General features: G+C 44.4%; 2 protein-coding genes across 3 annotated transcripts in view; both read right to left on the minus strand.

Annotated features, from left to right (window-relative positions):
• Positions 1–11,420: 11,420 nt before the first annotated feature.
• Positions 11,421–46,037, minus strand: LOC143805605 (granzyme A-like). 2 transcript variants are annotated; one of them, XM_077285129.1, is made up of 5 exons: positions 29,787–29,874; positions 28,837–28,984; positions 25,305–25,455; positions 17,836–18,093; positions 11,421–12,241 (listed from the first exon to the last, which is right to left on the minus strand). In XM_077285129.1, exons 2-5 carry the CDS (start codon positions 28,932–28,934, stop codon positions 12,083–12,085), a joined length of 666 nt encoding a protein of 221 aa, XP_077141244.1. In that variant the 5' UTR covers positions 28,935–28,984; positions 29,787–29,874; the 3' UTR covers positions 11,421–12,082. The 2 variants fall into 2 exon arrangements, with proteins under 2 accessions (XP_077141244.1, XP_077141235.1); XM_077285120.1 differs by lacking the exon at positions 29,787–29,874 and adding an exon at positions 45,928–46,037 and having other exon boundaries at positions 11,422–12,241.
• Positions 46,038–65,902: 19,865 nt separating this feature from the next.
• The window catches only part of LOC143805616 (granzyme A-like), a 21,514-nt gene continuing 15,327 nt past the window's right edge, over positions 65,903–72,089 (minus strand). The window contains exons 3-5 of the mRNA XM_077285141.1: positions 71,521–71,665; positions 68,962–69,222; positions 65,903–66,168 (exon numbers count right to left, since the gene is read on the minus strand). Of these exons, the coding sequence (XP_077141256.1) occupies positions 66,004–66,168; positions 68,962–69,222; positions 71,521–71,665 (571 nt within the window). The 3' untranslated portion in view covers positions 65,903–66,003. The remainder of the gene's footprint in view (positions 66,169–68,961; positions 69,223–71,520; positions 71,666–72,089) is intronic.

Genomic DNA, 72,089 nt, shown 5'->3' on the forward strand with positions numbered 1-72,089 from the left:
AGACCTGGATAACGTAGACAGTGACCTAATTATTTAATCAGGAAGAGGAGTGGCAAATTCCTGCGAGATCCAGGCCTTGTTCATTTTCAGGAAAGTAAGCCGGTCAACGTTATCGGAGGATAGTCGCATGCAACGGTCAGTTAGTACACCACCTGCAGCACTAAAGACACGTTCCGATAATACACTAGCCGTAGGGCAAGCCAGCACCTCCAATGCATACTGGCTTAGCTCTGGCCATGTATCCAGCTTTGAGACCCAAAACTTGAAAGGTGAAGAGCCGTCTGGGAGTACAGCAAGAGGGCAAGACATGTAGTCTGTCACCATCTGACGGAACCGTTGCCTCCTGCTGACTGGAGCCGTCTGTGATGGTGTAGACTTTTGTGGCGGGCACAGAAAACTGTGCCACAGTTGGGCCATACTGGTCTTGCCTTGGGCAGAGGCACTGCTTCTGCTCCCTCTTTGTGCAGAGCCTCCACCACTACCTGGACGCACTGAGCTGCTTTGTAATGCACTAGCAGCACTTCTCTCAGTTGGAATGGAGAAGATGATGGAATTCACCAGTGTGTCTTGGTACTCCCGCATTTTTCGCTCCCGGTTCAACGGTGTGATGAGGCTTTCTACGTTGTCCCGGTAGCGAGGATCGAGGAGGGTGAACACCCAATAATCAGACATGTTGAGAATGTGGGCGATGCGGCGGTCGTTTCTTAGACACTGCAGCATGTAATCCACCATGTGCTGCAGACTGCCAACTGCCCAAGAAACGCTGTCCCCTGCTGGAGGCGTGATCTCTGCCCGCTCGTCATCACCCCACCCTCACTGTACACACTGAGTACTGGACAATTGTGTAACTCCCTCTTCTGGACGGATGTCTTCCTCCTCCATTGACTCCTCCTCATCCTCCTCACAAACTGTCCCCTGCCTATGCGTTTGTGAGGAACGTGGCGCTGACTGTCCAGAAGATGATGGAAATGGTGAATCCTCATCCTCCACCTCTTCCACAACATCATCCCTTAGCGCTTGCAGTGATTTTTCAAGCAGGCAGATAAGGGGGACAGTCATGCTGACTAGTGCATCATCTGCACTCGCCATCCGCGTGGAATAATCGAAGGGACGCAAAACCTGGCAGACGTCCTTCATAGTGGCCCACTCTGTGGTTGTGAAGTCTGAACGGCGCGGAGTGCGACTTCTTTGCGCCTGATGCAGCTGGTACTCCATTACAGCTTGCTGCTGCTCACACAACCGCTCCAACATATGTAACGTGGAATTCCACCTGGTAGGTAGGTCACATATGATGCGATGTTCCGGCAGGTGGTGTCGGCGCTGCAGAGCCGCAATGCGCGCTTTTGCCGTGCTGGAACGCCGCAAGTGAGCACACTCTAGGCGGACCTTGTGCAGCAGTGCATCAAGATCCGGATAGTCCCTCAAAAAACTCTGCACGACCAAATTGAGCTCATGTGCCAGACATGGGATGTGAGTGAGGTTGCCGAGGCCCAGAGCTGCCACCAGATTTCGGCCATTATCACACACTACCATGCCTGGCTGGAGATTCGCTGGCACAAACCACACATCGCTCTCCTGCTTGATGGCATTCCAGAGCTCCTGCGCTGTGTGGCTTCGATTCCCCAAAGAAATTAATTTCAAGACGGCCTGTTGACGTTTGGCCACGGCTGTGCTCATGTCGGTCGTAACAGGTAAACGTTCATCATGGGTCCATGTGGAGGTGGACTGTGACGGCTCCTGCAGCGATGATTCTGAGGAACTGGTGTAAGAGGAGGAGTCAATGCGTACAGAATGGATTCCTGCAATCCTTGGAGTGGGCAGGACACGTCCTGCGCCACTCGCACGGTCTGTACCCGGCTCAACGACATTAACCCAATGGGCAGTGAGGGAAAGGTATCGCCCCTGTCCATGTTGACTGGTCCACGCATCGGTGGTGAGGTGGACCTTGCTACTGACGGCATTCAGTAGCGCGTGTTTTATGTGTCCCTCCACATGCTTGTGCAGGGCAGGGACGGCTTGCCTGCTGAAGTAAAAGCGGCTGGGCACATTGTACTGTGGGACTGCCAATGACATCAAGTCACGGAAGCTGTCACTCTCCACCAGCCTGAATGACAGCATTTCCAGTGACAGAAGTTTGGCAACGCCTGCAGTCAGAGCCTGTGCTCGTGGGTGGTTTGACGAGAAAGGCCGCCTTTTCTCCCATGCCTGTACTACCGATGGCTGTAGACTGGGCTGGGAGTGTGTGGATGACTGGGAAAGTGGTGCTGCGGGTGGAATTACAGTGGGTCTCTGGACAACAAGGCCAGAGGTTCTTCCACGGCGATCCTGGGAGGAAGCCGAACCAGCTGCGTGTGAGCTGGAGGAAGAGGCAACACGAGCTGAAGTGGTGGTAGCTGCCGCTGTTGGTTGGCCTAGCTCTTCAGTGTGTTTTTCTAACTCCGCCGCGTGCCTGGTCCGCACATGTTTCCACATGTTGGAGGTATTGAGGTTGCTGACATGTCGACCTCTTTTGACTTTGTGATGACACACCTTGCATTTGACATAGCAAATGTCATCTGCAACTGTGTCAAAAAAGGACCAGGCACTGCAAGTCTTGGGAGCGCCCTTTTTGGCTTTTGGAAGAGACATGCTCCTAACGGGTGCCAAAGCGGAGGCTGCAGGATCCGCAGTCTTCCCCCTCCCTCTCCCTCTTTGGGCCGTACGGGGAATCTCTTCCTCAGAGCTGCTCCCACCACCTTCCTGTCCCTCACGCCAAGATGGGTCAAGGACCTCATCATCTACACTACCCTCTGCCCCCAACTGCTCCTCCTGGGTAGTCTCAGCAGCAGAGCACGCACCAGTAAGTGGCACCTGAGTGTCATCATCAGCTGATGCGGCCTGCGATGTGGTGAACGGAGCCACTGGCCCACCCGCCTCTTCAGAGGAAGAGAGAAAAAGCTGTTGGGCATCACTGCACCCTGCCTCTTCTTCCATTTCTCCAATGCTGCTTGGCTGGCCCCCTGTTTCCAAGCCAAGAGATTCAGAGAACAGAAGTAGAGACGGCTCCTGTCCTGGGCTCTCTGTCTGCCTGGGCAATTTGGCAGGTGGTGAAGAGACAGATGGCTGCTCTCCAGTGCTCTGTGTCTGAGAGGATGTGGCACTAATTAAAGTTGATGCATTAGCTGCCATCCATCCAACAACGGCTTCAATTTGGTCTTCACGCAGCAGCGGTGTACGGCGCTCTGCGACAAAGCTGCGCATGAAGGACTGTTCCCTGGTGAAAGTGGGTGCTGATGAGTCACCGGTGCCCGCAGCAGGCACAGAATCCACAAGGCCTCTCCCTGCTCCGCGCCCACGCCCACGTGCCTTACTCACTGCCTTCTTCATCTTGGTTGACTGATAAAGATAAGCAGAAAAGTACTAACGGATTTGTGTGCTTATTCCTGAACAACTCCTAACAGGTATAAGAAACACTAATTTTCTAAAGTGTGGACTAGACTTTAATATGAGCTAATGTGGCCTACACAAATGTAAAGTGGTGTCACTGGTGTGTTTGGTGAACTTTATTATTTATTTATTTTTTGGGGGCTGAACTGACAACAGAGAGAGCTGCAGTCACACGGAGACCGTGCAGACAGCCGTAAACGGCGTTGCAAGGCCCAAAAACCCTCCTCTACGTTATCCTATGTAGTGTTTTTCCACAAGTTAGCTGGAGACGGGTGGAAAGACACTAATAGGAATTTTTTGAAAAAATGTGCAGCAGCCTGCACTACTTAAAAGAAAAGAAAAATTGATTTTACGGTATGACGCAGTGAAGAACCCTGAGCTGGAGACAACCAGGCTATGGCTGCTCACAGACTACAGGGCGAGCTGCAGTCACACGGAGACCGTGCAGACAGCCGTAAACGGCGCTGCAAGGCCCAAAAACCCTCCTCTACGTTATACTATGTAGTGTTTTTCCACAAGTTATCTGGAGACGGGTGGAAAGACACTAATAGGATTTTTTGGAAAAAATTAGCAGCAGACTACACTACTTGGAAAAAAAAAAAAAAAGAACAGTATGAGGCAATGAACCACCCTCCCTGAACTGAATACAACCAGCTATGGATGGCCTATGGCTGCACTCAGACTAGAGAGTGGGCTGCACTCACACACACACAGACCTTGCAGATCGCTGTGAAAACAGCGCTACAAGGCAAAAGCAAGGTGATTAGTAGGTGAACACAGCGGTTGCTAAATTAGCCTTTGAAAAGCACAAAGAAGCAAATCGCTATCTCTAAACTGGCCCTCAGTCAGCAAACAGCGTCCTGTCACTAACTGAATTCACAGCAGAGTGATCGCAAAATGGCGCCAGCGACTTTTAAACTGCATCATGACATCATTTCAGCAGCCAATCACAGCCTTGCCAGTAGTTTCAGGCCCTCCTGTTGTGATTCGGTTATTTGGCTCCCCCAGTGGTCGCTTGTGGTACTGGTGTCTTTGAGCTTTTCACCTGTTTCTATCAGGATGTGGGAGTTTCCTATTTAGCCTTGTTCCTCAGTCATTCCAATGCCGGCCATCAATGTAACCAGAGTCTTTCTGTTGCATGTACCTGCTCCCAGTCTGCTGACCAGCTAAGTTGGACATTTCTGTCCTTTGTCTATTTTTGTATCTTTTGTCCAGTTTGCACTTATGTGATTCTCTGCAGCTGGAAGCTCTTGTGGGCTGAAATTGCCACTCCGGTGCCATGAGTTGGCACATGAGTTTAAGGTAATTTCAGGATGGTATTTGATAGGGTTTTGTAGCTGACTGCGAAGTCCACTATTGTATCCTTCTGCTATCTAGTTAGTGGGCCTCGCTGTGCTAAATCTGCTTTCATACTACGTTTGTCTTTTCATCTTAACTCACCGTTATTATATGTGGGGGGCTACTATCTCCTGTGGGGGATTTTCCTCTGGAGGCAAGCCAGGACTGTGTTTCATCTACTAGGGGTAGTTAGCTCTCCGGCTGGTGCGAGACGTCTAGCGAAAACGTAGGTACGTTCCCTGGCTACTATTAGTTGTGTGTATAGGTTTAGCATCGCGGTCAGCTCTAGTTTCCATCACCCGAGAGCTTGTCCGTTTTTTCTATGCTTCTGATGTTCCCCTGCCATTGGGAACCATAACAGTATGGCCGGCCAACATGTTTAATCTATGGGCTGAAGCAGGAGAGAAAAAGGAACTGTGTGGAATTTTTTTTTTTTTTTTTTTCTCTGAAGTTGCACTCCAGCTCTAATTGCAGTCTCCTGCTTTCCTCTCCTCTTAACCCCTGAATGGCTCAGATTTTATCTGTTGAAATATGGATCTCCAGAGTCTGGCTACAAATTTGAATAATCTTGCTGCTAAAGTTCAGAATATACAAGATTTTGTTATACATGCTCCTCGGTCTGAACCTAAAATTCCTTTACCAGAGTTTTTCTCCGGAGATCGATCTTGTTTTCTGAATTTTAAATACAATTGTAAATTGTTTCTTTCTCTGAGATCTCACTCTGCTGGAGATCCTGCACAGCAGGTTAAAATAGTGATTTCATATTGCGGGGTGACCCTCAAAATTGGGCATTTTCATTGGCGCCAGGGGATCCTGCGTTGCTCAATGTGGATGCGTTTTTTCTGGCCTTAGGGTTGCTTTATGAGGAACCTAATTTAGAGATACAGGCTAAAAAGGCCTTGATAGCCCTCTCTCAGGGGCAAGATGAAGCCGAAATATATTGCCAAAAATTTCGAAAATGGTCTGTGCTTACTCAGTGGAATGAGTGCGCTCTGGCGGCAAATTTCAGAGAAGGTCTCTCTGATGCCGTAAAAGACGTCATGGTGGGGTTTCCTACGCCTACGGGTCTGAATGAGTCCATGACAATGGCTATTCAGATTGATCGGCGTTTACGGGAACGCAAACCTGTGCACCATTTGGCGGTGTCTTCTGAGAGGGTACCAGAGAGTATGCAATGTGATAGTTTTCTGTCCAGAAGCGAACGACAGAATTATAGGCGCAAAAATAAGTTGTGCTTCTATTGTGGGAATTCAACTCATGTTATATCAGCATGCTCAAAACGAACAAACAAAGTTGCTAAATCCTCTGCTATTGGCACTTTGCAGTCCAAGTTTATTTTGTCTGTGACTTTAATTTGTTCGTTATCTTCTATTGTCGCGGATGCTTATGTGGATTCTGGTGCCGCTTTGAGTCTTATGGATTGGTCCTTTGCCAGGCGCTGTGGGTTTGATCTAGAGCCTCTGGAAGTCCCTATACCTTTAAAGGGTATTGATTCTACACCATTGGCTAGTAATAAACCACAATACTGGACACAAGTGACTATGCGTATGACTCCAGACCATCAGGAGGTGATTCGCTTCCTTGTGTTGTTTAATCTACATGATGTATTAGTGCTGGGATTGCCATGGTTGCAAACCCATAACCCAGTCCTTGACTGGAAAACAATGTCTGTACTAAGCTGGGGATGTCAGGGAAATCATGGGGGCGCACCTTTGGTTTCCATTGCTTCATCTATTCCCTCTGAGATCCCGGCTTTTTTGTCTGATTATTGTGATGTTTTTGAGGAGTCTACTCTTAATTCTCTTCCCCCTCACAGAGATTGTGATTGCGCCATAGATTTGATTCCTGGCGGTAAATTTCCTAAGGGTCGTTTATTCAATCTGTCTGTACCTGAACATGCTGCTATGCGAGAGTATATTAGGGAGTCCTTGGAAAAAGGACATATTCGTCCTTCTTCGTCTTCTTTAGGAGCAGGGTTCTTTTTTGTAGCCAAAAGAGATGGTTCTTTGAGACCTTGTATTGATTATAGACTCTTAAATAAGATCACAGTCAAATATCAGTATCCTTTGCCATTGCTGACAGATTTATTTGCTCGCATTAAGGGAGCTAAGTGGTTCTCTAAGATTGATCTTCGCGGTGCGTATAATTTGGTGCGAATTAAGCAGGGGGATGAGTGGAAAACCGCATTTAATACGCCCGAGGGCCATTTTGAGTATTTGGTAATGCCTTTTGGTTTGTCAAATGCCCCTTCGGTCTTTCAGTCTTTTATGCACAATATTTTCCGTGAATATCTGGATAAATTCATGGTTGTGTATCTGGATGATGTTTTGATTTTTTCGGATGACTGGGAGTCTCATGTTCAACAGGTTAGGAAGGTTTTTCAGGTTTTGCGGACCAATTCTCTGTTTGTAAAGGGTGCAAAGTGTGTTTTTGGGGTTCAGAAGATTTCTTTTCTGGGGTACATTTTTTCCCCTTCTTCTATTGAGATGGATCCTGTTAAGGTTCGGGCAATTTGTGACTGGACGCAGCCGACTTCTCTTAAGAGCCTTCAGAAATTTTTGGGCTTTGCTAATTTTTATCGTCGATTCATAACTGGTTTTTCTAGCGTGGTCAAGCCTTTGACTGATTTGACTAAAAAAGGTGCTGATGTTGCCGATTGGTCTCCTGCTGCTCTGGAGGCCTTTCGAGAGCTTAAGCACCGCTTTTCTTCTGCCCCTGTGTTGCGCCAGCCTGATGTTTCACTTCCTTTTCAGGTGGAAGTTGATGCTTCCGAGATTGGAGCGGGGGCGGTTTTGTCACAGAAAAGTTCAGATGGTTCAGTGATGAGACCTTGTGCGTTCTTTTCTCGAAAATTTTCGCCCGCCGAGCGAAACTATGATGTTGGTAATCGGGAGCTTTTGGCGATGAAATGGGCATTCGAGGAGTGGCGTCATTGGCTTGAGGGTGCTAGACATCAGGTGGTGGTCTTGACTGATCACAAGAATTTGATTTATCTTGAGTCGGCCAGACGTCTGAATCCTAGACAGGCGCGCTGGTCGTTGTTTTTTTTCTCGGTTTAATTTTGTGGTCTCGTATCTGCCAGGTTCTAAAAATGTGAAGGCTGATGCCCTTTCTAGGAGTTTTGAACCTGATTTCCCTGGTGATTCCAAACCTACAGGTATCCTTAAGGATGGGGTGATATTGTCTGCTGTCTCCCCTGACCTGCGACGTGCTTTACAAGAGTTTCAGGCGGATCGGCCTGATCGTTGTCCGCCTGGTAGATTGTTTGTGCCGGATGAGTGGACCAGTAGAGTCATCTCGGAGGTTCATTCTTCTGCGTTGGCAGGTCATCCGGGAATTTTTGGTACCAGGGATTTGGTGGCTAGGTCCTTCTGGTGGCCTTCCCTGTCTCGGGACGTGCGTACTTTTGTGCAGTCTTGTGATGTTTGTGCTCGGGCCAAGCCTTGTTGTTCTCGGGCTAGTGGATTGTTGTTGTCCTTGCCTATTCCTAAGAGGCCTTGGACACACATCTCTATGGATTTTATTTCTGATCTCCCTGTTTCTCAGAAAATGTCTGTCATCTGGGTGGTGTGTGACCGTTTTTCTAAGATGGTTCATTTGGTACCTTTGCCCAAGTTGCCTTCCTCATCTGAGTTGGTGCCTCTGTTTTTTCAGAATGTGGTTCGGTTGCATGGTATCCCGGAGAATATAGTTTCTGACAGGGGATCTCAGTTTGTGTCCAGATTTTGGCGGGCGTTTTGTGCCAGGATGGGCATTGATTTGTCTTTTTCGTCTGCATTTCATCCTCAGACGAATGGCCAGACGGAGCGTACTAATCAGACCTTGGAGACTTATTTGAGGTGTTTTGTGTCTGCTGATCAGGATGACTGGGTCACCTTTTTGCCGTTGGCAGAGTTTGCCCTTAATAATCGGGCCAGTTCTGCCACTTTGGTTTCCCCTTTCTTTTGCAATTCGGGGTTCCATCCTCGTTTTTCATCTGGTCAGGTGGAATCTTCGGATTGTCCTGGAGTGGATACTATGGTGGACAGGTTGCATCGTATTTGGGGTCAGGTGGTGGACAATTTAAAGTTGTCCCAGGAGAGGACTCAGCATTTTGCTAATCGCCATCGTCGTGTTGGTCCTCGTCTTCGTGTTGGGGACTTGGTGTGGTTGTCTTCCCGTTTTGTCCCTATGAGGGTCTCTTCTCCTAAGTTTAAGCCTCGGTTCATCGGTCCTTATAGGATTTTGGAAATTCTTAACCCTGTGTCTTTTCGTTTGGACCTCCCAGCATCCTTTGCTATCCATAATGTTTTCCATCGGTCGTTATTGCGGAGGTATGAGGTGCCAGTTGTGCCTTCTGTTGAGCCTCCTGCTCCTGTGCTGGTTGAGGGTGAATTGGAGTACGTGGTGGAGAAAATCTTGGACTCCCGTGTTTCCAGACGGAGACTTCAATATCTGGTTAAGTGGAAGGGCTACGGTCAGGAGGATAACTCTTGGGTTTCAGCTTCAGATGTTCATGCCTCTGATTTGGTCCGTGCCTTTCATAGGGCTCATCCAGATCGCCCTGGTGGTTCTTGTGAGGGTTCGGTGCCCCCTCCTTAAGGGGGGGGGGTACTGTTGTGATTCGGTTATTTGGCTCCCCCAGTGGTCGCTTGTGGTACTGGTGTCTTGTGAGCTTTTCACCTGTTTCTATCAGGATGTGGGAGTTTCCTATTTAGCCTTGTTCCTCAGTCATTCCAATGCTGGCCATCAATGTAACCAGAGTCTTTCTGTTGCATGTACCTGCTCCCAGTCTGCTGACCAGCTACGTTGGACATTTCTGTCCTTAGTCTATTTTTGTATGTTTTGTCCAGTTTGCAGTTATGTGATTCTCTGCAGCTGGAAGCTCTTGTGGGCTGAAATTGCCACTCCGGTGCCATGAGTTGACACATGAGTTTAAGGTAATTTCAGGATGGTTTTTGATAGGGTTTTGTAGCTGACTGCGAAGTCCACTATTGTATCCTTCTGCTATCTAGTTAGTGGGCCTCGCTGTGCTAAATCTGTTTTCATACTACGTTTGTCTTTTCACCTTAACTCACCGTTATTATATGTGGAGGGCTACTATCTCCTGTGGGGAATTTTCCTCTGGAGGCAAGCCAGGACTGTGTTTCATCTATTAGGGGTAGTTAGTCCTCCGGCTGGTGCGAGACGTCTAGCGAAAACGTAGGTACGTTCCCTGGCTACTATTAGTTGTGTGTATAGGTTTAGCATCGCGGTCAGCTCTAGTTTCCATCACCCGAGAGCTTGTCCGTTTTTTCTATGCTTCTGATGTTCCCCTGCCATTGGGAACCATAACAGTCTCCATGCTGAACAGGATGTGCCCACACTTGGAATCAATCTCATTGGCTGATTTCGTACAAATTTGTGCAGTTTGAATCCTGGGAACTTCCGATTCCGGTATCCGATACGCGGCAAGTATCGGATCTCGGTATCGGAATTCCGATACCGCTAAGTATCGGCCGATACCCGATACTTGCGGTATCGGAATGCTCAACACTAGTGATCACCTATCATGTGGAGCCCATGGATCGTGATAACTTGTTTTAACCAAAGAACCTTTCATTTAAACTATTGTAATTGTACATCCCAGTTATGGTGATCGCACAGTAGATGTGCAGGAGCCGCCTGTGTTTTACAGTTTATGCCTATAATGGGGATAACGACTTACAGATATTTGCATATAGCTGTAGGGTGGGCCTGTAGAATCCATTCCCCCTGTGAGCCCCAGACACCCCAGTCTGACCCTTGTTCTGCACCAAGCTCCTTGATTCACGGGCCCCATAGCAGTTGCGTCCTCAGCCGCTATGGACGATATGCCCCTGTATGGATGAATTCTTCTACCCCTTAGACAGCTAACATTACTTTTACCTTTGGATTTGCCAATTGCATGTTGACATATGTGACCATGGCAGCCTATGACTGACTGCCTAGGTGAGGATTTTTTATTTTATCTTGCCCAATTTGAACAGTTCTGGCAGAATCTGTATGCATGTATATGAAATCTGCGTATTTAAGGGGGAATATTTCTTCTTGTGTGGCGTGGAAATCCAGAATATGGAGACTTTTAAGCCTCTTTCTAGAGAAAAAAGACTGAATCTCTATTATCACCTATTGAATGTAGTAATTATAAAAATCGATAATAAGCCAATCCAGGCACTCCGTATGCAGACACGTGTTTCACCTGTTTGTCCCTCATCAGTGCAAAGTAGGTGGCACTAGAGTTCCTGTCCTCTTCCTCTCTGAAGAGACTAGTTGCATATTTAAGTTTCCAGTATAGCAGTGCATGGCCTATAAGTCTCCTTACATCAGCTTGGCACTCTCCACAAGTGGAAATTTTACTCCTGCCAGAGACCTCTCATCCAGGCAAATCAGATCTCCTTATTTGCACTAGTGAGGGGCAAGCATGTCTGTAAATACAGTGTCTGGTTTGGCTTTTTATGTTAAGTCATGCGGCAAGGCACATTAAAGGGCTGATAATTGACTTTTAAGATTTCTATATCTTATAGATGGCACTAGGGTTCATGTCCTTTGTCACTTCTCTCTGTATAAGCTATTTGTACATGAAATCTGAGGCGTTCAGAAGTATTGTAAGGTCCCATGCAGTTTCTGAATATTATATCTACAGTATATTACGACCGTGTGCGTGATTACATTACAGGTAAATATAGTAAAAATTGTATTGTGTAGGAAATTAGGCGTAGGTTCATATGTGGCATTTTCAATGTAATCAACCACACGTGATTACATGCTAAAGGGTTGAAAAAATTTCTAAAGAGGACCTGTCACCACAAAAGTGCCAGCTGCTCTACATAAATACCCTATGAGCAGTGTGCCCTTGATAGACACCATAAAAATTAGCACTAAATAAGAAGACTCAAACTTCTGAACCCGTATGGTGGATATAAAAAAAACCCCAAAACAACAACAACCAAAAATGGAATATGCAGAAGGACAGCAACAGAAATAAAATAAGAGCTGAAACTGGGCACTTTTGACCTAGTGACAGGTTTACTGTACACTGAGGCTACTCAGTGATATGTGTCCCTTTACACTGAAATCGCAGACTTGTGGGCAATTTATCTGTGATTTGACATTTTTGTTATAGCAAAATCATAGCTTTAAAATAGTTGCGCGAAAGCAACTCACAGACAAGTTGCACTGATGTTTTTGGTCGAACGACACGTCATCATGTAGCCCCAACCATTTGGTCTTTGTTAAATGAGACTTATTAAATCCCAGAATGTTTGATTTTAGGATTATGATCAAATAAAATGGCCACAAATAACAGGATGGTGGTGAATTAGTGCTGACGCTCTATTTTATTCTTGATCCAGTTTATATATTCCTCAGTTAGTCGAGTATACACGGCTGCTCCGTTTCGCATTCCACAAGGATGTGTCCCAGAAGAAAGGATTCCTCTGAAGATGCCATTACATATCAAGGGACCGCCTGAATCACCCTGTGAAAGAAACATTTGCACAATTTTAATAGTGATTTTTGTCTCTATGGCGTGTCATATGTTATAGGTCAAGTTTTCATTTTAGTACTCAGCTAATTTCACAATTCCACAGTCTTCAGGGCTGACATTTCTTTACATTCTTTTCTGCCAGGAAAGTGGTGAAGAGGTTGTGGTTCCAGTTCCGATAAGACCCTCTGCCGCATTGTACAAATGTGGCATGAATATGTTAGCAATCCCCATTTTGGACAGTCCTGACTCCTGAGAACTAGGGAGCAAATAGTATGTGACTCTGTAAAACCACACCCTAAACTAGGTGTTTGATTTGTGTTCCTAGGCTGTCCGATGCAGCAGTGGGTGTGTGTCACGCACAGTGTAGGACAGACTAAGTGCAACACAAAAGGAGAAGGGGAAGGGGGGTCCAACACTAGGGAAGCGGGGAGTGGAGACCCCTAGACAGATCTAACATCACCCTGTCTGCCCTAAGAGACCCTAAATAGGTTCCTCACCTATCGCTGAGCAGGATACCTAATTCTTGCCAGACCCTAGCGGGCTTAGGGAAGCTAGGGGTGAACACTTCTCGAACCCCACTAACAATAAAGAAAACTAGGATAAAGGAAACAAGGGCGACCCTTAACTTGAGTAGACTCAGATAGAAACACAGACACCCTCCAAACTCCAAAGAGGACTCTAGCAGACTGCTACAGCTCCATGCCTCAACAGGGAAGTGCAAATAGAAAATATACAGCAAGTTGGGAGTTATAAACACCTAGATCCAGGCATCACCATTAGAGCCGGGGGAGGTGGCCACTGGGTCCTAGCCTCAGAAGGACCAGGCAGAAGTCTGCAAAGCAAACTGCTGAGACATTCTGAAGACAGATGCAGTGCAACGGTCTGCAGCCTCTGACACAGCCGTGACAGTGTGGGGCTGAATTCTGAATTTTGCAATGTAGTTGTTGATAAGTATTCATGAGAACAGGCGGGATCTGTTTTGCATTTGGATTCCAATTTTTGCACCGAGCTTCCACTCATGATTTGCATTGAGGGAATTGTCACATTGACACCCTGCACTGTACAATTATCTATATAACTAATACAAATAAGGTGTCATTGCATTATTATATGAACCTTTATCTGTCACCAGGTAGGGGCAGAGACTCCGATTCCAGTGATCTGTCACTTACTGAGCTGAGTTCTCTTATTGTTCAGCTGTGCATAACGCCGCCCACACCACTGATTGGCAACTTTCTGTGAACACTCTGCATAGCCAGAAAGCTGCCAATCAGTGGTGGGGCATGGATAAATAGAACTCATGAATATGAAGGACTATCTAGCAGCAAATTTACTAGTTCTCTAGTGTTAATTTCCTGCTGATAAAACTACAGCAAGCAGCCCAATGAGTGGTTGCTGGAATCAACGTCTCTGCCCCTACATTATGCTGCTCATAGGTTAGATGACTAGATGGGAAAAACCTGGTGACAGATTCCTTTTAATAGTGTGTTTGTCGACAATTGTGAATGCAGCCCTAGAACACATTTCAGTACAAGTAATGAAATGTAAAACAAATTGCATCATATTAATGCAGATTTTCATGCTGAATTTGAAGGTTTTATTAAATCGTAATTTAGTTTGCAGAATTTTGGGGCAGAATTCCGCTGTGTTTGTGACTATGGAGATGAATATGTGGTGTGACCCTGACTACTTATTTGGTGTCTGTCTGGCATTGATTTCTATTACACAATTATTTTTTTTATGTATTTTCTTCCATTCCTTTATCTGACTGGGAATACTTGGATTTTGTGGCCAGTTTTCTACTCCTGCCTTACTTTGGATTGCAGATGTACAGGTGTATGTTCCACATGTGGCTCCCCTTTTTGAATGGCATACCTGGACTAGACCTACCTACCCCCTCGCCCTACCTAATCAAATGGAATGTATATATATATACTAGCTGTTTCCAGCCAGCTAACGCTCGGCACGCGCATTGCCATCTAATTAATGCTGCGTGATGGGGGGGGAATTATCTGTGGTAATGTGGTGGGGGGGCAGGATTATGTGTGATAATGTGGTGGGAGGCGGGATTATCTGTGGTAATGTGGTGGGGGGCAGGATTATGTGTGGTAATGTGTTGGGGGATTATCTGTGGTAATGTGGTGGGGGCGGGATTATGTGTGGTAATGTGGTGGGGGGCAGGATTATGTGTGGTGATGTGGTGGGGGGTGGGATTATGTGTGGTGATGTAGTGGGGGGCGGGATTATGTGTGGTGATGTGGTGGGAGGCGGGATTATGTGTGGTGATGTGGTGGAGGGTGGGATTATCTGTGGTAATGTGGTGGGGGCGGGATTATGTGTGGTAATGTGGTGGGGGTGGGATTATCTGTAGTAATATGGTGGGGCGGGATTATGTGTGGTGATGTGGTGGGGGGATTATGTGTGGTAATGTGGTGGGGGGTGGGATTATGTGTGGTAATGTGGTGGGGGGGCGGGATTATCTGTGGTAATGTGGTGGGGGAGGGATTATGTGTGGTAATGTGTTGGGGGGCGGGATTATGTGTGGTGATGTGGTGGGGGCGGGATTGTGTGTGGTAATGTGGTGGGGGGTGGGATTATGTGTGGTGATGTGGTGGGGGGAGGGATTATGTGTGGTGATGTGGTGGGGGGGCGGGATTATGTGTGGTAATGTGTTGGGGCGGGATTATGTGTGGTGATGTGTTGGGGGCGGGATTATGTGTGGTGATGTGGTGGGGGGGCGGGATTATGTGTGGTGATGTGGTGGGGGGGCGGGTTTATGTGTGGTGATGTGGTGGGGGGTGGGATTATGTGTGGTGATGTGGTGGGGGGGCGGGATTATCTGTGGTAATGAGGTGGGGGGGCGGGATTATCTGTGGTAATGTGGTGGGGGTGGGATTATGTGTGGTAATGTGGTGGGGGGCGGGATTATCTGTGGTAATGTGGTGGGGGCGGGATTATGTGTGGTAATGTGGGGGCGGAATTATGTGTGGTGATGTGGTGGGGGCAGAATTATCTGTGGTAATGTGGTGGGGGGGCGGGATTATGTGTGGTGATGTGTTGGGGGCGCGATTATGTGTGGTGATGTGTTGGGGGCGGGATTATGTGTGGTGATGTGGTGGGGGCGGGATTACGTGTGGTGATGTGGTGGGGGGCAGGATTGTGTGTGGTAATGTGGTGGGGGCGGGATTGTGTGTGGTGGGGGGCGGGATTGTGTGTGGTAATGTTGTGGGGGAGGGATTGTACATGGTAATGTGGTGGGGGCGGGATTTTGTGTGATAATTGGGAGTGGGATTATGTGTGGTGATGTGGGGGCGGAGCTACTGTGCAGGGGGCGGGATTAGCGAGTAATCACGATGCCTCTTATATATATAGATGTATGGTTTCCAGATCCTGCAGTGTTTGTTGGTCGCATGTGGCGCTCAGGACAGAGTGTATGTTACTAACATATGGCGCTCAGGTCTTGCAGTGTACGTTGGGGCGGGATTATGTGTGGTGATGTGGTGGGGGCGGGATTATCTGTGGTAATGTGGTGGGGGCGGGATTATGTGTGGTAATGTGTTGGGGCGGGATTATGTGTGGTGATGTGGTGGGGGCGGGATTGTGTGTGGTAATGTGGTGGGGGGTGGGATTATGTGTGGTGATGTGGTGGGGGGTGGGATTATGTGTGGTGATGTGGTGGGGGGAGGGATTATGTGTGGTGATGTGGTGGGGGGGCGGGATTATGTGTGGTAATGTGTTGGGGCGGGATTATGTGTGGTGATGTGTTGGGGGCGGGATTATGTGTGGTGATGTGGTGGGGGCGGGATTACGTGTGGTGATGTGGTGGGGGGCAGGATTGTGTGTGGTAATGTGGTGGGGGCGGGATTGTGTGTGGTGGGGGGCGGGATTGTGTGTGGTAATGTGGTGGGGGAGGGATTGTACATGGTAATGTGGTGGGGGCGGGATTTTGTGTGATAATTGGGAGCGGGATTATGTGTGGTGATGTGGGGGGCGGAGCTACTGTGCAGGGGGCGGAATTAGCGAGTAATCACGATGCCTCTTATATATATAGATGTATGGTTTCCAGATCCTGCAGTGTTTGTTGGTCGCATGTGGCGCTCAGGACAGAGTGTATGTTACTAACATATGGCGCTCAGGTCTTGCAGTGTATGTTGGGGCGGGATTATGTGTGGTGATGTGGTGGGGGCGGGATTATCTGTGGTAATGTGGTGGGGGCGGGATTATGTGTGGTAATGTGTTGGGGCGGGATTATGTGTGGTGATGTGTTGGGGGCGGGATTATGTGTGGTGATGTGGTGGGGGGGCGGGATTATGTGTGGTGATGTGGTGGGGGGGGGCGGGTTTATGTGTGGTGATGTGGTGGGGGGTGGGATTATGTGTGGTGATGTGGTGGGGGGGTGGGATTATCTGTGGTAATGAGGTGGGGGGGCGGGATTATCTGTGGTAATGTGGTGGGGGTGGGATTATGTGTGGTAATGTGGTGGGGGGCGGGATTATCTGTGGTAATGTGGTGGGGGCGGGATTATGTGTGGTAATGTTGTGGGGGCGGAATTATGTGTGGTGATGTGGTGGGGGCAGGATTATCTGTGGTAATGTGGTGGGGGGGCGGGATTATGTGTGGTGATGTGTTGGGGGCGCGATTATGTGTGGTGATGTGTTGGGGGCGGGATTATGTGTGGTGATGTGGTGGGGGCGGGATTACGTGTGGTGATGTGGTGGGGGGCAGGATTGTGTGTGGTAATGTGGTGGGGGCGGGATTGTGTGTGGTGGGGGGCGGGATTGTGTGTGGTAATGTGGTGGGGGAGGGATTGTACATGGTAATGTGGTGGGGGCGGGATTTTGTGTGATAATTGGGAGCGGGATTATGTGTGGTGATGTGGGGGCGGAGCTACTGTGCAGGGGGCGGGATTAGCGAGTAATCACGATGCCTCTTATATATATAGATGTATGGTTTCCAGATCCTGCAGTGTTTGTTGGTCGCATGTGGCGCTCAGGACAGAGTGTATGTTACTAACATATGGCGCTCAGGTCTTGCAGTGTATGTTGGGGCGGGATTATGTGTGGTGATGTGGTGGGGGCGGGATTATCTGTGGTAATGTGGTGGGGGGCGGGATTATGTGTGGTAATGTGGTGGGGGCGGTATTATGTGTGGTGATGTGGTGGGGGGGTGGGATTATCTGTTGTAATGTGGTGGGGGGCGGGATTATGTGTGGTAATGTGGTGGGGGGCGGGATTATGTGTGGTAATATGGTGGGGGGCGGGACTATGTGTGGTAATGTGGTGGGGGGCAGGATTATGTGTGGTAATGTGGTGGGGGGGCGGGATTATGTGTGGTGATGTGGTGGGGGGCGGGATTGTGTGTGGTAATGGAGTGCAGGATTATGTGTGGTGATGTGGTGGGGGGCGGGATTGTGTGTGGTAATGGGGTGCGGGATTATGTGTGGTGATGTGGTGGGGGGCGGAGCTACTGTGCAGGGGCCGGGATTAGCGAGTAATCATGATGCCTCATATATATAGATATCATTTTTATGTATTTGCAAAATTATGTAATTGCAAAAAAACAAAAAAAATATCTCTAAAACTTACAAAACAGGTGTCCTGTCCTTCGGGCCCCACGTTGGTGCACATCATGTTCATTGTAACGGGCACTGCATTTTTCAAATGTCTCTGACATAATTTTCTGTTTAGAACTGTGACATTTACTTCCATGAGACAGTTAGCAAATTTCCTTCCAGTCCATCCCCATCCGGCTGTCTCACAAACTGCCCCTTCTTCAAGATCTTCAAAGGTCTCTGGTAGAGAAATGTTTTGGACAAATTCTCCAAAGCTTGCTGTACTGTTCAACTGCAATAGAGGTTAGAAATTAGCAACAGCCGCATGACATTCTTTTTTAGGGTGTTTTTACCAGATGAGCAATAGTTGGCCTAAGCGTCTACAAGGAAAAAAGTCTCTGCATGTGCCTTAAATGTGCCTTAAAGGGAATCTGTCAGCAGGATTGCACCCTCCAAACTACTTATATGTGCATGTAGCTCTTTAATAGACAAGTCCAACAACACATTTACAGGGTCAAGTCTGTTCCTTTATTCCTGAGAAATCAGCGTTTGAATTAATGAGGCTAAAGAGTTATTTGTAGATCTGAAGCCTCTGTCACTCCAGCTCAATTTCCCTCTTAGCTCCACCTCCTACAGCTTGACTGATAGCCTTTATACTGTGCAACTTCAGGCAAAGGACTTGTCAGTCAAGCAGGGGAATATAGTGACTGATGTGGCACCCCAGGAGTCCGGTTGCCACAATGGCATTGCCTCCCTCACAGGGGGAGATGTCATGCCTGGAAGCAAGGAGAGATCCCCTTACCAGATAACACCAGCATCCAACACAGTTTCCTTACTCCTGACCAGAAGGGGGAGCTCTAACACCTGATTTCAGGGGAGCTTCCCTATAAGTTCTGGCCTGGAGGCAGAGGTAGTTAGTCTGAGTTTGAGAGAGTGAGAGGAAAGACGTCTAGGAGAACCTGGGGAGTTGATCTGTAATCAAGCTCACCCCAGAGCTGAGGGCTAGAAACCGGACACTGGAGTCCGTGGTTGCGCAGGTACTAAAGTCACAACAGCTAAATCAGGAGGGCAGGAGACTGCAGGTCCCCTGGACCATCTAACACCCTGCAGCACAGCATTACTCCAGAGCCCAGAGCCACCACAAAGGAGCGACAACTGTAATAGGCTCAAGTGGCCTGCCATGCGGGTACTGTTTTATTTTAACTGCCAGACTGTGAGAGGAACTTGAGCAGAGCTTAAAGTAGCAAGGACCTAGCAGGACAGCGCAGTAGGAAGACCTCTGAACCCACCTGGCTAGGTGGATCCTAAATTGCTTCCAGGCTGCCTGGATTTCCATTACCATCTGGTACCCATGCCCCGGACTGCACCTTCAGCCATCAAGTAAAGGTAAAGAAAACTACAGCTTTTGTGTCCTCCAGTCATTTCTCGCATCCTCAGTCCTGCACCCCAACGTCCACGATCCCCTTACCACAGTACCGGTAGCCCTGGGGCTCCGCTCCACCTGTGGGGAGCAGAACCATGCCAGCTGCGTCACCATCTGCCCCAGCGGTCTCCTTAAGCAGCGTCAGCCATATCCATTGCCGTACACCACATGTGGCTTCACGTTAAGTCTCCTATAAACTTTCTCTCATAATTTTTATTGTGCACCCAGGGCCACATACCGGGTCACTGCTTCCGTGGCAACCCCTTAAAGAACTGTCTGACCCGGGCCCCAAGTACCCCACGGTCCTGGTGGGCGTCGCAACTGAGGCTTCAGATCTGCCATAGTTCTTCAGCCTCATTTGCATATCAATTCAAACGCTGATTTCTTAGTGACAGATGAGCAGACTGGACATGTAAAGGTATTGTCAGACTTAAGGCCCCGGCACACATAGCGACTTACCAACGATCACGACCAGTGATACGACCTGGCCGTGATCGTTGGTAAGTCGCTGTGTGGTCGCTGGGGAGCTGTCACACAGACAGCTCTCTCCAGCGACCAACAATCAGGGGAACGACTTCGGCATCGTTGAAACTGTCTTCAACGATGCCGAAGTCCCCCTGCAGCACCCGGGTAACCAGGGTAAACATCGGGTTACTAAGCGCAGGGCCGCGCTTAGTAACCCGATGTTTACCCTGGTTACCAAAAAAACCAAACACTACATACTCACCATCTGATGTCCGTCAGGTCCCTTGCCGTCTGCTTCCTGCTCTGACTGAGTGCCGCCGTACAGTGAGAGCAGAGCGCAGCGGTGACGTCACCGCTGTGCTGTACTTTCACTTTCACTTTGCGGCGCTCAGTCAGTGTGGGAAGCAGACGGCAAGGGACCTGACGGACATCAGATGGTGAGTATGTACTGTTTGTTTTTTTTGGTAACCAGGGTAAACATCAGGTTACTAAGCGCGGCCCTGCGCTTAGTAACCCGATGTTTACCCTGGTTCCCAGTGAAGACATCGCTGGATCGGTGTCACACACACCGATTCAGCGATGTCAGCGGGACCTCAACGACCAAAAAAAGGTCCAGGCCATTCCGACACGACCAGCGATCTCACAGCAGGGGCCTGATCGCTGGTACGTGTCACACATAGCGAGATCGCTACTGAGGTCGCTGTTGCGTCACAAAACTTGTGACTCAGCAGCGATCTCGCTATGTGAGACGGGGCCTTTACTGTATCTTTGAAACGGCTACAGTCCAATATAAGTAGCCTGGTGTGTGAAATCCGGCTGACAGATTTCCTTTCATGGGTTGGACTTCAAAATTCTGTTAACTAAGTACCCTATATTATTTTTAGGCACAATTGCAATTTATTTATTTACTATAGGGTACTTGCCTGTTTAGCTTTTTTCTTAGGTTTCGTCTATTTAGTGGTCAGTCTGAACATGTTTCTACATGCTACATGCACACTAACTTATAATCCAGTTCATCTCTTTAGGTTTTTGTTTCAATTTGCTTGCTCTCTGTGCATATAAAGGTGTGGGCTTCCTTTTCTTTGAGCTGGACATTACATTCATATAGTTCCCCATGGCGGGGTGTCCATTAGCAGGGTCACAGTCCTTCTCAGCCCTTATTCACATTTACGTCAATTGACATATAATATGGGTTTAATGCTAGAGGTTAGGACCGTCCCGAATAGGGTCACCCTGACATGGTGAGATGGCTTTTACATTTTTTTGATCAAAATTATGTTAACAAAGTATGCTATGTTATTTTCATGCACTATTGTCATTTATACATTTATTTACTGTAGAGTATTTGTTTATATCTTGGGTTTTGTCTGTTTAGTGGCCAGTGTGAACATGCTCCTACACGCTGCATGCACACCAACATATATACCAGTTCATCTCTTTAGGTTTTTGCTCCTCATTGTAGTTTAATTGAAGCACTCAGTGGTAACAGTATCTCATTTAAAAGGGGTTTCCCATAAACAATGTAAATTATAATTTATAATCTTGGAATAAAATAAAGTTCCACAATTGGATGTGTTAAAAAGATGTTCCTGTGCTGAGATTATCTTAGAAATATGCTCCTGCTGTGTACTGTGTGTGGGCTGTGTCTGACTGTGCAGGAACATGGTCTGATCATACCACATCTCCTGGGCAGGGGAGAAAGCAAAAAAAAGTATACATACATTATTGCACGGGATCACAGCTGATTCTTTTTGTGAGGCAAAACATTTCACTGCCTGTTTTTAAGCAATGTTTTAGCTCAAAGAAAGATTCAGCTGCGATCTCATGCTGTCCTGTCTGTATCCTGTATTTTGCCTGCTCCTGAACTGTCAGACTCAGCCATTATGAGAGATGACCAGGGTGGTGGTCATGGTGAGGGGCTGTTGTGTTCCCACAACCTGGCACCCCGCAAAGAAAATAAAATGTTCTGTCGTCTGTGTGTGTTGCAGGTAGTAAATAGTACACTCACTTTAGCCACAGAGTTTCTTTCTGATCTTGCTTCTTTAGTTCTTGATACGGAGTCCGCATAAACGATTCCAGACACAAAGTTCAACCTCAACAATTCAACTTTACTAAGGAATAAAGATGTTGGTACCATAACAGTCCCATCCACATTTCTTTGTCATTCTCTCTCTTTCCCTGAGCTTCCTGATAGTTCCAGTCCCTGCTACCCCTGCAGCTCCCGTGCACTTAAGTCCACTAGTTTCAGTCAATCTCCCATCTGGCTTCCTTTTTAAGAAGAAAGAGGCACCCATAGTTCTGCCTAATTCAGGCTGTAGGCCCCGGATATCTCCTGAAGCATCACTGAGCTTGATAGCGACCGCCGCATGCTGCTTCCTTGGGGAGGTCCTGTCTCTTATCTTTACTCTCCAGCCCCATGTCTTATCTCTCTTCTATATCCTGCTGCTATATCCCCAACTCTGATCCTAATCTGGAAGCTCCTACCCTCAGATACACCAAACCACATACTAACTCCTCCCAAACTGGAATGTTCCCTGTTATGTGGACATAACCTAACCTATTAGTACCATACTATAGTGCCCTCCCCCACTAAAACTGTAACTCCCCTATTTTAATTATTCTTATGCTTGCACTCTAGTTTCCCAACTCTATTGTGCCCCACTAAACTACACCCAATCCTAACCTTTACATCTTCCCTTAATCTTATCACAATAACAAAACATACAAAGTAGATGTAAAACCCATACACAATATAATAACCATATCATTACACATAAACATCATTTACATTACCACGTCTTACCTGCACACACATGGACATTAGGGGGAGATGCGCATGACGGCTTCTGTCACACCCTTACAATTGCACAGTACACAGCAGGGACACATTTTTAAGATTATCTCAGCACAGGAACATTTTTTAACACATTCAATTATGGAACTTTTTTTTTATTCCAAGATCTATTAATTAAAACGTACTTTATTCGTGAGACAACCCTTTTAAGCTACAGTTCAAAGAGTCTCATGCATGTAGGACTCTTCATTTCTGGAGTGTGAATGGTGGAGAATAGGGCATCATACTCAGTAATAAGTGGAAGCTCTGGAAAAGGAACTGGCACCTATAATCCTATCATTCATTTATGGCAAACATTATCAATATTCCATAATAGTTTCATTTTGATCTTGGGATTGGTTCAGTCTGAGAGTTTTGGACCAGAAGATGTTGTACATCCTTGATCTTTATGGACTGCAAGGCAGTGTGCCTGATTTTGCAATGCAATATTTAGCATTGTGTTAAGAGCACAATGAAATTATTTTACATGTTTCACTGGTAGAAACAAATCCTTCCTTCACACCCCCCCATCTAGTTATTTTCTGATTTCGAAAAACTGCTTGAAAGGGAACCAGTTTGGAGGAATTTCTTCCTATAACTAAAAATATGACTGTATAGGCACTGTTATCTGGAGTAAATCTATCCCTTTAGTTTAGAAAATGACTACATTGGATTGACTTTACTTGCCGAGTTCTCACATACTGACACTGATCCCAGGCACTGACTTCAGTTGTGCAAGTTTTCGGTGAAGGGTGGCAGATGACGAGACTGGAGTGGCCTGTCAATCAAACACATGAACCAGGCGCTGGGCAGGGAAGAAAGAAAGAGGGCGGAGAGTAGGAAGTGCTTTGACACATCCCAAAGCACTGGCAGAAAATTTGCTTATGGCATTATTCGCCAGATTTCTCAGCAGCGGCAGGGCAGTTTTCTACAAGGTATGGTTTTACTCAGGGTAACAGCACCTATGCAGCCATACCTTTATTTTAATGTGGAAATTCATCCTTATAGGCTCCCATTAATAAAAGAAAAAAAAAAGTAAATTAGTCTAAATATAATCTCTAAGCAAAAATATTGTAAAATACAGTTAGGTCCATATATATTTGGACAGAGACAACATTTTTCTAATTTTGGTTATAGACATTACCACAATGAATTTTAAACAAAACAATTCAGATGCAGTTGAAGTTCAGACTTTCAGCTTTCATTTGAGGGTATCCACATTAAAATTGGATGAAGGGTTTAGGAGTTTCAGCTCCTTAACATGTGCCACCCTGTTTTTAACGGGACCAAAAGTAATTGGACAGATTCAATAATTAAAAATAAAATGTTCATTTCTAGTACTTGGTTGAAAACCCTTTGTTGGCAATGACTGCCTGAAGTCTTGAACTCATGGACATCACCAGACGCTGTGTTTCCTCCTTTTTGATGCTCTGCCAGGCCTTCACTGCGGTGGTTTTCAGTTGCTGTTTGTGGGCCTTTCTGTCTGAAGTTTAGTCTGTAACAAGTGAAATGCATGCTCGATTGGGTTGAGATCAGGTGACTGACTTGGCCATTCAAGAATATTCCACTTCTTTGCTTTAATAAACTCCTGGGTTGCTTTGGCTTTATGTTTTGGGTCATTGTCCATCTGTAGTATGAAATGACGACCAATCAGTTTGGCTGCATTTGGCTGGATCTGAGCACACAGTGTGGGTCTGAATACCTCAGAATTCATTCGGCTGCTTCTGTCCTGTGTCACATCATCAATAAACACTAGTGACCCAGTGCCACTGGCAGCCATGCATGCCCAACCATCACACTGCCTCCGCCGTGTTTTACAGATGATGTGGTATGCTTTGGATCATGAGCTGTACCACGCCTTCGCCATACTTTCCTCTTTCCATCATTCTGGTAGAGGTTGATCTTGGTTTCATCTGTCCAAAGAATGTTCTTCCAGAACTGTGCTGGCTTTTTTAGATGTTTTTTAGCAAATTCCAGTCTAGCCTTTTTATTCTTGATGCTTATGAGTGGCTTGCACCGTGCAGTGAACCCTCTGTATTTACTTTCATGCAGTCTTCTCTTTATGGTAGATTTGGATATTGATACGCCGACCTCCTGGAGAGTGTTGGTCACTTGGTTGGCTGTTGTGAAGGGGTTTCTCTTCACCATGGAGAATATTCTGCGATCATCCACCACTGTTGTCTTCCGTGGGCGCCCAGGTCTTTTTGCATTGATGAGTTCACCAGAGCTTTCTTTCTTTCTCAGGATATACCAAACTGTAGATTTTGCCACACCTAATATTGTATAAATTTCTTGGATGGTTTTTTTCTGTTTTTGCAGCTTAAGGATGGCTTGTGTCACCTGCATGGAGAGCTCCTTTACCGCTTGTTTACTTCACAGCAAAACCTTCCAAATGAAAGCACCACACCTCAAATCAACTCCAGGCCTTTTATCTGCTTAATTGAGAATGACATAACAAAGGGATTGCCCACACCTGTCCATGAAATAGCCTTGGAGTCAATTGTCCAATTACTTTTGGTCCCTTTAAAAACAGGGTGGCACATGTTAAAGCTGAAACTCCAAAACCCTTCATCCAATTTTAATGTGGATACCCTCAAATGAAAGCTGAAAGTCTGAACTTCAACTGCATCTGAATTGTTTTGTTTAAAATTCATTGTGGTAATGTCTATAACCAAAATTAGAAAAATGTTGTCTCTGTCCAAATATATATGGACCTAACTGTATATACATAATATCTAAAAAATATTTCTCATAAAGTTTTAGAAACAAGTATTTTCATTACTTCCATCAGCAGAATGTCATTCTTTAGAGTATTAATGTCGTAATATGGATGCTTCAGTAACTTCACAACATGAAATGTCTGCCTCCCTTCTTCTTTAGCATTTTCATTACTTGAATGGGCTCCAAGAATAATCATAATTTCATCTGCAGGACTGAATATAAAGAAGGAAAAGATGGAATAACAATTTTCGAGTCAAATTTATATGATCCAGAATGTCCACCATATACAGGGTTATTCACTTGTTATAATTCTTGTTTGTTAAAATTGTCCTTGAAAAATAAGGTGATCATTGGTCGTCTCACTGCTGAAGTCCCCAGGGATTAGTTCAAATGTGCTAGAGAATTTAAATGCAAAAAAAACAATTAAAGCAAAAATGTATTTACCAGCAGCCATGGAGGTAATCTATAGGTGGCAGTCTATTACTGGAAGTGCAGCTACAGGGAGAAGATTACGTTATATTCTCCCTGTGGTTGCTTGTTTTCAGTCAATGGTGTGGTGTCAGGGCAAAGAACAGTCAACGCTTTTTACACAGTGAGCGCACTGTAACCACTACTCTTGCTACTTGACTGACATCCTGCTCTGTTTCAACTATGCTGTCCGTCAAGGAGCATAGGGAGCAATTGTTGAATGTTTACTGCCCTGGCATCACCCCAATGGCTGGAAATGAGCAGATGCAGGGAGAATATAACATCATTTTCTCCCAGCAGCTGCACAGATATGTATAAATCTGTTATTACCTGCAAACTATAACTATAGCTTTTTTTGCTGACAGGTGCCTTTTAAGTACAATGTTCACTCACTGTACATCTTCCCATCTGGAGAAATTAAAATCTAAGTCATAGGCTGTTTGTGTAATGCATGGATGTCCCAGATCCTCCAGAGTGAGAGATGCTCTTTACATCTGCTCTCCATTTAAAAAAACTGATGGCGTTCCTGGTAAGTGTCATCTATCTTTTTACTTAGAATGCCCTGGTCCAATATTTAGAAATAGATTTTTCTAAACCAAACAATCCTTGATTCTTTTAGGTCCAGTATTCTGTGTTGTGCTCTTCTTAAAACCAGAGATGTCAATCAAAGAAGTTGATTTGTCTCACTTACTAATCTGCTTAGTGTAGTTTTTAAGAGCAGATATAGATCACAATGCACAGTAAGTGATACCAATACCACCTGTGCCCATATACGGAATTACACCTATTCCCAGTGCAAAAAATATTAAGAACCTATAAGAAATGCACCAAAGAGGGATCCAAGTAAAAAGTATACATTTATTGAAAACATATTAAAACAATATCATAGTATCAACAACGGGATTCAATGATGGAAACTACTACTAGGTGGAATCACATGTCAAAGGCAATTGCAGCGTACCGGTTATACTAACACCCTACCATAGAATAAGTATTCATGTACATAGTTATATCAGAGGCTGACCAAGCAAAGTGCATAAATTAATCTGGTACGGAGTGTCCAGTGGTAAGCATATAAAACGCAGGGAAAGAAATGAAGCTGTGTAAACCGGTGTATTACCCTCAGACAAGCGGTGCCACTACCCCTACGGCCGTTTCGGCTACTGTGCCTTCTTCCAGGGGAGATAGTTTTTATAAAATTATCATTAGAGGAATACTTAGTCTGCAGCCAGTTAGTCCAACCATGCCCCCCCCCCAAAACTGATTGGCAGCTTTCTGCTTATGCACAGTGAATACAAAAAGTTGCTAATCAGGGGTTATACGGAGCTCAGCATTCAGAGAACTGGTAGATCTACAGCAGATAAAACAGTTTTTAATCAAAATTACAGCACTCAGTAAAGTAAATAAAACTTTGCTGTAATCAGGCTCTCCGACCCGACATCATGCTGCTCTCAGATGGTGTAGCAAAAACTTGCTGATAGATTCCCTTTAACCCCTTCACAACTTTGGTTTTTTCCATTTTTAAGTTTCCATTTTCTGCTCCCCTTCCTCCCAGAGCAATAACCTTTTTATTTTTTCCGTCAATATGGCCATGTGATGGCTTGTTTTTTTTGCGGGACGAGTTGTACTTTTGAACGATATCATTAATTTTACCACATAACGTCCTGGAAAACATAGGAAAAAAATTAAAAGTGTGGTAAAATTGCAAGAAAAGTGCAATTCCACAATTGTTTTTTGCTTAGCTTTTTACCATGATGACTAAATGCTAAAGCTGACCTGCCATTATGATTCTCCGGGTCATTACGAGTTCATAGACACCAAACATGTCTAGGTTGTTTATTTAAGGGGTGAAAAAAAAAGTTGCAATTTTCAGGAAATCCGTAGCGTCTCCATTTTTCGTGATCTTGGGCTGGGTGAGAGCTTTTTTTTTTGCCTGCGGAGCTGACGGTTTTTTATATACCATTTTGGTGTAAATACGATCTTTTGATCTTCCGTAATTGCATTTTAATACAATGTTGTGTTGACCAAAAAACGTAATTCTCTGATTGTGCACTCACACTGTCCCCGTACCCTGCCCCTACTCTTTACACTGTCTCTTCTCTATACTGTGCCCCATCTTCATACCCCCCCTTGCATAAAGTCCCCCATACTAACAGTATTTATGTACTTTATCTCGTCCCAGTTGTCTAATGCATGTTTTCCAAGGGTGCTCAAAACTGACTCCCAAACCTAAAATTTCTAATAATTCCTTTTTTTTCTATTGAAAAATTAAAAATGTAAAAAATAAGCATATTTGGTATCATCAAGTCAATAAAAATCTAATTTCTCAAAATGTTAAAAAAAGATAATAAAAATTAATTAAAATATAATATAAAAAATCAAAATTGGGGTTTTACTTTCTACTCTCTACAATTTTTTATTGATAAAAATCAAAAAGTAATTTTCTCTAAAAAATACTACCTAAAAAAGTAGAGCTCGTCCTGCAAAAACAAGCCCTTTATTGAGCTCTATAGATGTTAAAAAAAAAAAATCTTTTGGGTGTTAGGCTATGTTTAGATGATGTATTCATGATCTGCATACAGACTACAATGCCCAGACTGACTGAGGGTCTCATAAGATGTAAGTTTGGGTCAGGTTTAAGTTTTGAATTTTTAAAAGCAGTAAAGTATAAAAAAAAACCTATTTTGCATTGCAGTATTCATACTAACCTGCAGAATGAAATTACGAGATCATCATTACACAGCTACAAAAACATAACTAAAACAAAATGGCAAATTTTATTTTTTACACCAATAATTCAATATAGATCTTTCCTATCTGCTTTTTCACTGCATTATTTGGTAACGTGAATGGTGTAACTCAGGCTTACAACTCGTTCCCAAAAACGGTTTTGAAAAAAAAAAAAATTATGAATCTTGAAAGAAAAGTAGTAAAAAATGAAAACACAAAAAAAAGAAAATCGGCCCTAAGAGCAAGGGAGGAAATATTTACAGGATTTTAAGGGTTCCAAATATATGATAATATGGCAATATAGCCATTCCAGGCGTGCTGGATGATGGGAATTTTACTGAGACTCTTAAACCATTTTATCTTTATTAATATATATCTGGACTTGGTATACTCACATTTCACAATGAGCAGCAGTTACCACCCATTTTGAGTCTATCAAAGTTCCTCCGCATATGGATTCTTCTGATCCTTTTCTTATTTTTATGTAAGCCATATAGGGTCTAGAATGTGGAGCAGCAATACGGCCATTTATAATATCTGCACCTGTGTGGGATAAGGAAGACGTGTATTATGGTGGGCATGGATCACAGCAGGAAACCTGTAAAGAATTAGGGCCATGTCTCTAAAACCAATAGCGTCCTGCATCTGTGAGCATGCACTATGGACTGTTCCTGTAAAAGCTCATCCAAATGTGAGATACCGCAAAGTGTGACATAATAACTGCTTGGAATGACCAAACCTGTTGGACAGTGCTTGTTGGTGTGATACTGCTAATCTCTGTGCTTACTAGTAATGTAATAAGCTAGTTCAATGCTTCAATTTTGAACTGCATGTACTGCTATGTAACCAGGATTATTCAAAAATTCACAAAGTGATCTTATAATTTTGTATGTATATACCGTAGATATCAGGTACGGACTGGGGCTGAAATTCAGCTCTGGTATTTGAAATCACACAGGCCCATGTTGTCCCCGTCACCATGAACCAGATGGGATATATCACTAATATTACCCTAGATGGAGGAAAGGAAGATTTTCTACAAGACCAATATGTCTAATAATACCCGTGGCCTGCAGGGGTAGGTGACAGAGTCAGCAACTTTGTGCTCCATCACAACTCTTTAAAGTATGGGTGTCTTGAGAACTCAGATTCAGTTAACAGCATAGCAGACAAGGTAGCCCATGAACAGACAGGCCCTTCTGGCATTTGCCAGAATTGCCAGATGGCCAGTCCGGCCCTGGTAGATATCCGTTTGTGCCAATATAACTCATTTTTAAATCTGCACCATTTTCCACATATCATCCCCCAATGATGCCCCTCCAGGCTTTATATACCCTCTAGTTACCGTTGGATCTATCCTGATATAGTTCAACTGATCTTGGTCAACCATTAGCAGTGATTGAAGTCTCAGATGGCTTCCAGCAAAGCTCTGCTATGCCTCTACCACTGACATAGAATGCATTCTAGTCTTAGAATACGCTCTATTCTTCTGTGCACTGAATGTGTTTTGTTTTGTTTTCAATGTTTTATTTATTGAGAATCATAAGATGGTTGACATCAGCAAACAAAGAATCAATTAGGGTAAACTCGAAAAACAGGAGAGGCATAGAAATTTCACTTTTTTTTTTAAAAGCCATTCACGTCTCAAAGGAATAAATGACATCTAGTAAAGTACCTAAAATACCAGAAGTAAGAAATAATTGCCTCCGTCAAAACATCATTGATACAGAAAATGAAAGATTTTTGATTTCTATTAAATAAAGTTAGTTAGCTGAAGCTCTGGGGATCAAAAAGTCGTCATTAGATAGTTATGAAACCAACTAGAAACAATGAACACATGAAGGGTAAATGGAACTAAAGGACGGTGTCATGGAAAGGGAGAAGGGGGAGGCAAGATGGAAGGGAAATAGGTCAGCTGGTGCATCAGTCATGTCCGAAATCAAGGTATGGAATCTGGCACACATAAGGATATAAATTTATCCGAGTTCCTAAAAGTTACGCAGGAGTTCCAGACACGTTTAAAGAAGGAACAATTATGTGTGGAAAGCGCTGCTAGTTCTTCAGTATAATACAGTTGGCCAATCTTATGAAATAGCTGATTTTTACTTGGAATATTAGACGTGCACCATAAAGTGGGTACTAGAAGCTTACCAGCTGTCAGAATGAAGGAGGCCAATCTAGATATAAGTTTGTTATTTGGGACCGTCGGAAGATTTAGGAAAACGTGTTCCGGTGTTAGCTTTATATGAAGACGCATCACTTCATCTAACGTTTGAGATACGATTTTCCCAAATTTTTGTATAATGTGACAGGATCACCAAATATGAAGGTATGAACCTCTGTCTTTTTCACATCTCCAGCATATATCAGGTGTCGTAGGGAATCACTTATGCAGCAGGAGAGGAGCTGTGTACCAGTGGGTTATTATTTTGTAACTATTTTCTTGAGCTCTCACCCGTTGTTAAGGGCCGTATATAGATTTGTAAATTAGGTTCATTTGAGAATTAGTAAAAGAGTGGCAAAATTATTTTTCCCATTTCAGCAGAAAAGCTCTTTTCAGGGGAATATCTTTTATGAGTAGCATATTATAGAGGACGGAACGCACCTTTTTCAGTACTCTTGTTTGAGAGCACAAAGTTTCAAAGTTGGTTAACGGCCGCCTTAAGTCTTCACTAATCATGACTTGGCGCAATGTCTTCCTGAGAGATTCATAGTGGATGAAGGTTTAATTAGACATAGTGGGGAGCTCCTTCATATCTTGAAACGAAATAACGGTCCCCTCCTTATATATCTGATCCAGCAGGGGTGACTTATAAGCTGAAGCAGGTTTTGCTAGTTTGAGGGCTATGATGTCTGATACCCTAGTTAGTGGGGAGGGAGACAAGTAGGGTGCCACAGATTTCCAACCCCTGACCGCTGCTCGAGTAAGGAGGTTTGGAAAGGTAGTTTTGCGTGGTGTAGTGGGAGATAGGATAATAGATCGCAAATTAATCGGAGACATCTGCTCTTCTATAGTGAGCCAAGGTTTCTCTCTAGTCATCCTGACCCAATCAACCGTCTTTGAAAGTATAGCGGCTGAATAGTAGTATTGGGGGCTCCCATACCTCCATTTTTCCTGGGTAAAGATAGCGTGTGGGAGTTAAGCCTTGAATGATGCTTATTCCATATGTAGTTAAAGAAAGAGCAATTGACTCAGGTCAGGAATGCCTTGGACAGCTCTATAGGCAGCATTTGAAATAGATAAATTAGTTTAGGTAAGAGAATGCTTTTAACTAGGTTTTTTCTGCCCATCCAAGAAAGATATGGTGCCCTCCACTTCTTTGTATGGTCTGCTATTAGGGTAAGGAGTTTTTTATAATTTAAGTTAAATAAGTCCTTATAGGATGGGCTGATCTTAATACCAAGATACTTTATATAGTTGCCAGGCCAGTGGAAGGGAAATTGTGATTTGAAGCCGTTTATAGTGCTAGCAGGTATATTTATTCCTAACGCTTCAGATTTGGTTAAGATTATTTTGAAATTAGAAAGAGAGCCATATCTCTCCAGGATCCGCATAAGGGCCGGTATGCCTCTATGGGGGCAAGTCAAAGTAATTAATAAATCATCAGCGAAGGCCATGGTTTTATGGGATATTTCTTGTATATACAGTCATATGAAAAAGTTTGGGCACCCCTATTAATCTTAAGCTTAATGTTTTATAAAAATTGTTTTTTTTTTGCAACAGCTATTTCAGTTTCATATATCTAATAACTGTTGGACACAGTAATGTTTCTGCCTTGAAATGAGGCTTATTGTACTAACAGAAAATGTGCAATCTGCATTCAAACAAAATTTGACAGGTGCATAAGTATGGGCACCCTTATCATTTTCTTGTTTTAAATACTCCTACCTACTTTTTACTGACTTACTAAAGCACTTTTTTTGGTTTTGTAACCTCATTGAGCTTTGAACTTCATAGCTAGGTGTATGCAATCATGAAAAAAGCTACTTAAAGTGGCCACTTGCAAGTTGTTCTCCTGTTTGAATCTCCTCTGAAGAGTGGCATCATGGGCTCCTCAAAACAACTGTCAAATGATCTGAAAACAAAGATTATTCAACATAGTTGTTAAGGGGAAGGATACAAAAAGCTGTCTCAGAGATTTAACCTGTCAATTTCCACTGTGAGGAACATAGTAAGGAAATGGAAGAACACAGGTACAGTTCTTGTTAAGGCCAGAAGTGGCAGGCCAAGAAAAACATCAGAAAGGCAGAGAAGAAGAATGGTGAGATCAGTCAAGGACAATCCTCAGACCATCTCCAGAGAGCTGCAGCATCAACTTGCTGCACATGGTGTCACTGTGCATGGGTCAACTATACAACGCACTGTGTTTTTTTGCCGCCATGCATAACACTTTTTTGTATTACCAAACAACTCAATCTTGGTTTCATCAGTCCACAGGACCTTCTTCCAAAAAGAAATTGGCTTCTCCAAATGTGCTTTTGCATACCTCAGCCGACTCTATCTGTGGCGTGCTTGCAGAAACGGCTTCTTTCACATCACTCTCCCATACAGCTTCTCCTTGTGCAAAGTGCGTTGTATAGTTGACCGATGCACAGTGACACCATCTGCAGCAAGTTGATGCTGCAGATCTCTGGAGGTGGTCTGAGGATTGTCCTTGACTGATCTCACCATTCTTCTTCGCTGCCTTTCTGATGTTTTTCTTGGCCTGCCACTTCTGGCCTTAACAAGAACTGTACCTGTGTTCTTCCATTTCCTTACTATGTTCCTCACAGTGGAAATTGACAGGTTAAACCTCTTAGACAGCTTTTTGTATCCTTCCCCTGAACAACTATGTTGAATAATCTTTGTTTTCAGATCATTTGACAGTTGTTTTGAGGAGCCCATGATGCCACTCTTCGGAGGAGATTCAAACAGGAGAACAACTTGCAAGTGGCCACTTTAAGTAGCTTTTCTCATGATTGCATACACCTAGCTATGAAGTTCAAAGCTCAATGAGGTTACAAAACCAAAAAAAGTGCTTTAGTAAGTCAGTAAAAAGTAGGTAGGAGTATTTAAAACAAGAAAATTAAAAGGGTGCCCATACTTATGCACCTGTCAAATTTTGTTTGAATGCAGATTGCACATTTTCTGTTAGTACAATAAACCTCATTTCAAGGCAGAAACATTACTGTGTCCAACAGTTATTAGATATATGAAACTGAAATAACTGTTGCAAAAAAAATCAATTTTTATAAAACATTAAGCTTAACATTAATAGGGGTGCCCAAACTTTTTCATATGACTGTATTGGTCACCAGACCTGAACTCAATTGAGATGGTTTGGGGTGAGCTGGACTGCAGAGTGAAGGCAAAAGGGCCAACAAGTGCTAAGCATCTCTGGGAACTCCTTCAAGATTGTTGGAAGACCATTCCCGGTGACTACCTCTAGAAGCTCATCAAGAGAATGCCAAGAGTGTGCAAAGCAGTCATCAAAGCAAAAGGTGGCTACTTTGAAGAACCTAGAATATAAGACATAATTTCAGTTGTTTCACACTTTTTTGTTAAGTATATAATTCCACATTTGTTAATTCATAGTTTTGATGCCTTCAGTGTGGATGTACAATTTTCAGTCATGAAAATACAGAAAAATCTTTAAATGTGTGTCCAAACTTTTGGTCTGTACTGTATAACACAGCCCACGTAGTATATAACACAGCCCACATAGTATATAGCAATGTGGGCACCATATCCTTGTTAAAAAAATAATTAAAATAAAAAATAGTTATATACTCACCTTCCGGCAGCCCCGGATCCAGCCCAGGCCTTTAGTGATGCTCCTCGCGATGCTCCATTCCCAGTAATGCCTTGCGGCAATAACCCGTGATCATGTAACGGTCTCGCGAGATCGCTGCATCATCTCCGGTCATTGCCGCAATGCATTCTTGGGACCATAGCGTCGCGAGGAGCGGGAAAGGCTGACGCGGATGGCGGAAGGTGAGAGTATAATGATTTTTTAATTTTATTATTATTTTTAACATTATATGTTTTTACTATTGATGCTGCATCGGCAGCATCAATAGTAAAAAGTTGGTCACACTTACAGGGTTAATGGCAGCGTTAACGGACTGCGTTACACCGCGTTATGCCGCGGTGTAACACAGTCTGTTTAACGGACTGCTAAAACACTATGTGGGCGCTGACTGGAGGGGAGTATGGAGGGGGCACTGACTGGAAGGGAAAAGGGGGGGCCAATTCACGGCCGGACCAATCCAGCGATGCTGGATTTCCGTTACAGACAAACAGACAGACAAACAGACGGAAGTGGACCTTAGACAATTATATATATATAGATATATATTTTTTTTTTCCTAAAATACAAACAAAATGTGTCTTTAACTTTAAGCCTTTTAGAGATCATTTCATCTTCAACTTGCTTAATTGTTCACAATAACAGTCATTTTGACAAGGGGTGTCCAAACTGCCACTGTGTATGGTTGACAAAGAAGATTTTGTTTTATATTACCCAACTTCATAGTCTCATATTCAAGGATTTTATACTTCTTATTTTTGTAAATGTAATTATCCTCCAACTTTTGGAGCCTTCTTAAAAATGAATGGAGAGAGATGTGTGCCTCTCTATTAATAATGGTGTATAACGTGTCCCCATTATCAAGATTGATGTAGGTTCTAGAAGTGGGACCTGCCTCTGTGAGACATTTATGGAATATTCTATCAATATGCCATAAATATACTGTATAAGATGGGACCACCCCATTGAATGATAATTCTTCATGTCTTACCAATAAAAATCCCGAACTTTGGATGCCATACAGAGAGTGAATATCAATTTAGAAAAATTATAAATGCTTCATAGATCATTTATACCAAATTCATTTAAAAAAAATAAACAAATTAAAGACTGTCTTTATAATGGAAGACATATTGGTCCTAAATTCCATTGTTTAACCCCTTTCTGACATCGGGCGTATATTTATCTCCAAATCACACCTCACCACTTGTGCACTTGACCCCATCCCATCCCATCCCACCTCCTCCGCAATCTCACCACCACACTGTTTTGTTTATGGTTCAAAGAATTGTGATGAATAAATAAATGTTCACACGAAAATTGAATAAAAGAAAATATGACTTTACTTAATAAAAGATAATAAATATAAACAGTCACTAAAAATAGCAAATAATCAATAAAGTCATAAGTCATACATTACATTGGAAATGGTAGGAGTCAATTCAGCCTGCTCTCTCAGTGTCCTCGCTCAATCCAAATCTATATCTCTCTTCCATGTGAGTGTTCCTTGTGAGCTCTCTCTCCCTGTTGCATGTCTCTCTTTTATATCTTAAAGGCTTTTGATCTATACCCTGTTATCTGAGGCTTGGTCATGGTATGTGTGTAATTAGTCCATGAGCCAAGAACCAAATTTGACGATATCGGTACCAAGCGGAGTGACTAATTCTCTTTGGTATTTTTAGGTAGATGCATGTCTGTAGTTTATTTTTTGATATGATAGCCCTTACATATACGTAGCTTATTAACCCCTTCAGCCCTAGGCCTATTTGTACCCAAGTGCCTAAGCCAATCTGACCTGTGCCACTTCATGGGCTAATAACTTTGGAACGCTTTCACCTATCCAAGCCATTCTGAGATTGTTTTCTCGTGACATATTGTACTTCACGTCAGTGCTAAATGGGAGTCAATATATTTTACCTTTCTATATAAAAAAATGCTAAATATTCGGAAATTTTGGAAAAATCGGCAATTTTTTAACTTTGAAATTCTCTGCTTTTTACAAAAATACTGATACCCCCCATAATAGTTATTAATTTACACTCCCCACATGTTTACTTCATATTGGCATCATTTTGAAAATGAAACCTTATTGTTTTACGACGTAATAGGGCTTATAGTTTTATGCGCAATTTTTCACATTTACAGCAAAACCCACTTTTCAAAGGACCAAGTCACTTCTGAAGTCACTTTAAGGGGCTTACATAACAGAAACCACCCATAAATTACCCCATTTTGCAAACTACACCCCTCAAGCTGTTCAAAACTCATTTTTAAAAACTGTTAACCCTTTAGGTGTTCCACAGGAATTTTAGCATGAGCCAAGAACCAAATATGACGATATCGGTACCACCCGGAGTGACTAGATGTAGTATTTGTAACAAAATTTAATCCAAGTTATGTAAATACACACTGAACATGTCATGTGCATATATATATATATATATATATATATATATATGTTACTCCATAATATCTTCAACATCGGACTCTGAATCTGACTGTTGTTCTACTGGCTCGTCTTCAGTACCCTTGTTCTGGCATGTCTGTAATCTGCACATGTCTGTGCACTTCAGGCCATTGCTGAGGCAAGTACACTGAGGAAGTTCACATGACCGCACACACTTGCAGGACAGTAGCTGTATAATAGCTTCTGGTGCTGGTGCCCCTTGCATCCACTTGACAACAAGCTTTCCGTCGTTATCTATCATCCAACCGCAGTCTGTTGGGTTTGCAACCCATGGCTGGCTCTGCAGACTTCTCCTCCAGATCGCAGCCTGGTAGTTTGCACGCAGTGCATGCATGAAAAGGCAGTCCTGGCAAGGAGGGAGTTGACTTGACTCTACCACTCCACGTCTGGCACAGAACAGCTGATAACGGAGCCTGTTTACCTCAGTTGTTTGGGTAGTTGGCAGGTACATGTGGCAGGTGATTTCCTGTAACTTCTCAAAAAGTTCGGTAGACACTTCCCATGAACGACCAACTTCCTGAAAGGCATCCTGGTATGTCTTGTTCATCTTCAACTGCTTGAGTGTCGTCATCTTCCCACGGCCAGCGAATGCACTGATGGTGTCACAGCCTGTAAATGCATGCATACCAATCAATGAATCACATACGCTGCCTCCCAATGTTCGGCTCAGAGTGGTGATATCCAGGAATCTTGTCCGGTTCTGTGTACCGCATTTCTGGAACAGGTGGGATGGGATTTTGTGGCACATGCCCAGACACAGGACCATGACATCAGTATCCTCCGAAGTGATGATGACCGACTTGTAACCAGATTCTGCTGCATGAAGAGCATGGAGAAGGAGGCGTGTGTCTGCTTCTTCTTGATTTGACTTAAGGTCAGCAGCCTCTTCCCACTGTTCTTTGGTGATCTTAAAGCAGAGCTGCTCACATGTGACATACAGCTCCTTCTCCTCAAGCTTCTCCCTGTGGTGTTTCGCCTTCCATTCTTCTACCAGAAACTTTATGAGACTTGCCTTGTTGGAGGAACTACTTAGAAGCTTTTTCCACTGCTGGATGTTGTGCCCATGTTGAATGTTCTTGAAATGGATCCCTGTGCCTTCATATCTGTTGACTCTTTCTGTATCTTTGATGGATGTCTCCTTGTAGACGTCAAAGACAATATCAATGCGCTTGCTCTTAGCACCCTCATGGATAGCGCGACTCATTGCTGTGCCTGCTAGCTGGCCAAATGTTGCATTGTTTCCCTTCAGTTTCTGAACCAGGCTCATCCCATCAATGATGGTTGCAGAGGGCTCGGGGATCACTTCTGCAGGACGAGCATTCCTCTCCAACTCCCTTGCGAGGGCAGCCTTGTTGGTCTTGCGGATAGACCCATCACCATTGGCAAGTGCCCATGGCAATGGACCCAGGGGATGAGTCAAGACATCACTCATTTGTAGCTTTCTGTTCTCAGCTACAAGTATCATCTGGCCAAATAGGTTTCTGTCAGCCTTCAAAATTACCTCCTTGCCAAGACCTTGTCTGCGTGTCTTCATTTGGATGTTAGAGAACGTTTTAAGTTTGTTCTTCGTCATCTTGTCATGAAACAATGTAGTTGGCTTATCGGTACCCAAACGCTCATCCTTGAATGTTTGATATGCATCCTCTCCTATACTGTATGCCCCTTGAAGGTCTTTGGCTACATCTGGTGGTGCTACAGTCGCTGTTGACAAACTGATAAGTTCACCATTATGCTCTTTGTTGAAGGGGTTCACCCAACCTGTCTCCAGCAGTTGAACGAAAGATTGGACATCGGCTTCATCTCTTCTAATCCTAGACACCTGTAGGTCTGAATGGCTGAAGTCAGTATATTGTTGGCCTACCAGGGCCCTCAGCTGCCTCAAGTACATACTGCGGTACTCTGATGTCAGGTAGAACCTGGAAACAGCTCCAACTTTGAGGCTGAAGCCTTTTGTGCCCCCTGGTGTCTGGGTGTCTTTGTTGATTGTCTCTTCAATGGTCTGGTCCACAGGAATTCGTCCAAAAGGATTCTTGCTACCGATCTGGACCGAAAAGCCACCTTGCATGAAGTATTCATGGACCTCTGGGTGTTCTATGGGCAGCCGAGACATTGTGGCATAGTAATAGGTTAGGTATCGGGCATAGTTGACCTTGTCATAGGCAAAACACCATGGTATCATCTGTCGGATTGCTCCTAGGTGAAGCATCCAGTTGCCTTCTCTTGAAGCTCGAACCAGGGCCAGCATGGTCTCGACCATGTATGTGTCAGTGTGTACGTGTATGTGTCAGTGTGTGTGCGTGTGTTGGGGCACCTCAGGGTGTCTTCAAATGTGACATAGCCCCCTAGATTTCTTCCAGTAAAATTTGCACTCCAAAAGTCATTTGGCGCTCCTTCCCTTCCGAGGCCTGCCGTTCCCCAATACTGCAGTGTACGACAACATATCGGGTGTTGTTGTGTTCGGGAGAGATTGGTGAACAAATAGTGGGGTGCATTTTTTGCTGGTACACCTCTTAAAAATAAAAAAATGAGCCTAAAATGACACCTTCATGTAAAAAATGCACTTTTTCCATTTTCTCAACCAAGTGTTTCCAACTACTGTGAAACACTGGTTGGGTCAAAGTGGTCACTATACCCCCTAAAAGATTCCTTGGGGGTGTAGTTTCCAAAATAGGGTCACTTTTTGGTGTTTCCACTGTGGGGGTACCTCAGGCAGCCTTCAAATGTGACATGGCCCCCTAGATTTCTTCCAGTGAATCCGCCACCCAAAAACCACATAGCGCTCCTTCCGTGTTGAGCTGTGCTGTGTGCCCATACTTTAGTTTACGAGTACATGTGGGGTGTTTCTATAAACTGCAGAATTAGGGTAACCAAGTTTGGGTTTGCCGTTAACCCTTGCTAGGTTGCAGGTAAAATTGGATTACAATGTAATATCTGGAAAAAAAATGAAATTTTGAAATTTCGCCTTCATTCTGCTAAAATTCCTGTGGAACACCTAAAGGGTTAACAGTTTTTAAAAATGAGTTTTGAACAGCTTGAGGGGTGTAGTTTGCAAAATGGGGTAATTTATGGGTGGTTTCTGTTATGTAAGCCCCTTAAAGTGACTTCAGAAGTGACTTGGTCCTTTGAAAAGTGGGTTTTGCTGTAAATGTGAAAAATTGCGCATAAAACTATAAGCCCTATTACGTCGTAAAACAATAAGGTTTCATTTTCAAAATGATGCCAATATGAAGTAAACATGTGGGGAGTGTAAATTAATAACTATTATGGGGGGTATCAGTATTTTTGTAAAAAGCAGAGAATTTCAAAGTTAAAAAATTGCCGATTTTTCCAAAATTTCCGAATATTTAGCATTTTTTTATATAGAAAGGTAAAATATATTGACTCCCATTTAGCACTGACGTGAAGTACAATATGTCACGAGAAAACAATCTCAGAATGGCTTGGATAGGTGAAAGCGTTCCAAAGTTATTAGCCCATGAAGTGGCACAGGTCAGATTGGCTTAGGCACTTGGGTACAAATAGGCCTAGGGCTGAAGGGGTTAATAAGCTACGTATATGTAAGGGCTATCATATCAAAAAATAAACTACAGACATGCATCTACCTAAAAATACCAAAGAAAATTAGTCACTCCGGGTGGTACCGATATCTGGCCCGGCTCATGGACTAAATAGAGTGCAGGGTTGAGTATGTCACCACGGAACAGACAGACCAACTGTTGAGGGGAATTTATTAACAGGAGTAAGATTCTCCTCGCAGGGAGTAAACCGGGGGTTAATAGAGGTAAATCAAACAGTAAACAGTTAAGCAAAAACAAAAGGGTTAACGAGTGTTCTTGTAACTTATCAGTCCAGGGGGGTCCTGACTGGAGGGTCCTAATTCCAGCGTGGGTACAGTCACCACCAGCAGAGTCCGCTTTCATGTACTCACAAGATGAAGTCTTTAGCTTTTACAGCACATCCAGGAATCAGGGGCTCCGCACTGGTAAGTCTCTCACTGAGAATCACAGTCTCTGTACTGATGCTGCGGGGACCAGGGGATAGAAGTCTCTTCTCTGTTTCCTGGGAACTGGAAACTCCGGGGTTAAGACTTTTCTCCCAGTGAAGCTGCAAGCAGGAAATCACACAGCCACTTTGCTGGGAGTCTCTGTACACCAGGCTGACAGTCTCTCTCTCTGCAGCAAGAATACACACACACTGATCAGTTTCTTTAGTCACCCTCAGGGGTCCTGGCTTGTCAGTGCGGTCACCGGGGCTGCGCGCTCAGGTCACTGTAAGGGGATACGTTGTCTCTGATTATGGAGCCTTCCAAGTCCCCACTCTCACTCCAGCCTTAGTGCCCTCATGGGGAGCACTCTATCATGGGGAGCGTGGTGCTGCAGCCTTTCTCCCTGGCACGCTGTCCCCTCTGTGTGGCACGCTCTGCTCTCCCGCACTTTTCTCACCACGCCCCCCTCTCTTCCTCTCTCCCCCTGCAGTCACATGGTCCCTTCTGTCCAGGGCAGAAAGTCCTCCCCCCAACAACCCAGCTGTCTGAATAAGTGGTTCCAGGTAAGGAGCAGGGAAAGCAACCTCCTTACATGTCTACTGAAACCTTCAGGCCAAATAGGTAAGAACACCAACTGGCATCCCTGGGGACTTAACAGGTATCTGTCTAATTAACATTTACATGATACCATCTCATGGGAACAAGTACATTCCTTTGGTTCATCTTTGAAGATAAGTGTAAAGTGTATTCTAAAATTTAAATTACTGGGTCATTTACATTCACTTTGCTTAGACTGACCATTTGACATGCGTCTGGACAAGTTTTCAATTAGTTTTTCTGTGGACTTCATTGAAAATACATATATATATATATATATAGATATACAATATATCTATATACTAATAACAAAAGCAATCAATATCTCTATAATTCGTATTAATTAATTGGAGTGTTGAAATCATATTAATATATATATATATAATACAACACACACACTGATCCCATCCCTAACCCATCTCTTCAACCTATCACAAACTTCTGGTACCTTCCCCACTGCTTTCAAACATGCCACAATCACACCTATCCTCAAAAAGCCATCCCTTGACCCAAGCGCTATGTCCAGCTATCGCCCCATATCTTTGCTCCCATTTGCTTCCCAACTCCTTGAGCAGCACGTCCATGCTGAACTTTCCTCTCACTTTGTATCTAACTCTCTCTTCGACAACTTGCAATCTGGCTTCCGTCCCCACCATTCCACTGAGACTGCCCTGACCAAAATTACTTACAGCCAAAGCTAACAGACAATTCTCTATACTCCTCCTTCTAGACCTATCCTCTGCCTTCGACAGATCCTCTCTTTCTTTGGTGTCAAAGACTTTGCCCTATCTTGGATTTCCTCATACCTTACCTACCGCACATTTAGCGTTTCCTACTCCCATCCTACCTCTTCATCTCGCCCCCTCTCTGTTGGTGTCCCTCAAGGCTCTGTCCTAGGGCCCTTACTCTTCTCAATCTATGCACTCGGCCTGGGACAACTCATAAGGTCCTATGGCTTCCAGTACCATCTATATGCTGATGACACCCAGATCTACCTCTCTGGCCCAGATGTTACCTCTCTGCTCTCCAGAATCCCAGAGTGTCCATCAGCCATATCCTCCTTCTTCTCCTCTCGCTTCCTCAAGCTCAATGTGGACAAATCTGAACTAATTATCTTTCCTCCATCTCGCATATCTTCCCTACCTGATCTACCTATCAAAATAAATGAAATCACACTTTCCCCTGTCCCCAAAATTTGCTACTTCGGAGTAACCCTTGACTCTGCCCTGTTCTTCAAACCGCACATTCAAGCTCTCGCCACCTCCTGTTGCCTCCAGCTCAAAAATATTTCCAGAATCCATCCTTTCCTCAACCCTCACTCTACCAAAAAGCTTATGCATGCCCTAATCATCTCCCACCTCGACTACTGCAACATCCTCTTCTGTGGCCTACCTTCTAACACACTCGCACCCCTCCAGTCCGTCCTTAACTCTGCTGCCCGAATAATTAATCTCTCTCCTCGCTACACTCCTGCTTCCCCTCTTTCCAAATCCCTTCACTGGCTCCCAATTTCCCAGCGTATACAGTTTAAACTACTAACACTGACCTACAAAGCCATCCATAACCTTTCCCCTCTGTATATTTCCAAACTAATCTCTCACTATCTTCCCTCATGTAATCTCCTCCCAAGACCTCCTTCTCTCCTCCATGCTTATTTGCTCTTCACCCAATCGCCTACAAGACTTCTCCCGAATATCCCCCATCCTCTGGAATTCTGTGCCCCAACAGGTTATCCACCACATTTGGATCCTTCAAAAGAAACCTGAAAACCCTCATCTTCAAAGAAGCTTACAGCCTGTAATGACCACACGGCCACCTCAACACCATCGGAGCTACTGCAACCCTCGACCTACTGTCTCCTTCCCCATAATCCTGTAGAATGTAAGCCCGCAAGGGCAGGGTCCTCTTCCCTCTGTACCAGTCTGTCATTGTTAGTTTTGTTTACTGTAAGTAATATTTGTATTTTGATGTAACCCCTTCTCATGAATAGCACCATGGAATTAATGTTGCTATATAAATAAATAATAATAATAATAATAATATTTATGCCGACGTTGGACTCCCTCCCTTTGACGTGGGCTCCGGCGGTGAGCCCACATCTTTCCTGGGACATGTCAGCTGTTTTGACCAGCTAACATGTGCCCGCAATATCTGGGGGTGGAATCACGATCCACCCGCGGCTATTAACCAGTTAAATGCCGCTGTCAAACACTGACAGCGGCATTTAACAAGCACTTCCAGCAATCACGGCGGAAATCCGCCCACCGGTGACCCGTGTCACGTGATTGCGGGTCACTGGTGTGTTGGCATGACAACCGGAGGTCTCTTGGAGACCTCTATGGTTGTCACTGCTGGCTTGCTGTGAGCACCACCTAGTGGTTGTGCTCATAGCAAGTGAGTAATTCTGCTATATAGAGGCAATCTGATCATTGCTTCTATGTAGTAGAGGTGATCGTGTTGTGGCAGCTTCCAGTCTACCATGGAGACTATTGAAGCATGCCAAAAGTAAAACAAAAATGTTTTAAAAGATATAAAAAAATATAAAAGTTCAAATCACCCCCCTTTCACCCCATTCAAAATAAAACAGTAAAAAAAAATCAAACGTACACATTTTTGGTGTCACCGCATTCAGAATTGCCCAATTTATCAATAAAAAAAAGGATTGACCAATCATTAAACGATGTAGCGAGAAAAAAGTCAAAACGCCCAAATTACTTTTCTTGGTCGCCGTGACATTGCATTAAAATGCAATAAAGAGTGATCAAAAGATTGTATCTGCACCAAAATGGTATCATTAAAAATGTCAGCTCAGCACGCAAAAAATAAGCTCTTACCCAACCCGAGATCATGAAAAATGGAGACGCTACGGGTATTGAAATATGGCACAATTTTTTTTTTTTAACAAAGTTTGGAATTTTTTTTCACCATTTCGATAACAAGAACCTAGACATGTTTGGTGTCAATGAACTCGTAATGACCTGGAGAATAATAATGGCGGGTCAATTTTAGCATTTAGCGAACCTAGTAAAAAAGCAAAACAAAAAACCAGTGTGGGATTGCAACTTTTTTTTACAATATCTCCGCACTTGGAATTTGTTTCCCGTTTTCTAGTACACGCCACAAAAAATAACCCCTCACGTGGCCATATTGACTGAAAAATAAAAAAGTCATGGCTCTGAGAAGAAGGGGAGCGAAAAACGAAAATGCAAAACTGAAAAAAGCTCCAGGGATTAAGAAGTTGAAAAAAAATTCTTGCTGAATTAACCCCTTACCAACATATGACATACTGGTACATCATATGCCAACTCCCTGATTTTGATGCAGGCTCGCAAGCCGAGCCCGCATCTTTGCCGTCAGATGATGACAGTGATCAGCCATTATCTGCCGCTAACAGTGTTATCCTGTTAAAAGCATTTACAGCATGCCAGCAGGAATATTCATCATTGTATGCAGCCATTGGCGCTTCCGTGATATGATTGCATGGCACCGATGGATTGCCATGACGGCACCGATGGATTGCCATGATGGCCAGGGGTCTGCTGAAGATCCATGTGAATGTCATAATGGTATTCCTTTGAAAGGCAGTCTGTGTCAGGTCTTCAATGGGAGACCTTGAAATTTGCTAGATACGGCTATGGCATTGCTGCATACAGCACAAGCGATCAGATGATTGCAGGTTCAAGTCCCCTATGGAACTTGAAGATACAGTGAAAAACAAAAGTTTAATGAACGTAAAAATAAAAAAATACACATTTTCAAATCACACCTTTTTTCCCCTATTAAAAATTAAGCAACAAAAAAATCAAGTTTGATTTTGCTAGATTTGTAAAAGTCCAATCCATCAAAATATAAAATAAATTAATCTGATTGGTAAACAGCATAATGCTATAAAAAATCAAAACACCAGAATTGCTGTATTTTTCAACAACACAAAAAAATGAAATAAGAGGCGATCAAATAATCATATCTAGCCCAGAATAATAACCAATAAAATCAGCGTCTCGGAGCTCAACAAATTCTCAAATTTTTTTTTCATCATTTAAATAACACAAAAATTATGCATGTCTGTAATCTTCCTAGCCATACTGATGTGGAGAATCATATTGCCAGGCCATTTTTAAGGCACAATCAATGGTGTAAATAAAAACAAACAAAAGCAAAACTATTGCGCTTTTTATGAAACTTCGCCTCACTTGGAATTTTTTTTCCTGCTTTTCAGTACATCACATGATAAAGCGGATAGTGTCATTCAAGAGTACCATTCGTCCTGCAAAAAAAAATAAGACCTCACACGGCAATGACAAGATAAAAATAACGAAAAGCTATGGCTCTTGGCATAAAGGGAGAAAAAAACGGAAGCGCAAAAACTAAAAATCTCCCCATCCTTAAGAGGTTAAATATTATCCAAACCGAACACACATCCCCTCCATTTTCTTTAGTTGCTTATCAGAATGTCTTTGACGTTGGCTTCCAGTGTGACACCATGATAGCAGAATCATGTATTGATTTGCTGATAGCTGCAGATGTACAGGATGTCTCCTTGTTGCTCATATGACGAATTTCACTACTAACCGGTTTGCCCTTTATGACAGGCGGTTCCTTATTGAAAAATCATGTCTGAATACTGCAGATGTAGAAATGTTCTTACCTTCAGAGATAAGCAGGCAAGCTGCAGAGAGGAGCAGGATCTGGAAAGTTTTCATGACTGTTACAGTATGTGGATGTGTCAGACTGTACATCTTAAATACTCTAAGTTCCGTAAACCGGTATCTAACAATCTACCGCAGATGCACTGATTTAGCAAGAAATGGAAACTCCTCTCGATAGCAATGTGATTTCAACAGCACAAGACGGTTTGTTTTGGACACTTTCCTTTTAATTTTTAGACTTCCAGACTACAGTATAGCTCTTTTTCATATGACTTTAAAAGTTCATTAATGTATAATGGCATGGTTGGTGCACAGTGAACTATACATGACATTCCCAAGGAGCTAAGACACTATTAGGTCCTTTCTTAAAATATGTCCACCCATTTTCAAGGGTTTCTTGAACGCATCAGAAGACTCAATTCTTGTTGCAGATTTCAGCCTTCAGCAGAGTCATTGGCACTCAGACATTGGGAGAGAATTGTTTTACTTGGGACATACAGCCACCATTATATCCATCATCATTAACAGCATTAGCATGCAACATTACTGTAAGAAAATCCATAAAATAAACTAAACCAGAAAGATCAAACAAAATAGTGTAGAAAACAGCAGAGGAGACAAGGTAGTCTCTCCGTAAACAGGTCAGGAGTTAAAGATAAGAGCAAAGCGGAAGTGAACAACTTACCTGTTTATTCCACTGATGCGGTAATGCGAGGAATGGGTTTAACAGGAGGATATGATATATCAAATAAAGCAAATACAGTATTAAATATACTGTACAATGCTGTTACCAGCACACTGTGATTGTCACAGCATATTCTCTGTGTTATCTAACTAATCTCTGATGCTGATAGTGTCCACAAATATATAACGTATTTTCACAATACTGCCCTTTCCTTTTTTATATCCTAGCGGAGGTCTCTGGCTTTTCCCACTAGGCCACAACTTTTTCTGACAAAGTCAAGTAATGCTCTGTGAGCAGTTCTCACACTGACCGGTCTCTGACCCGCCTGCTCTACTACCCCGACTGCACCTGTACTGTATGTCAGTGCTGGAAATAACAGTCCAGCTCACTCATGCCTCCAATACACCACTATGAATGTTCTCTTCTGGGTCACGGTCATTGCTGAATCTTCGGTGCTTGACCTGTTGTGAATTCCGTTCTTGGGCTCCCTCCTGTGGTTGTGAATGGTACTTTTGTGAGTTCTGCCCTTGGGCTCCCTCTGGTGGTTTCGAGTGGAACTGCTGCTCCTTGAGTTTAGCTGTAGCAGCTGCTTTCACTGATCGTCTCTCCTGGCTTTGCTATTTAACCTGGCTCTGGTCTTCAGTTCATGCCAGCTGTCAATGTTTCAGGGTTGGATTCAGATCTCTCCTTGGATTTCTCCTATGACCTGTCCATTTCAGCAAAAGATAAGTTTTTGCTAGTTCTTTGGTTGTCCATTTGCTGTGGACTTTATTTCTCAGCCCATGTTATGTTTCCTTTTGTCCAGCTTGTCATCATGATATATTCAGGCTAGCTGGAAGCTCTGGGGAAGCAGATTTGCCCTCTACACCGTGAGTCGGTGTGGAGATCATTTTTGTAAACTCTGCGTGGATTTTTAGTTTTTAATACTGACCGCACAGTAACCTTTCCTATTCTGTCTATCTAGATCTCTTCTTCATGAGTCTTGCTCTCTTTATCTGATATGCTTTGTCTTAGCTGTTTTATCAATTTTGTCATAAGTCTCATTTGCTTTTCAATGCCTTTCAATAGTTCAATGTCTTCATTTTTCATGGTATTCTTTTCTTCTGCATCGACCATTATCCATTTATTGTTTACCCCTCCTAAAAGCTGACATACATTTTCCCAATATTGCTAACTGTGCGTGTTTTATACAGTAAGGAAAATAAGTATTTGACACACTTCCAATTTTGAAAGTTTTCCCACATACAAAGAATAGAGAGGTCTGTAATTTTTATCGTAGGTACTAGAGATTAGAGATGAGCGAACCTTTTAATGTTCGATTCAGCTATATTCGCAGCTGCAACCCTCAGCTGTCAGAGTTAGTAAGGCTGGTTATCAAGAATAGATGGGGCCCTACGCTGTTTTTTTAATCATTTAAATAATTTTAAAAACAGCACGGGGTCCCCCACATTTTTAACAACCAGCCAAGCTAAAGCTGACAGCTGCAGGCTGGTATTTTCAGGCTGGTAAGGGGCCATGGATATTGCTCACCCCAGCCAAAAAATAGCAGCCCGCAGCCACCCAGAAATGTTGCATTTATTAGATGCACCAATTCTGGTGCTTTGATTGGCGTTTCCTAGTTGCCCTGAGGTCTCGTTTCTCACACAGCAGTGCCATAAGTGACATGATGAACTCTGGTGAACTTTCTCACTGCAGCTCAGTCCTACACACTGCATCACACTTTCCCCTGTCCAAGAAATCCTCTGCCTCAGAGAAACCCTTGACTCTGCCCTGTCCTTCAAACCGCACATCCAAGCTCTCGTCACCTCCAGATTTCATCCTTTTCTCAACCGCTCACTCTACCAAAATGCATGTGCATGCCCTAATCATTTCCACCTCGACTACTGCAACAGCCTCCTCTGTGGCCTACCTTATAACACACTAACACCTCCAGTCCATCCGTAACTCTGCTGCCATACTAATAAATCTCTCTTCTTGCTATAATGTGGTGGTGCACCATCTTGGGTGTCAGGTCTGAGCCTTCCTACATGAACAGTTTCCTGGAAAGTGGATTGGTCATCGTGGGCCAGTTGAATGGCCACGAAGGTCTCCCGATCTGTCCCCCTTAGACTTTTAAGGGGGTCATCTGCAATTGTCTATGCTGTGAAGATACGAGATGTGCAGTATCTGGAACAACGGATACTGGAAGCCTGTGCTAGCATTTCTTCTGCGGTGTTGCTATCAGTGTGTCAAAAGTGGGAGAAAAGAGTTGCATTGACAATCCAACACAATGTGCAGCACTTTGAGCACATTTTATAAGTGGTCATAAACTTGTAAATAACTCATTATAGAATATAGTTCCGTTAAAACCAAGCATACCATTGTTTTTCTTGTGAAATTCTCAATAAGTTTGATGTGTCAAATGACCCTCTTCCCATTGGAAAAAATAAAGTTGGATCCAAAATGGCTGACTTCAAAATGGCTGCCATGGTCACCACCCATCTTGAAAAGTTTTCCCCCTCCCATATACTAATGTGCCACAAACAGGAAGTTGATATCACCAACCATTCCCATTTTATTTAGGTGTTTTCATAAAAAAAAGCCCACCCTGTACTAACACTGACCTACAAAGCCATCCATAACCTTTCTCCTTTGTATATTTCCGAACTAATCTCCCAATATCTTCCCTAATCTTCGGTCCTCCCAAGACCTCCTTCTCTCCTCTACACTTATTTGCTCTTCACCCAATCACCTCCAAGACTTCTCCCAAATATCCTCCATCCTCTAGAATTCTGTGCTCCAACACATCCAATTATCCACCACATTTGGATCCTTCAGACAAAACCTGAAAACCCATCTCTTCAAAAAAGCTTATAACTTGCAATGACCATGCTGCCACCTCAACACCATCGGAGCTACTGCAACCTCCAACCTACTGTCTACTTCCCCATAATCCTGTAGAATGCAAGCCCGCAAGGGCAGGGTCCTCTGTAACAGTCTATCATTGTTAGTTTGTTTACTGTAAGTGATATTTGTATTTTGATGTAACTCCTTCTAATGTACAGCACCATGGAATCAATGGTGCTGTATAATTAAATAATAATACTAATAAGGAATGTGCGAGCACTAAAATACTTGGATGCTTGTTACTCGAACCAAGCAATTCCTAATGCTTGGATACTTGTTTCGAGTTATGAGTATAATGGGAGTCAATGGGAAATCCGAGCATTTTTCCGACAGACCCTACAAGTAGGTCTGGGAAGCAGTGAAAATGTTGAAGTGGATGGAAAAAGTGCTGAATGAAATGAGAACAGCATGGGGAAGACCCTTGAAGCATCCCTGATTCCCAGAGTTTACAGGAAAGAAAATTTTAAGAAACATTTTTATCTGTATAATGACTTGTATATAAAGCAACATTTAAAAAGGATTAAAAAAACATTATTTAAGTAAACCAAAATTGATTTTTTTATTACAAATTGGAAATTTCAGTGTAATTTATGAAGGAAGCAAGAAGTGCCAAAAATTAGGAACTCAGAGGGACTCAGATTCACCATGTATTAGACCTAAAGACTGGACTATCGCCTCATCATACGTATCTAACTATCCCTGTTTTGCCCATACAAAATTTTATTCAAACCAGTTCCCTCGTATCATCTGTTTACACACCCTTCATTCACTTACTAGCCCTCTGTGTCCGTACATTAACACTTACTGGTTATATTGATTGCTGGACCGTACAATACAAGCAATTGTTACCATCCACCTTTCGTGTCTCCCCTATTTCCTCATAGATTGTAAGCTTGTAAGCAAGGCCCTCATTCTTCTTGGTATCTGTTGATTTATGTGATTATTTTTATTTTGTAATGTCTTTTATTTTCTGTACAAGTCCCCTCTAAATTGTAAAGTGCTGCAGAATACGTTGAATAGAATAGAAATAAAATTATTATTATTATAAAGGAGGGCCTCATACACATTCTGTTCAAATTATCATGTAGTGGTACTCCTAGACTCATAAAGTTTATGCACTAAGTGCAAAGCCTGCCAAAGTTTACACGCTGGGTCATCCAAACACCCTTTTAGGCACCAACTGTAGTGCCTCATTCAAGTATTGTAAACAAAGTGTAGTTGTAATACTTCTACATTCATAAAAGCTCTGCATACTGTTCAAAGCTTGCCAAAAATACAAGAAGGGTTTTCCATACACCTTTCATGGCTCCTACTGTAGTACCTCATTCAAATATTAAGAAAATGTAGTTGTGGTACTTCTACACTCATAAAGGCTCTGCGCACAGGGCAAAGCCTGCCAAAAATTGCAAGCAGGGTAACCATACACACTTCAAGGCACCAACTGGAGTGCCTCATAAAAAATAAGAAAGTGTACTTGTGGCAGTGCAAAGCCAGACAGAAATTATAAGGGGGGGTCATCCACATACCCTTAAACAAAAAAAGCAGCCCACTGTGGTGCTATAGCATGCAAATATGAAATATGAAAATTGAATTGCATAACTGCATTAGAAATATGAAAAAATTGAGAAAACTTAGCGCAACAACTGGCCAATTCATGTGTACCTGGAAGCCAAGTTAAGGCATTTCTTGTTTCCAGGACATAATAATGCCATTCCTCTCTTCGAATAAAGTCTTCATCTGCATGGGAATATGAATTAATGGAAATGAGAAACACCTTAACGTGGCTTCCAGGTACACATGAAAAAATTGAGCATCCATAAATTGGCCAATTCATATTTCTAATGCAGTAATGCAATTCAATTTTCATATTTCAGGTTTGCATTCTATGGCGCCACAAATTGCTGTCTTTTTGTTTGAATGTATATGAGTTGGTGACTCTAGGTTAGCACCTGTTCACACTTAGTTTATGTTTGAATGTGACGGTCAGTTTTTTAGAAATTTGTATTCATTTGCCTTCTAGCCACAGGTGTTTTTAATCGCAGCAGGACCACTGCCCCTCCACAGAGATATAGATTTTAGTCTAAGAGAGGATTCATACAGATGAAGACTTTATTCTAAGAGAGGAATAGCATTGTTAGGTCCTGGAAGCGAGAAACGCCTTAATGTGGCTTCCAGGTACATATGAATTGGCCAATTTATTTACTAAGCATTCTCAATTTTTTCATATTTCTAATGCATTAATACAATTACATTTTCATATTTCGTATTTGCATGCTATGGTGCCACAGAGTGCTGCCTTTTTTTTCTTGAGTGTATATGAGTTGGTGACTCTAGGTTATCACCTAGGTTAGATAACACTCTCAGAGATCAAGAACTAGCAGCTTTTGTCAAGTTCTTTGCACACCATGAGTTACTCATAATAATAATAATAATAATAATTTTTATTTATATAGCGCCAACATATTCCGCAGCACTTTACAATTAAGCGGGGACATGTACAAACAATAAATTCAATACAGGTTAAGACAATTTAAACAGTGACATTAGGAGTGAGGTCCCTGCTCGCAAGCTTACAATCTACAAGGAAAAGGGGGGACACAATAGGTGAAAAGTGCTTGTTATTTCAGGTCTGGCAATTATAATACATAGGGATTTTCATACAAAGCTGCATGATCCGGTCATCAGCCCGTGTGTTTAAGTGCAATAGTCAAGTATCAAGTGCAGTTATCGTGTGCATGGAGGGTGTGGAGACAGATGAATAGTAGGGTGCAGATTCAGAGTAATATTTGGAAGGAGGGAACAGGGCAAAGTTAGTTTACTGAGTAGTTGGTGTGGTAGGCTTGTTTGAATAGATGGGTTTTTAAAGCTCGCTTGAATAGGTCGGGGCTAGGTATCAGTCTGATCGTCTGGGGAAGTGCATTCCAGAGAGCTGGCGCAGCACGAGAGAAGTCTTGGAGACGGAGGTGTGAGGTTCGGATTATGGGGGATGCTAGTCTTAGGTCGTTTGTAGAACGGAGGGCACGTGTAGGGCGATAGACAGAGATGAGAGAGGAGATATAAGGCGGTGCAGAACTGTGGAGAGCTTTGTGGGTGAGAGAGATGAGTTTATACTGGACCCTGTAGCGAATGGGTAGCCAGTGTAATGACTGGCACAAGATGGAGGCATCGGTGAAGGGGCTGGACAGAAATATGACTCTGGCTGCAGCATTCAAGATGGATTGGAGAGGAGAAAGTTTGGTAAGAGGGAGACCGATTAGAAGAGAATTGCAGTAGTCCAGATGAGAATGAATAAGAGCGACAGTAAGAGTCTTAGCAGTTTCAACGGTGAGAAAAGGTCGGATTCTGGAGATGTTTTTAAGATGCAGGTGACAAGAGCGAGTGAGTGATCGGATGTAGGGAGCAAAGGAAAGTTCGGAGTCAAATATGACCCCAAGACAGCGGGCATGCTGCTTGGGAGTTATGGTTGAACCCTCCAGGGTAATTTCGATGTTGGGTAGAGTGAGGTTAGTAGAAGGGAGAAACACAAGAAGTTCCGTTTTGGAGAGATTTAGTTTCAGGTAGAGGGAGGACATGATGTTAGAGACAGCAGACAGACAATCCTTGGTATTTTGAATTAGGGTAGGGGTGATGACAGGGGAAGAAGTGTATAATTGGGTGTCATCAGCATAGAGATGATACTGGAACCCAAATCTGCTGATTGTTTGTCCAATAGGGGCCGTGTAAAGAGAGAAGAGGAGGGGGCCTAGGACTGAGCCCTGCGGAACCCCGATAGTAAGGGGACGAGGAGAGGAAGAGGAGCCGGCAAAAGATACAGTGAAGGAGCTGTCGGATAGGTAGGAGGAGAACCAGGAGAGGGCTGTGTCCTTGAGGCCTATGGAGCGGAGCATAGTGAGAAGGAGCTGGTGATCCACAGTGTCGAATGCGGCAGATAGATCCAGGAGAATCAGCAGAGAGCAATGACCTTTGGATTTAGCTGTTATTAGATCATTAGAGACTTTAGTGAGGGCAGTTTCAGTGGAGTGTAAAGAGCGGAAACCAGATTGTAAAGGGTCGAGAAGAGAGTTATCCGAGAGATAGCGGATTAGACGGGAGTGGACCAAGCGTTCCAGGAGTTTAGAGATGAAGGAAAGGTTAGAGACAGGTCTGTAGTTAGCAGTGCAGTTCTGGTCCAGGGATGGCTTTTTAAGTAAAGGGGTTATGATTAGTGTTGAGCGATACCGTCCGATACTTGAAAGTATCGGTATCGGAAAGTATCGGCCGATACCGGCAAAGTATCGGATCCAATCCGATACCGATACCCGATACCAATACAAGTCAATGGGACTCAAGTATCGGACGGTATTCCTGATGGTTCCCAGGGTCTGAAGGAGAGGAAACTCTCCTTCAGGCCCTGGGAACCATATAAATGTGTAAAAGAAAGAATTAAAATAAAAAATATCGCTATACTCACCTGTCCGACGCAGCCGGGACTTCAGCGAGGGAACCGGCAGCGTTGTTTGTTTAAAATTCGCGCTATTACTTGGTTACGTGAATTCCCGGCTTGTGATTGGTCAGGTCGGCCATGTTGCCGGGACGCGGACCAATCACAGCAAGCCGTGACGAAATTACGTCACGGCTTGCTGTGATTGGTCCGCGTCCCGGCAATATGGCCGCCCTGACCAATCACAAGCCGTGACGTCACGGGAGGCTGGACACGCGCCCATTTTAAAATGAGCGCGTCCAGCCTCCCGGCTTGTGATTGGTTGACCGCGGCGCAACCAATCACAAGCCGTGACGTCACGGGAGGCTGGACACGCGCCCATTTTAAAATGAGCGCGTCCAGCCTCCCGGCTTGTGATTGGTTGACCGCGGCGCAACCAATCACAAGCCGTGACGTCACGGGAGGCTGGACACGCGCCCATTTTAAAATGAGCGCGTGTCCAGCCTCCCGTGACGTCACGGCTTGTGATTGGTTGCGCCGCGGTCAACCAATCACAAGCAGGGAGGCTGGACGCGCTCATTTTAAAATGGGCGCGTGTCCAGCCTCCCGTGACGTCACGGCTTGTGATTGGTCAGGGCGGCCATATTGCCGGGACGCGGACCAATCACAGCAAGCCGTGACGTAATTTCGTCACGGCTTGCTGTGATTGGTCCGCGTCCCGGCAACATGGCCGACCTGACCAATCACAAGCCGGGAATTCACGTAACCAAGTAATAGCGCGAATTTTAAACAAACAACGCTGCCGGTTCCCTCGCTGAAGTCCCGGCTGCGTCGGAGAGGTGAGTATAGCGATATTTTTTATTTTAATTCTCTCTTTTACACATTTTAACATTAATGTTGTTGCGATACCCGATATCCGATACCACAAGAGTATCGGAATCCCGGTATCGGAATTCCGATACAGCAAGTATCGGCCGATACCCGATACTTGCAGCATCGGAATGCTCAACACTAGTTATGATGGCATGTTTAAATGAGGAGGGAAAGATACCTGAAGAAAGAGAGAGGTTAAATATTTTAGTCAGGTGAGTGGTGACCACTGGTGAGAGAGACTGCAGGAGAGGTGAAGGAATGGGGTCACTGTTGCAGGTTGTAGGCCGAGCAGAAGCGAGGAGCTTGGAGACTTCTTCTTCTGAAACAGGCTCGAAGATGTCTAGTGAGCTTGAGGTGTGGCAGGGAAGGGGATCCAGGCACTGAGGAGATTGCGCTGAGATATCCTGATGGATGAGGTTGATTTTTTCTAAGAAATCAGTGGCCAGATCCTCACCGCTGAGGTTGGTGATGGGGGCCTGCACTTTAGGTTTCAGGAGGGAGTTTAAGGTTTCAAAAAGTTGTTTTGGGTTGTTGAATAGTGAGGTGATGAGGGTGGTGAAGTAGGATTGTTTGGCCAGATAAAGGGCAGAGTTGTAGGTTTTGAGCATAAACTTATAGTGGATGAAGTCTTCTGCTAAGAGAGATTTTCTCCACTGCCGCTCTGCACACCTTGAGCAACGCTGCAGGAAGCGTGTTTGCATAGTGTGCCAGGGCTGCCGTTGTCTGTGTCGTGTCTTTCTGCGTGTAGAAGGTGCTGCTTCATCTAGGGCATTCTTCAGTGTATTATTGAAGTGTGACAATGCTAAGTCTGGACAGGAGAGGGAGGAGATGGGGACTAGAGATGTGTGGAGATTGTCCATAAGCTGCTGGGTATTAATGGTACGTGTATTCCGATAAGTGTGGTAAGTGGGGGTGTCCCGGGTGAGGAGACAATTCTTGACAGAGAAGGAAAGAAGGTTGTGGTCTGAGAGCGGGAGAGGGGAGTTCGTAAAGTCGTGCAGCAAGCTGGGACAGGAGAAGACCAGGTCCAGAGTATTCCCATCCTCATGCGTAGGAGAATTAGTAAACTGTGAGAGGCCGAATGAAGAAGTTAGAGAAAGAAGTTGAGCGGCAGATTGGGAGAGGGGATCATTGATGGGGATGTTAAAGTCTCCCATGATGAGGGCGGGGATGTCACAGGATAGAAAGTGAGTGAGCCAGGTGGCAAAGTGGTCTAGAAACTGGCAGGAGGAGCCTGGAGGGTGATAAATAACCGCCACTCGCAAGGAGAAGGGCTTAAAGAGTCTAACGGTGTGGACTTCAAAGGAAGGAAATGTGAGTGAGGGAACCGGGGGGATGACCTGGAAAGCACATTGTGATGAGAGGAGCAAACCAACACCTCCACCCTGTCTGTTCTCAGGTCTGGTGGTATGTGAACATTTCAGCCTACCAAACGAGAGAGCGGCAGCGGCGGTGGTGTCTGAGTCCTGGATCCAGGTTTCTGTAATAGCCAGAAGGTTAAGGGAATTAGAGAGGAAAAGATCGTGAATGTAAGTTAGCTTGTTGCACACAGACCGTGCATTCCAGAGAGCACAGTGGAAAGCGATAGGAGAAGGCATGCACTGAATGTTAATAAGATTAGCAGGGTTTCTATATGCAGCTGGAGAGGAGTAATGTATGCTGGTGGAGGGGGGGCCAGGGTTCGGGGAGATGTCACCTGCAACTAGTAGAAGGAGGAAAAACAGAAAGAGCAGGTGGTGGGATGATTTGTGTGAACGTTTTGAGTGCTGCATGGCGGTAGTAGCTGGTTTGGAGTGGGTAAAGGCCCCGTCTCACATAACGAGATCGCTAGCGAGATCGCTGCTGAGTCACAAGTTTTGTGACGCAACAGCGACCTCAGTAGCGATCTCGCTATGTGTGACACGTACCAGCGATCAGGCCCCTGCTGTGAGATCGCTGGTCGTGTCGGAATGGCCTGGACCTTTTTTTGGTCGTTGAGGTCCCGCTGACATCGCTGAATCGGTGTGTGTGACACCGATCCAGCGATGTCTTCACTGGTAACCAGGGTAAACATCGGGTTACTAAGCGCAGGGCCGCGCTTAGTAACCCGATGTTTACCCTGGTTACCAGCGTAAATGTAAAAAAAAACAAACAGTACATACTCACCATCTGATGTCCGTCAGGTCCCTTGCCGTCTGCTTCCTGCTCTGACTGAGATCCGGCCGTACAGTGAGAGCACAGCACAGCAGTGACGTCACCGCTGCGCTCTGCTCTCACTGTACGGCGGCACTGTCAGAGCAGGAAGCAGACGGCAAGGGACCTGACGGACACCGAAAGGCGAGTATGTACTGTTTGTTTTTTTTGGTAACCAGGGTAAACATCGGGTTACTAAGCGCGGCCCTGCGCTTAGTAACCTGATGTTTACCCTGGTTACCCGGGTGCTGCAGGGGGACTTTGGCATCGTTGAAGACAGTTTCAACGATGCCGAAGTCGTTCCCCTGATCGTTGGTCGCTGGAGAGAGCGGTCTGTGTGACAGCTCCCCAGCGACCACACAACGACTTACCAACGATCACGGCCAGGTCGTATCGCTGGTCGTGATCGTTGGTAAATCGCTATGTGAGACGGGGCCTTAAGAAATGTCAGTAGGGCCTCAGAGTTATACATGGGAGAGGGGAGGAGGGAGGGGTGGATATAGAGAGAGTGCACAGAATGTGTTAAAGGGCGGGCGAGTTGTGAGAAAGCAGAAGTAAAAACAAATAAGAAGCAGATAGATATGATTAATGCAAAATGTAGTATGACTGACCAAAAAGCATGATTGTTTATAGAACTTATGCACCTTACCTGTCTAACTGCCATTTTCTAACTGCTAAGCACTTTAAACTGTTGCACTTAAAATCTGTTGCACACGCGAACCCGCACGCGTCCTATCCCAGACATACTAAATATATATGAATGGAGTGACTGCTAGCATCAGGAACCAAATGGCCACAATCAGCAATCAACCAATTAGCATACGGCCAGAGCAGGCATTACTATGCATGGTAAACAACCAATGCTGAGGAAGGCCATAAAGCAGTTGGACAAAGGAAGAAAAAAAAGATAGCTTTGAACACTTTAAATCAGAAAAAAAAAAACAAAAAAAAAAAACAGAAAAGGTCTCTCAAAATTTAAAGTTACGGAGCATGATGAGCTTTCTTCAGGAACATCACTGTTGGCCTAGAAGTCTCTGCCAGTGAAGACATTGACCTTTTGCTCAAATGGCTAGGAAATGAGTCTGCAGAACACGCAAAAGGCATCAGAGATGGCAATGTCAACTATCCGAGCAGAGGCTTGTACATGTTATGGGAGAGGCTTGACGAGTACTACGGCTCCTCAGAGATGATAGAAGAATCCTGCTTTAAAAACTTGGAGGACTTTCCCAAAAACCTCTAACAAAAGCTTTCACAAGTTAAGAGAATTGAGCCACCAAGTCGCCAAGACTGAAGGAGACCTGCTACCCATAACATCCCTAGACACAGCAGGAGTATGAAACCTATAGGGCAGAAGATACCTTACAGTTTGCATGAGAAATGGGTCAATCCAGACTCAGATTTCAAAGTGCTAAGGATCAGGAATGATCCCAGCTTCGATTGTTCCAGATCCTGCCAACCCAAGAATAGGTAAGAGTTCTTCAGTCCAAAATGTCAGAGGCGCACCTTTCTATGTGCACAAAACAAATGTGTTTTCTACAGATTTATCATACAAGACCTGCAGTACTGCAGAAACAAAGGATCATTAACGAAAAACGCAAACAGGGAGTGCCCCTACATGAAAGGTCTCACCACTGCAAAAGTGCTGGAGTTTTAGGGAAAAATCTCTCTTGAAGAAGAATTTTTCTCAGAGAGAACAACAAATGCTACAGGTGTTGTACATGTCCATCTCACTAAGGCTAGGTTCACATAGCGTTAATGCAGCCCGTTCAACACATGCGTTAAACGGGCTGCATTAACGCAAGTGCCAAAATTCGATTGCGCTAGCGCAGATAGAGCTAGCAGATGCTCTATCTGAGTATCTGAGCTAGCAGTGACGGAAGCGCAAACGCTGCAGCCCGCGTCCCAGGGTCCATCACTCAATGACGGCACATCACTAGCGCACGCCCATTTTGGGCATGCGCTAGCGATGCGCCCGAAATAGAGTTTAATGGCAGCGTTAACAGACTGTTAATGCCGCAGTGTAACGCAGTCCGTCTAATGGACTGCATTAAATGTAATGTGAACCTGGCCTTAGCTAGAGACAGCAAAGTCAATATTACAGCTCCACCCACAGAGCCATCACCACAGACTCCCTTACCTGTAGACTGACCTACAGAGCACAGTAGAGAGGGGAAAGACAGTGCACCTCCTAAAGTGTTACCCCAACGCACTCACGTTTGCGGGGAAGGTCTTAGTAACAAATTCTGCTCAAACATCTGTCTTGTTACAGTTTACCCTACAGTTCACCTGATTAAAGGCAGTTAAACTCTACGCTATCCTCCACGATCAAAGCAACAGATCACTTGCCAGCTAATCTTTCTTCGACATCTTAAAATAAAGGGTCTTAGCTCATCTTACTCACTTAAAACACACAGGGGTGAGTGAGAAATCTATGAGAAGAGCCACAGGGTCCTCTCTCCTCCAGTAACAGTCAGTGACTTGTACTTGTTTTTATTCTATATACCCTTTTCACATAAATGGCTCTATAACAATAAGTAATAATAATAATAATACCGCTGTTCAGCTGCCAAAGAAAGGGTGTCGAGTAGACCGTACAGTAACTGAAGTTTTAAAAAAAACTGCACAATTATAATATTTTTACTCTGTGAAATTGATGACACTTTAGTGGTGTGTGTCAATAATTTTGGGTCTCGTTCATGTGTTGTTGTGGAAGAAGGGTTTCCAGACCAGCCGGCCTGCAATTACTTTCAGTCAACTACCTGTGTTACCAGTGGCGTACACACCATGTATGCGACGGGTGCCGCCTCATCCGGGCCCCACGGCCGGGGGGGCCCGGTGCTGCCCGGCCCCATGGTGTGTACGCCACCTATTTTTTTTTTTTTTTTTTGTGTTAATTTTTTTTTGCTCGGGTCGGGGACCAGTCGTCCCAGGGGGGGGGGGGGGGGGGGGGGCGCGCGCGCGGCGAGGCGACAGGGCTTTGCTGTCGGGCCCTGTCGGAGATGAGCGTGTGGGGAAGCAGGAAGCTTCCCCACGGTGCTGCGCTGCAGTTGGAGGGGGAAGGTCACATAGGGGGCGCGGTGATCTCATTTCCGAGCGACCGGAAGTGACGTCACCGTGCACCCTTTGCGACCGACCGCGGCTGCTCGCTCCTGGACTCCTCACATACCGTGTTTCCCCGAAAGTAGGACCCCCCCGAAAGTAAGACAGGGTGGGGGTTACGGGGGGGTCCTTCAATGTAAGGCCTCCCCCGAATGTAAGGCAGGGTTGGGGGGCCGCTGTGAAATGTGATGTCTTCACTGGTATCCATGGTAAACATCGGGTTACTAAGCGCAGGGCCGCGCTTAGTAACCCGATATTTACCATGGATACCATGGTAAAAGTAAAAAAAAAAAACACTACATACTCACCGTCTGTTGTCCGTCACGTCCCCTGGAGCTTGCCGTAGTGACTGTCTCAGCGACGTCCGGCCGTAAAGCAGAGTCCAGCGGTGAACCTGCAGTAACAGCGGTTCACCGCTGGGCACCGCTGTTACGGCCGGCCGGCGCTGAGACAGTCAGTGCGGCAAGCGCCGAGGGACATGAAGGACGACAGAAGGTGCGTATGTAGCGTTTTTTTTTTTACATGGAGAGAGCTGTCTGTGCGAGCCCCCGACTCTGCAGCCGGCCCCTCTACAGTGAGAGCCCCCGACACCACAGCCGGCCCATCTACTGTGAGAGACCCTGACTCTGCAGCCGGCCCATCTACTGTGCAAGCCCCCTACACCGCAGCCAGCCCCTCTACCGTGCGAGACCCTGACTCCACATCTGGCCCCTCTACAGAGCGAGCACCAACAATGTATACAAGGAGGCCTGGAGGTCTTCCCTAATAAATATACCATGATGGGGGAGTGTGGAGCCAGGAAGGAGCGCTTCCCTAATACGGAGCAGCCAGTGTCGCACTAGTGGGGTCTTTACCTCACTGAGGATCAGCATCTTAGGGCGATGGAGACAAGTACGGCCGCTCCATACAGGCCACGTGCACCAGGGGCCACAGCTGTGTGGTGCAGGCACTTTTCCCATGTGGGGCCCCATAGTGCAGCCATGCCAGGAGCAGAGAGAGGGGCACAGTGCACCAATGCCTGCAGACCCATATGGGAGCAGTGATCTCCTGCAGGCAGACTACAAGCCCCAGCACAGCTCAGTGTGTTTTTTCTTCCTCCCCTTTCTTTCCCTTCTCCCCCGTCCTCGTTCCGGTCGGCCCATTTCCTTGGGTCTGGGTATCTCCATGGAGACTTCTTATACTTCCGGCGTCTATTCCTCCCTCTATGCGATCAGCGCGCATTTCCTCACTTCCGCCTCCTGCATGGCGGCAACCCAGCTGTATACACTCCGGATGATGATTGGTCCGTATATATGGTATGTAGGTTCTTACCACCACTACACTCACTTCCCCTGACGAAGCCGCTGCAGTTACCTTCGGCTAATGTAAGACCTCCCCCGAAAGTAAGACAGGGTGGCACTTATTGAGGTAAAATTAATGTAAGACAGGGTCTTACTTTCGGGGAAACACGGTATAATGTACGCTGCTTATACTGGTGTCTACTGGGGTGTCCTCACATATAATGTACGCTGCTTATACTGGTGTATACTGGGGTGTCCTCACATATAATGTACGCTGCTTATACTGGTGTATACTGGGGTGTCCTCACATGTCAAACAGGCACAGCACTTTACATTCACATATAATGTACGCTGCTTATACTGGTGTCTACTGGGGTGTCCTCACATGTACACATATAATGTACACTGCTTATACTGGTGTCTACTGGTGTGTCCTCACATGTACACATATAATGTACGCTGCTTATACTGGTGTCTACTGGTGTGTCCTCACATGTACACATATAATGTACGCTGCTTATACTGGTGTCTACTGGTGTGACCTCACATGTACACATATAATGTACACTGCTTATACTGGTGTATACTGGTGTGTCCTCACATGTACACACTAAAGTGAATAAATGTTTAGGATCACACTGTATTGGGGATGGCAAATAATAATAGTTTCACTTTTTTAGGTTGAATTCATTTTATCTATTACTGCAATGCAATGCTGCTTTCTCCTGCAATGCTGCTTTCTGGTAAGTCTATTTTTTATTGCCTTCGCCATATAAATTAGTAATTGGGGGGTGTGGCTGTGGAGAGGGTGTGGCTGTGGAGGGGGTGTGGCTGTGGAGGGGGCGTGGTTTAACATGCAAATTTTCAGCGCGCTACGCGCGCCACCTATTCCCCTCCCTTCTTCGGGGGGGGGGGCCCTTTGCTCAATTTTGCTATGGGGCCCTGTGAAATCTATGTACGCCCCTGTGTGTTACTATCTTAACATTTTTACTAAGTATTTTCTTCTTTTCTACACAAGATGTCCCTCAATTATTATTGGCATTTATATTATGCTGATCTCTGTTGAGATATTATGTGATACATTCCTAAGGAGTTCCTCTCGCCCACTCTTATATGTGCATGACAATTATTCATACACTTTCTATGCTCCCATGATTGCCATCTGTTTGTCTGTCTTTTGCATCAATTTTAATAATTTTTGCAACTTTATATTCAATAAAATATACTATTTTTAGAAACATTTTTACTCTGTATTCTCCTGTTTTTCAATGTTTCTCTGGAGTAGTTTCCTTTCTTTAGGTTATTGATGCCTCCAGGGTGTTTTTCACAAGTAAACATGTTACTGGTTTTTTTCTGTTAATTAATGTAGTTGTAGTGCGGCGTGGGCGGTAGCCGCGGGCAATGAACTCATTTTGCCCTAATACGGACCAAAACGGACCTAATATAATAATATTGGGAGTTGTGGTCGGAGGCAGAACGTTAGGCAGGTAACTAGGGGGCATCTAGAAGTCACAGTGTGTAGAGAGGAGGACATTGTACAGCAGGAACATGGGGAGGACAGTGTGCCTGGGGCAAGTAGGAGCAAATAATTATATATAGTAAAGAAAGTCCTATACAGGTCCAAGAGCAGCTGCTCTGCACACAGGTGATGGCAGAGTATAGGTATACTAGATTGTGGCCCGATTCTAATGCATCGGGTATTCTAGGATATGCATGTCCCCGTAGTATATGGACAATGATGATTCCAGAATTCGCGGCAGACTGTGCCCGTCGCTGATTGGTTGAGGCAACCTTTATGACATCTTCATCGCCATGGCAACCATTATGACATCTACGTTGATACTGTGCCGTCGCTGATTGGTCGAGGCCTGGCGGCCTCGACCAATCAGAGACGCGGGATTTCCATTATGACATCATAGTCGCCATGCTGTGCCCGTCCCTGATTGGTCGAGGCCTGGCGGCCTCGACCAATCAGAGACGCGGGATTTCCAGGACAGACAGACAGAAAGACAGACAGACGGAAAAACCCTTAGACAATTATATATATAGATATGTACAGTATATATATATATATATATATATATACACTCGGGCAGGCCCTTACTGTTGGTAGTCCTGCTTGTAGATGAGCTTTCGGTCCTGGAAGTAGCAGCTGGTGGTGAGAGGCTGCCTCCGACCACAACTCCCAATATCGGCATCCCTTATGTCGCAACAGGATTTCCAATACTTCTCTGTTTATATGTCAAGTTGGATAAGAAAGTGTAAATACAACAGCAACAGCAGGGATGGGATGTGGTCACTTCACTGCCTCCTCCTGCATCACTGAGTGACACCAGCTCAGGGCAATAATGACAAGAAAGGATCTGCCAGACAGACAATGGGCTATGGAGGGGGATCAGCAATGCTGCCTTATTTGTTCACCTGCAGGCAGAGTGTGTATATGTGTATATAGAAGTATAGGGAAGGAGTGTACATAGCTAGACAGTAGAAATGGGAATATATATATATATATATATATATATATATATATGTTCAGTATGTGAGCCTATTACACCTCAGCGTGTTTTATGAAAGAGTGGGTCGTGGCTCGGTGTTGGTGGTGTGAGGGCCTTGCGCCCTTGCTGGCCGCCTGTAGCCGATGGTGCTGGTTGGCCAGGACCTGGAGCGTCTGGAGGGTGAGTTATCTTCCAGGCACCATCCTCCCCAGAGCCTGCAAGATAATTTCTCAGCAACAAGGCATCTGATATGAGGCATACGTGTAGGACTGTTTTCAGCATTCTACTATCTGTATGTCCATATTAATTGTTTAGATGGGTGAAATGAAATCACATTTAGAAAGAAATCACTTGCAAGTTCTTTCACACTTAGTATATCAGATTATTTAAAGAGAACCTGTCATGTTAAATAGCAATATTTACCTGCAGATATGGGGTTAATCTACAGGATAATAGCATTCTGATACTATGAGTTGCTCACAATGAGAGCTCGGCTATCGAGAGGAAATGAACAGACTGGCTCTTTCAGTCATAGGAGTGGCGCTGTTTCACTCACCACTTCACTTTCAGAGAAAATATGCTTTAAAAGGCCGACTTGGGACTAAGTGTCTCACATGGCTAGTGCAGCGCCCCAGAGTCCTGGTCGTTGCAGTAATGTCGCTCTGCCACTAAGGGGAGTGATGTTACGTCTGACTGCTATAAAGGAGTTCACCTGACCAGGTAACACTCACACTACACTTCACACTCCGGCCACCTGGGGGGGTGGTTCTATCTAGTAGGCCACTCCTCACACTCTGGTAAAACTGGGGTTGGACAGGAAGACAGTGAGAAGTAACTGGGAAGAGCTAGAGAGAGGACCTGTCAGGGATGGGATCCTGGCAGACTCCTAATAGCAGAACAAACCAGTGAGCAACGGGAATACAGCAAAGAGGCAATAGGACCAGAAGGAGTCGTGCTGTAAGATCGAGGCAACATCCTTCTGAGGCGCAAACAGTCGGTGGCCGGAACGCCGAGCAAGTAAGAGACTACAAGCATTACTTAAAACCACGGCCGGACAGCCAATTACAGGTTGGCTGTCCCACTTAACACCTAAGCAGACAACGGAGGCAGCTGTGGGAGAGGGGCGACTCTAGGGTCCCGGAAGAACTCCAGGCCTACCCCGTCATACGGGTGCGTCCTAGCCATATTACCTGGGGGACGGAGAGAAAGAACATCAGAATCAGAATCGAGTTGTGAGGAAACACGAGAAACAGACACAACAGTTGTGAGGACTATCCCGGGGTGCTCAGCAGGGAAGGACTACAACACACAGGCGCTAGAAGGTAGACACTGATTCCCACCTGCAAAGGAAACTCCTGATGTGCCTTTGGACCGGCCGGTCTCAGACAGCCCAGTTAACAGTGCTCCGGATTGAGCACCTCAAGCCTTCAGTAAAGAGGTAAAGAGACTGCAACCTTGTGTCCTCGTTATTTACTGCAACCTGCCCTGCACCACAACCTCACCACCATTTATCACCACCTTTCACTGGACGCCCCTCAGCAGGGTCACGGACCGGGTCTAGCCACCGTGACAACCCCAGAGCAGAGACTCAGAGGCCCGGTACCGGGTACCCCTCGGCCCTGCAGCAGTGGGGGCGCTCCACTAGTCTGAGGCAGGTACCCAGTGGCTTTACCACACCCGGCTCCTCTAGATTAGGCTGGCAGGTCTCTACGTATGTGTATGAATAGGAAGAGACCTGTTAGTCAAGGAGATCTAGGCAGTGAGAAGCCAAAATGGACCAACCTTGGAGTAGTAATATGAGATACGCAGCCTCCAGCCACATAGTGGCAGTGTTAAAGTAAAACATACCTGGAAGAAATGATGATCTACTGTCAGGTTCCCTTTAACAGGTGTATACAGATCCCCACCCTCATGGCCAATCACTTCTATGACAGATTCTCTTTCTCATGTTTTCTAGACCACCGCACCTTCACGTGCTAGTAAAATATCCCATTCTAAAAACAAGGTCATAACAATGGAGTTGGGCCTCCTTTTGTGGCACACACAGCAGGTGAAAACAACTTGATAAGAAACATTTTATTTTATTTTGAACATTTACTTTTATTTCTGCTGATGAGATTGCACATCTAACATTGAGCAAAATGAAAAATGTAAGATGCCGGAAATCACTTTGGTTCAGGGTCATTGATTGTACTACGGATCCAGGAGAGGATGCTGCTACTCAGACGAGTGTAGACGTTTGTGGTGTGCGGCGTTCCACATGGCCTGTGCCCAAAAGAATTGATTCCTCTGAAAACTCCTTCACATATTAAGGGACTTCCGGAATCACCCTAAAAGAATCATACAATATATAAGTAAATAATTTTACAAGAGAGAAAAAATAATTTTTGGTCTGAAATGTAATTTGTATCCAAGTAAGGCCCCATGCACATTGCCTTATGACTCTTACAATAGAAATCAATGGCCCATTATTTCGCTCTGTATATGGCAAATTCATACAGAATACATAAGTTTTGCACAAAGCATCGGAACCCCCCCACCCTCTATTCTCACTACAAAATCTCCTTTTTGACCTCCTGTCCTTATTAAATTTGCCTTTCCCCCTATATATTCATACATGTATGTGATGCATGGAGTGGAAATAAGTGGCATAGATAATGTAAAATAAAAAATAAGTTTTTCATATATTTTGCATAGCTAAGACACCTGTTCTCAGGATCATTGGGGCTCCCAGTAATCAGACATGACCATTCCGAATTTTTGGCCTATCCACGGGATATGAAGGGACAACGGGTTTAAATAAAGCATAATCCACCAATGGGCTTGCCTCCATGGGAGCAGAGGGCTCATTCTACAAAAGTGCTAAGAATTTTGTAGGGGCACAAGGCCAAATATACCAAGGTGCTATTGTAGCACCCCAGGATTCCAGTGGCCACAGTGGCATTGCCTCCCTCACAGGGGGTGATGTCACGACTGGAAGCAAGGAAGGGTCCCCTTACCAGGTAACACCAGCATCCAACATTTTTCCTACTTCAGGCCAGAAGGGGGAGCTCTAACACTCGGGTTCAGGGGAGCTTCCCTATAAGTTCTGGCCTGGAGGCAGAGTTAGTCAGTGAGTAGTCTGAGAGGAGAGGAGGAAAGTTGAGGAGAACCTGGGGAGTGGAGCTGTGACTAAGCTCACCCCAGAACAGAGCACTGACAAAAAGGACGCCAGAGTCCTTGGCTGTGTGGGTACTGTACGACCCGACAGGTGAATCTGGAGGGCAGGGGACTGCATGCTCCCTGGCCACACCGAACACCTGGAGGCACCACAGCAAGCCAAGAGCTCGGTGCTTCAGTGAGAGGGACTTGTGCAGAGCTTCAGGCAGCAAGCACCAGAGAAAACAGGGCAGAAGGAAGGCCTCCGCACCCACCTGGCTAGGTGGATCCTAAATTGCTTCCAGGCTGCCCGGACCCCCCATCATCACCTGTTACCCGTGCCCCGGACTGCACCTTCTAACACCAAGTAAAGGTAAAGAAAACTTCAATCTTTGTGTCCTCCTGTCATTTAAGCACCCTCAGTCCTGTACCCCATCGTCTACAATCCCTTACCAACTGTACCGGCAGCCCTGGGGCCCCGCTCCACCTGTGGGGAGCAGAACCATCCCAGCTGTGTCACCATCGGCCCCAGTGGTCCCCTTAAGTAGCGTCGGCCGTCCATTGCTGAAAACCACAAGTGGCATCACAAACTAACTCCCTATAGACTTTATTTCCCCTTCATTTCATTAATTTCATTGGATGCCCAGGGCCACAGACCGGGTGACTGCTGCCGTGACAACCCCCCTGAAGACCTGTCTGACCCAGCCCGAGTACCCCACAGCCCTTGCGGGTGCTCCATTATGGGCTGTAGGGGTTTCAGCACAATGGCTTAGAACCTAGGTTTCTGTGGAGGGTGTTCAGTCTATTAGGGGCTAATGACTCTGTATGGAGAGGGTCTTTATTCTATTTAATATGGGCTAATGGCTCTATAGGGGAGGTGCCCCATTTTATTAAAGGCATGGGGGTCTATGTGGGGACGGACAATCTCCTTTCTGTTGTTAAAATAGGAAGATGGAGAGAGATGCATGGCTTTGTTGGGGCCAAGCAGAAGATGAGCAGGGGCATCAGGCCTCTATTAAATTTTTCCTTCACTCTTGATGGAAGTACCTGCCCCAATGACCTGATGTCTTTCCAGTACTCTAAAATCAATAGTAGATACTATGTGTTGCCCGGACTAGATGATTACGGTGTCCACATAATATCTACCACCATTTGTCCATTTCACTTCCCTAATTCTCAGATTGCAAAATCTCATACACAGAAGATTTATTATGTTTCTACTAATAGAATAGAGTTTTTTCAATATATACCGTACTTTAAAGATCTCTGCTTGCTGATATTCAATAGAAACCTTTATTGTTTGCTTTCAGGCGTTAGTATCCTGTGCCGGATAGATTATAATTTATGTCTTTTACTCACTTATATAGCGCCATCATAGTACACAGCGCTTTACAGACATTATCATCACTGTCCCCATTGTGACTCACTATGTAAATTCCTTATCAGTGCGTCTTTGAGTTGTTTGAGGAAACTGGAGAATCTGGAGGAAACCCACGCAAACAGAGAATATGCAAACTCCTTGCAGTTATTGTCCTTGGTGGGAATCCAGGAATCCAGCTCTGCAAAGCAACAGTGCTACAACGAGCCACCATGAAGCCCATTATAAAACACGTCTGGTTCTACTGTTTCGAGTCCATAACACCATTTGTATCCAGTGGAAATAAACAGTGAAGGTTCCTTTTAATAGACAATAAGCAGAGGTCTTGGAAAGCACATGAAATTGTAATTACATTGGACAAATCCATAACTTTATTATTTTAAGACTCTAACAGAGCATAGCTATGATCAATGGACCCATCCATTGGAAATCTTATTGGAAAACTTATCAAAATTATTGTAGATTTTACAGGACACTAGTATCTACCACCGAATGACTTAAAGGAGATCGGAGCAGTGAAACAATGGGTACTGCTGAGTTTTTGTCCTTGGTCTGCCCTGCACCCATCAGGAACCGTCACAATTTTCTATTAAAAACAGAACCTTACCCTGCACGTGTCTTTTTTGTCCGTTCCCACAGAAGTGCATATCATATTATCTGAAATTACATATTTGTGCCTCCAGATCTTCTTGCATTGCTCTCTATCAAAAATAGTGATATTGACCTCTTTCAGTGCGTCCGAAAACTTGTTGTTTTCAGTCTGCCCCCATCCTGCTACTTGGCAAACTGTGCCTGCCTTAACATCATCATCATTGTCTGGTAGTGGCAAAATATCCACTGCTGGACCGAGCTGTGCATCCCGAGACAGCTGAAAAAAAAAGAGTGAAAATCAATTATTGGGCCCTCTTCTTTTTAACATATTTATTAATGACCTTGTAGGGGGCATTCAGAGTAGAATTTCAATATTTGCAGATGACACTAAACTCTGCAGGGTAATCAATACAGGGGAGGACAATTTTATATTACAGGATGATTTATGTAAACTAGAAGCTTGGGCTGATAAATGGCAAATGAGCTTTAATGGGGATAAATGTAAGGTCATGTACTTGGGTAGAAGTAATAAGATGTATAACTATGTGCTTAATTCTAAAACACTGGGCAAAACTATCACTGAAAAAGACCTGGGTGTATGGGTGGATGACAAACTCATATTCAGTGGCCAGTGTCAGGCAGCTGCTACAAAGGCAAATAAAATAATGGGATGCATTAAAAGAGGCATAGATGCTCATGAGGAAAACATAATTTTACCTCTATACAAGTCACTAGTGCGACCACACTTAGAATACTGTGCACAGTTCTGGTCTCCGGTGTATAAGAAAGACATAGCTGAACTGGAGCGGGTGCAGAGAAGAGCGACCAAGGTTATTAGAGGACTGGGGGGTCTGCAATACCAAGATAGGTTATTACACTTGGGGCTGTTTAGTTTGGAAAACGAAGACTAAGGGGTGATCTTATGTTAATGTATAAATATATGAGGGGACAGTACAAAGACCTTTCTGATGATCTTTTTAATCATAGACCTGAGACAGGGACAAGGGGGCATCCTCTACGTCTGGAGGAAAGAAGGTTTAAGCATAATAACAGACGCGGATTCTTTACTGTAAGAGCAGTGAGACTATGGAACTCTCTGCCGTATGATGTTGTAATGAGTGATTCATTACTTAAATTTAAGAGGGGCCTGGATGCCTTTCTTGAAAAGTATAATGTTACAGGGTATATATATTAGATTCCTTGATAGGGCGTTGATCCAGGGAACTAATCTGATTGCCGTATGTGGAGTCGGGAAGGAATTTTTTTCCCCAATGTGGAGCTTACTCTTTGCCACATGGTTTTTTTTTGCCTTCCCCTGGATCAACATGTTAGGGCATGTTAGGTTAGGCTATGGGTTGAACTAGATGGACTTAAAGTCTTCCTTCAACCTTAATAACTATGTTAATTCAATAATAATAATAATTAAAAATCACCAGTAAATTCACGGTAAATTGTATTTAAGAAATGTTCATCTACTCTTTTGATTGATTTCATAGTAACAACATACAAGAGTTTTTCACAAAGGCCCCGATTCATCAAGCAGTTTGCTTGTAAAACTGTATGAAATGTTGCAAACTCATAGTTATATAACCATTTTGCAACTTATTATGGTTTGATGCCGATCACAGCCAGCTTTGCAAACTTTTTAAAAACCTCAGACAGAAGTGGGCAAGGCAGAACATGCCCGACAAATTCATCATTATTTACACCAGAAAAAGTGGCCTAATTACAACAAAAATGAACTCCAGTCTCAGACTGGAGTACATTACTCATCATAGAAGCACCTAGAATCTAAAAGATGCCCCTTAATGAATTTTGCACGTATTACTTCAACGCATGCTTCCTTTGCCTTTCAAAGACCTAGAAAAGTTTGGTCGGAGTGAGCACGCCAGACTTTTACGCTCTTTTGATTAAAATAGTGTAAGTTAAGTAGCCTATGGTATTTATATGTATTACTACAAGTTATTTACTTACTGCAGAGTATCTACACGTTTTTATACTAGATTTTGACCACAGTATGAATATGCACCTACCCATTGTACTTATACTACTGAGTGTGCTGCCCATTTTTTCGGTTTTGCTTTAGTTCCTTGTACTTTGTACATATGTTGGTGGGTCCCCACTCCTACTTTGGGCTATGCATCTTGTATATATGGCTGTCCACTGACAGGTGCAAACAGTGAGGTCTGGGTTCTGCTCTGCCCCCATCCATTTTGAGGTGAGATGCTAAAGTTAGGAATCATTCTGATTGAGCACACCTTGTCATGATGTGATGACTTTTACGCTCTTTTATTTACTTACAGCAGGGTATTTGCTCATTGTTTTTCGTCTAGGTTTCGAGCTCAGTCAGAATAGCTAACTCCCAGAAGCCAGCCTCCATGAATTTACCTTACAGCCTCTGCACCTTTCCATAGGGAGCATTACATAGAAATATTCTAGAAGTAATACTTAGCATGCCACCTGTGAAATCAACGTCAGTGATCTTGTGCAACTCTAATAGGCTCCAAACAAAAAGGACTTATTGACTAATTTAATAATATAATGGTGACCAATCACTAAATAAGAAGCATCTCACCTGTAGCAGCTTAATATCAAACCGCTTTGCCGACCTGTGGTACTGTTTCGGATAGAAAGATGCAATAACCTCTATCATCTGACTTTCTGTTTCATTTGTTTTTAATGAATGGATGCCAAGAGAAACCTTTGTTTTATTCACTTCCCTGAAAAAAAAAACAGACAGTGATTTCTCAATTGCTCATTTTGCTTTTCTATCCAGTAAATTCTTCTCTTTTCTCTGCCCTATGTAGAAACAGGAAGTCTCTTTTCCCTGCAAAAATCATTTCCCTCTTCAACTCCTGACCCAGCTGCTCCCTCCTTCCCCTGCCAGAGACTTTTACAGTCACTTATGACTCATGCAGGGAAAATTGACCTCCTATTTTTACATAGACCTTAGAAGGATTCAGCTAGTCAGTTATTAATCACGTGATGTCACAGACCTAATGGAAAAGAGAACAATCAGCTGGGTAGAAAGGCAAAATGAGCAATTGTAAGTACACAGTGCTTTATAATATGATGATTGCAATATACCAGGAGGATATAAACTATGATGTAAGTACTTTTTTAAAGAACATCTGCCTTTAAAGG

This window comes from Ranitomeya variabilis, chromosome 1, assembly GCF_051348905.1.
Source record: "Ranitomeya variabilis isolate aRanVar5 chromosome 1, aRanVar5.hap1, whole genome shotgun sequence".
Classification (NCBI taxonomy): Eukaryota; Metazoa; Chordata; class Amphibia; order Anura; family Dendrobatidae; genus Ranitomeya; species Ranitomeya variabilis.

Coding starts and splice junctions, on each gene's coding strand:
- LOC143805605 (XM_077285120.1), bottom strand. CDS start 46,018: ATGTACAGTCTGACACATCCACATACTGTAACAGTCATGAAAACTTTC. Junction 25,456..28,836: donor ACTGCTGCTCATTGTGAAAT/GTGAGTATACCA, acceptor CTTTATATTCAG/TCCTGCAGATGAAATTATGA. Junction 12,242..17,835: donor AAGGACAGGACACCTGTTTT/GTAAGTTTTAGA, acceptor TTTCTTTCACAG/GGTGATTCAGGCGGTCCCTT.